Source organism: Elaeis guineensis, chromosome 1 (assembly GCF_000442705.2).
Source record: "Elaeis guineensis isolate ETL-2024a chromosome 1, EG11, whole genome shotgun sequence".
In the NCBI taxonomy this organism is placed as follows: domain Eukaryota; kingdom Viridiplantae; phylum Streptophyta; class Magnoliopsida; order Arecales; family Arecaceae; genus Elaeis; species Elaeis guineensis.
Genome location: NC_025993.2, coordinates 176,758,092 through 176,828,973, shown reverse-complemented (window position 1 = coordinate 176,828,973; position 70,882 = coordinate 176,758,092). Strand labels below are relative to the sequence as shown.

Below are 70,882 nucleotides of genomic sequence, written 5' to 3'. Positions count from 1 at the left end.
TCTGGCTCGAATTCGGCTTGAACTGGATTCGAATTGAATCCGAAATGAGCCAAATTGGATTAAATACTAGAGTTTTAAATTTACTGAGACTCTTTCTCCTCTCTTTCATGCTAGAAAGGAGGGGTGCATATGGGGATGCATGCCTCCTTCTTTGGCGCATGTAATTGAGAGGTGGGCGCCCCTCTTTTCTGATCTTCTCTCTCCTTCAGATAAGGCTTTATCCTTATCTAGATTTGAATTTGATTCAAAATAAGAATAATCTTATCTAGGATGGTTAGAGGTTGTTGGACACCTCTATTTAGCAGGCATGAAAGAGAGAAAGGATAGTGATTTTCTACATAGAATTTTTCTTATACAGAAATATTTTTTTAGTGTCCCATCTGCTTTTGCGCCTCGCCCTTCTAGCACCCACCCCTGGTGCACTAATAGAGAGAGAAAAATCAAAGAAAGAGAAAAGTGAGAAAGAGAGAAGGTGTTCTCTTATCTCGAAGTTCTTCCTTCCTTCTATTTTGTGCGAAAGGCATTCGCACACAACTTTCCTCGTTGGATCTTTTTCCTCCAATCTTGCAAAGAGTCGAAGAAAGAGATCATATCCAAATCAAAGGAGTGAGATCTGAAAGAGAGCTAGCACCTTAGTAATCTCGGATGCTTCTGATCTACATTAACTCCGTGTGGATACCCATAAAGGCTGAATGCATTTGCAGCTTCATTGGAACCTGCAGACATCTTCAGATCCAGATCTTGAAGAAGAAAAGTAGTGATACAAGTAGATGATTTGATCACCAATTTATTAAAATCAGATGCATGCTGATTTCATTTTCATCATATAAACTAGATATGTAGATGTTTAGTTTAGATCTATGCATGCTTAGATTAAAAATATTTTAATCTAATCTTCTACTACCTGTTTCGAAAAATATTTTGAAATCTGCATGCACAAGACACCTAAATTTAATAGAAGGTGGGCATCTATGAGGGCTTGGAAAGGTTTGAGAGTGTCTGGCACCTCACTAAGAACTCTCCCACCATTACCGCCGACAAACCTGGGTCCTCCACCTATGGCATCCCCCACTGTCACTTCATTGGCCACTCCCGCTTCGTCTAGGACATGGTCTTGTCCTCCTATAGATAGTTCATCCTCTTCGGCTCCTGGGATCGATGATGAGAAACAAAGGAAGAACGAAGAGCAAGAAGGGTTAGTAATGAAAGGGCTCTAGCAGGAAATTAAAATTGATTTTAAATTGACTTAACTTGCTGATGATCTCAAGTAAACATACTTCTACGTGAGAGTTGTGACGTGGCGAACGAAAGCTGTGATAGTCCAAAACCTAGCCCAAGCCCAAGCCCAATCTTAGCCCACCAAAACGAAAAAAAAAAAATAGAGAAAACCGGGAAGAAGACTCCCGATAGGAGTCTTCTTCTCCGGCGAAATCCGGGCGAGACCGGGAATCCTAGGACCCCTCGGAGTCCTAGGGTCCCCTATAAGAAGACCCCCTCTCCCATGAGATCGAACATCGGCCTCTTCTTTCTCTCCTTCCCTCCGATTTTTTCGAAGTAAAGCCGCGGTCACCGTTTTGATTTCTCGCCGTGACTGCCGTCGACGAGGTCACCGGAGGTCAAGGTAAGCTTCCCTCCTTTTCCTCTCTTCCTTCCCCTTCTTTCCGGGCTCTTGTGCGCAGCTGCCGGCGACGAGAGTCGCCGATTTTCGGTCGGGAAAGAGACTCTGTTTTGGGCCTCTTTTTCCTTGAATTTTTCCGGTGCCGGCGATCGTAATCGACCGCCGGCCACGCTCCTTCGTGACCGGAGGAGTGGCCCCCGTCTGCCGCCGGCCTCCGCTGCGGCGGCCGTGGCCTGAACGGCCCGGCAAAAGGAGGGGACACCGTCCCCTGTTCCGGCGCGGGAAGAGCCAAGAAGAAGAAGAAGAAGAAAATAAAAGAAGAAAAAGAAGAAAAGAAAAGAAAAGAAAAAGAAGAAAAAGAAAAAAAAAGAGAGAAAAAGAAAAGAAAAGAAAAGAAAAGAAAATAATAATAATAATAATAATAAAATATATATATATTTATTTATATATATATATGAATAAATAAATAATAAAAAAAAATAAAAAAAATTCTAGAGAGAGAAAGTAGAGAGAGAAAGTCCAATTCCAGAGAGAGAAAATAAGGGTTCAGACTGAAAGAAGAGAGAGGAACTCTCTCTCCCATCATTTTCTTTTATTTTAATTTATTTATTTATTTGTTCATATATATATATATAAATATATATATATATTTTATTATTATTATTATTATTATTTTCTTTTCTTTTCTTTTTCACTCTTTTTTTTTCTTTTTCTTTTCTTTTCTTTTCTTTTCTTCTTTTTCTTCTTTTCTTTTCTTTTTCTTTTCTTTTCTTTTTTTTTCTTCTTCTTCTTCTTGGCTCTTCCCGCGCCGGAACAGGGGACAGTGTCCCCTCCTTTTGCCGGGCCGTTCAGGCCACGGCCGCCGCGGCGGAGGCCGACGGCAGACGGGGGCCACTCCCCCGGTCATGAAGGAGCGTGGCCGGCGGTCGATTACGATCGCCGACGCCGGAAAAATTCAAGGAAAAAGAGACCCAAAACAGAGTCTCTTTTCTGACCAAAAATCGGCGACTCTCGTCGCCGGCAGCTGCGCACAAGAGCCGAGAAAGAAGGGGAAGGAAGAGAGAAAAAGGAGGGAAGCTTACCTTGACCTCTGGTGACCTTGTCGGCGGCAGTCACGGCGAGAAATCAAAACGGTGACCGCGGCTTTACTTCGGAAAAATCAGAGGGAAGGAGAGAAAGAAGAGGCCGATGTTCGGTCTCAAGGGAGAGGGGGTCTTCTTATAGGGGACCCTAGGACTCCGAGGGGTCCTAGGATTCTCGGTCTCGCCCGGATTTTGCCGGAGAAGAAGACTCCTATTGGGAGTCTTCTTCCCGATTTTCTCTGTTTTTTTTTTTCGTTTTGGTGGGCTGAGATTGGGCTTGGGCTTGGGCTAGGTTTTGGGCTATCACATTCTTCACCCCTAAAAAGAAATTTCGTCCTCAAAATTTTTCATACATGTCACCATTGTATTGGAAGCATGTGCATTCTGTAGAGTAAGCGCATTCATTGTTCCCTGATTTTTAGGAATCTATCCACCACCCTTATGTTGTCCTTCATAAGTTCTTTGGCCAACTTGATTTTCAGTATTTAGCGGGCAGCTAGCAATTTTATGATCCTTCTGACCACATTTGAAGCAAGCACCTGTATTCAATCATAATTGAGATTATGTATTGTCACACCCCCGACCCGAGATTTATGAATCGAGGGTCGCGGCAACCGCCACATACTCATGAAGAACTCTCTCCATAAGCATGCAAGGCATCTCATCATGATATCAATGCATCGCAGCGGAATAAATTCAAATAATTATTATTCAACTGTAATTCAAGTAATTGAATCAAATGTCTTACATCCAATAAAATTTTTGCTAACAATAAAACAATAGATCTAAGTTCAATTGAAGTTGACAACGCTAAATCTCGCCTCTAAAAGCTCTGTCCCAATATTTCTTTCCACGCTCGAAATTAATTATCTGAATCTGAAAAATAGAAAGAAAAGTAATGAGCTAGACAGCCCAGTAAGTAACAAGTATCTCTACCAGATATTTCAGATATTATATAATTTTCAAGAATAATGCTGCAAATAAACATAAAAGTATATTTCATGCTGATTTAATACAAATCAAATATTTTCAAATATTCACATATAATATAAACATAAATCCGATTCGATTCAAAATACTCGTAACTCAACAGCCTTGACTATGACCAACGTTTAACCTCCATTGACGGGGTCCACAGAATACCAGCGCACAATCTCCACTGGCAGGGTCCACAAATACTAGCGCACAACCCCCACTGGCAGGGTCCACAAACACCAGCGCACAACCCCCACTGGCAGGATTCACAAATACCAACGCACAACCCCCACTGGCAGGGTCCACTGAGTACCAACGTATAATCCCCATTGGCGGGGCTCACTGAAACATAGTTAGGCTGAGAGCATAAATTCGATCTGTATCAAAATACTTTGTACCATAATATATCATAATTTTTCACTGAATATGTGCATAAATCGACGTACCATAATATTTCAAAAGTACTTTTCTTTCAAAACATAATTCATAATTCATGCATAATTTCAGAGAATAATTATTTATTTTCAGAATAAATATGAAATATCTCGAGAAGATGATTCATTACTTACTTTTTACGGAGCACTAAATGAATAGATCGACTAACTTCTAAGAGATTCCTCCATGCCTATTATCCAAAATTATATTTTTATATTAATTTTAATTCAAAATTAAATCTAACAAATCCCAAAATCAAAATCTCACTTAAAATCAGACTCTTCCCTAAACTCGATCAAAATCATCAGATGAAGCCTTCCACTACGCTAATCCTAGAGGAATAATTTTAGAGAGAGAGAAATCCATCAAGAGAGAAAATTTTTTAGAGAGAGAAAGTAGAGAGAAAATCTAATTTCAGAGAGAGAAAGTCAGGGTTCAAACTGAGAGAAGAGAGAGAAGAGATAGAAACTCTCTCTCTCTTCATTTTTTTAAATTATTTTCTTATTTATTTATTTATATATATATATATTTATATAAATATAAATATATATTTATTATTATTATTATTATTATTATTATTATTTTCTTTTTCTTTTCTTTTCTTTTTCTCTTTTTCTTCTTTTTTTCTTTCCTTTTCTTTTTTTCTCTTTTTTCTTCTTTTTCTTTTCTTTTCTTTTTTTTTTCTTGGTTCCTTCCAGGCCGAACAGAGGACGGCGGTGGTTCTCCGGCCTTGATCGGCCGTTCGGGCCACGGCCGTCGCGGCAGAGACCGACGGCAGAGAGGGGCCTTTCCCCCGGTCACAGAGAGGTATGGCCGGCGGTCAATTTCGATCGCCGGCGTCGGAAAATCCACGGGAAAGAGACCAAAACAGAGGTCCCTTTCTCCGACCGAAAATCGACGACTCTCATCACCGATAGCCGCGCACAAGAGCATGGGAGGAAGGAGAAGAAAGAGGGGAAGAAGAAGGAGACTCACCTCGACCTCCGGTGACCTCGTCGGTGGGCAATCACGACGAGAATCAAAACGTTGTCCACGGCTCTACTTCGAAAAAATCGAAGAGAAGGAGAGAGGGAGGAGGCCGATGTTCAGTCTCAAGGGAGAGGGGGTCTTCTTATAGAGGGTCCTAGGACTCCGAGGGGTCCTAGGATTCCCTATTTGCTTGGGTTTCGCCGGAGAAGAAGACTCGGGAGTCTTCTTCCCGATTTCCTCTGTTTTTCTTTTTTTTTTTTTCATTTTGGGCTTTTTGCTGGGATTCTTACATGGGCCTCGGGCTATCACATTCTTCACCCCTAAAAAGAAATTTCATCATCGAAATTTTTCATACCTGTCACCAGTGTATTGGAAGCCTGTGCATTTTGTTGAGTAAGCGCATAAACTCTTCCCTGATTTTTAAAAATCTGTCCACCACCCGTATGTTGTCCTTCATGAGTTTTTTGGCCAACTTGATTTTCAGTATTTAGCGGGCAGCTAGCAATTTTATGATCCTTCTGACCACATTTGAAACAAGCACCTGTATTCCAATAGCAATCCTTGTCTGCATGATTTTTGCCACATCTGGAGCACGGCTCACCATCAACCTATTGAGTCTTATTGTCTACTGCTCCCTTAGTTGATCTTTTGATGTTTTTATTATTCTGTCCTTGTGTATCATTTGATTTTGCTCTCTTTCTTTACTTTCTTTCTCTTTCCATGCGTTCTTCGTTGACTTCCCTTTCAATTATCAGTGCTTTGTTTACCACGTCGGCATAAGTTGTCAATTCATATGGAACCACTTATTTTCGAATTTTAGTTCTCAATCCTATCTCGAACTTGTGAACACGTTCTTGCTCACCATCCACTAATCTCGGAGCAAATTTTGCTAACTCTGTAAATTTTGCTTCATATTCAGTCACACTCATACTCTTTTGCTTCAAATAGATAAACTCTTGCTCTTTCTGAATCCTTATACTCCGAGGAAAATACTGATCATAGAATGCAATCCGAAATCTTTCCCAAGTAAGTATTTTACCGTCTTGTTCATGCTTGCGTTGTAGTCGCTGACACCAGTTGTATGCTTCTCCTTGTAGTAAATAAGCTGCATATCGAATCTTTTCTTCATCAAGACACTCTTGGACAGTGAAAGCTTTCTCCATCTCCATTATCCAGTTATCAGCCTCCAAAGGTTCAGTAGTCCCCTTGAAAGCTGAAGGAGCAAGCTTTTTAAATTCTGAAATATTGTTCCGTTGTACTGGTTGCTCTCCATGTTGTGGTGGTGGATGCTGATGTTGTTGTGTATCTCGTTGTATCTGCTGTTGTTCAAACATTTGCAGTTGTATTTGTTGTTGCGCTTATACCATCCTGATTAGGGTCTGCATTAACTGAGCTATATCTGGTTCTTGACGTGCTCTCGAAGTACTCCCATTAGGATTTACGACTCCCTCCTCCTGAGGGGTGCCACTGGTTAGATGGGGAGTGCTACCATCCCATGGTTGTGATGTCTCTCTTGCAATTTCTTGAGTAGTTCTTGTCATTCTACGGGGAGGCATGATAACCTTGTAGTAGTAAAATCTTATTAGATTCTTTTATCTATTTGTTAGGATGGGTTTATTATGATGCTCATACTCTAACGTCCCAATATTCCTAATATTTACCCACCTACACTCATACTATGTCTAATTCTATGTGTCATAATTTATCCACTTATGCTCTGATACCATATTAATTGTCATGCCCCCGACCCGAGATTTGTGAATCGAGGGTCGCGGCAACCGCCGCATACTCATGAAGAACTCTCTCCATAAGCATGCAAGGCATCTCATCATGATATCAATGCATCGCAGCGGAATAAATTCAAATAATTATTATTCAACTGTAATTCAAGTAATTGAATCAAATGTCTTACATCCAATAAAATTTTTGCTAACAATAAAACAATAGATCTAAGTTCAATTGAAGTTGACAGCGCTAAATCTCGCCTCTAAAAGCTCTGTCCCAATATTTCTTCCCACGCTAGAAATTAATTATCTGAATCTGAAAAATAGAAAGAAAAGTAATGAGCTAGACAGCCCAGTAAGTAACAAGTATCTCTACCAGATATTTCAGATATTATATAATTTTCAAGAATAATGCTGCAAATAAACATAAAAGTATATTTCATGCTGATTTAATACAAATCAAATATTTTCAAATATTCACATATAATATAATCATAAATCCGATTCGATTCAAAACACTCGTAACTCAAAAGTCTTGACTATGACCAACATTTAACCCCCATTGACGGGGTCCACAGAATACCAGTGCACAACTTCCACTGGCAGGGTCTACAAATACCAGCGCACAACCTCCACTGACAGGGTCCACAAACACCAGCGCACAACCCCCACTGGCAGGATTCACAAATACCAGCACACAACCCCCACTGGCAGGGTTCACTGAGTACCAACGTATAATTCCCATTGGCGGGGCTCACTGAAACATAGTTAGGCTGAGAGCATAAATTTGATCTGTATCAAAATATTTTGTACCATAATATATCATAATTTTTTACTGAATATGTGCATAAATCGACGTACCATAATATTTCAAAAGCACTTTTCTTTCAAAACATAATTCATAATTCATGCATAATTTCAGAGAATAATTATTTATTTTCAGAATAAATATGGAATATCTCGAGAAGATGATTCATTACTTACTTTTCACGGAGCACTGAATGAATAGATCGACTAACTTCTAGGAGATTCTTCCGCGCTTATTATCCAAAATAGAGATATTGGATCAATCATAATGTTAGATTGTGTCACCTGATCAATTCGAATTATACTTCATGAATTCTCTCTCCTATGATTTTCTCTCTCTACTTGATTTTATGAAATCGATGAAGAAACCTCGGTCCTATCAATTCAAATCCGATTTGATCTGATAGTCAAACTTTGGATCGTTTAGGTCCTAATTAGATTTTGATTAGATGAAATTAGATGATCGGACCCAATCTAAACCATTGAAATATGGTATTCGTATTCTTTCTAATTATTGAAATTGATTCTGCATAGGATTGTGGATGTTTGATCATGGGATATCGCGATATGATCTACGAACAGAATTTTTGAAAGAAAATTTATAGAATTATATGGATTTATTGGAATACGTTCGAGGTAAATAATATTTCATTTTTTTTAGATTTATCGATAAATTATAATATATTTTTCTGACATGATTTGTGAAACGATGCATGAATTGGATGAATGGTATTTTGCTATGAAAATATCTTATTTGAAATGTTATGATGAAGCATGATTGAACATATTGATTTCATGATGCATTATATTGATTGATTTCGATACTACATGATTATATATTTTCTTATCGAAATCAGAATATGAAATATGATTTATGAAGAATTATGATATAAGAAATATTATGAATTGACAACCTGACTATGTAAAGGACCCTGCCAATGGGGACATATACGTTGGCAATTGATTGTCCTGAGGGTTTATGTCGCCAGCGAGACCAGCGACATGTCGCCAGAGAGACCAGCGACAAACCGCCAGAGAGACCAGCGGTTCCGAAGGACTTTGCTGCCAGATGATTTGCAGCTCACCGCAAGCAGATACGCGGTATTATGATCCTGCCACAGAAAAAATATGGTCATAGCTCATTACTTTCTATTTTACTATTTTTACAGATGTTGAGGAATTAAGATGATACAAGATATGAATGGAAGAGCGATCAGAAGCAGAATCCTTATACTTTTATTTTAGGTTGAAAGTCTTATTGAATTTGGTGTAAGACCTATGAATCATTGTTGAATTTATTAAGATATTAAAGAAGAAATTTAGATCGTTATATTTTGGATTTAAATTATTGACTAATTATTCCGCTGTTGTTTTAGGATAGTATGATAAGATGCCTTGCATGCTTATGGGAAGAGTTTTCTATAAGTATGCGGCGGTTGCCATGACCCTCGATTAAAAATCTCGGATCGGGGGCGTGACAAAAACCTTTGCATTGTTGTGTTGTGGCGGATGGAGACCTTACTAATATAAAAGCCTCCATTTACACACACACACAAGCTTATAATCCCCTACCATGCATAGGATGCAATTTATCTTGAAAAAATATTTAATTTCCTATCATAGTCTTATTCAATCAATTCACTTCGATGGGTTCATATTTATTTTTTTTTATTTTTTACTGGAGGTAGCTATATCGAGATCTTAGTAGATCCTCCGTGCATTCCTCACTCTCTATTAGAAATCAAAATATCTCTTCTATAAAATCCTCCATACATGTGTCAAATGAAAGTCCTATCAATATAGAGGTCACTGTTCTAATATATATATTTTCTCAAAGCACCGACTGCTAGAACTGACAAAATATGATCTGACCCATCAATTCGACTCGTGTTCGACCCACCATAAATATATTTGAATTTAAGCTAAACAGATTTGGGTCATAAATGGATCGATCTATGTAATCCATTTAATAATTGGATCGAATTTAGATTTTAGATATATGATCTGTTTAACCCGTTTAACCCATTTAATATTTAGATCGGATTGAGTTAAATAATTTATTTAATCTGTTTAACCTATTTCTGACTCATTTTATCCGATCTGTTTAACTTGTTTAATCCATTTAAGATCTGTTTAACCTATTGAAAATCTATTTAACCTATTTTTGACCCATTTAATCTGATCTGTTTAACCTGTTTAATCCATTTAACTTGTTTAACCTATTTAACCTAATTTGATATATTTAATAAATAGGTTAAATAGATCGGATCGGATTATCAATTTAATAAACAGGTCGGATTCATGTTTGAATTTTTGATCTGTTTAATAAACAGGTCGAATTTGGATTGATGATTTTCTGATCTGATCCGCATCGATCTGATCTATTTATGATCCGATCCGACCCAATTGCCACCTCTACTGTCTGCCAAGTGTACCAAGTGTATATTTTCCAAGACAGGGGGTTTTAAAAAAAATGGGAGGAGCCGCAAGTGGAGGAGGCAAAAAAAAAATCGCTCCCTCTCCGAGATCATGTTCCTAGCTTCACCTCCACCTCCGACATCGAGAGCACAGAGGGAGGCATCTGGGCTGTCGGCAAAGGTGGCGAGGAGGTGGAGGGCAGTGGAAAGGTCGTCGGCGAGGGGAGAGAGAGGTAGATGCAAGGAGGGCGAGGAATGAAGGAGAGCACGGAGAACGAAGGGGTTTCTTAGGTTTTGGTTCGGGTTTTTTGTTCCTCCCCATCGACCTTTGCCTGTTATGTCCCTCAGGTGCTTTCCTTGCATGGATCTCCGAAAAAGAATAAGAAATGAAAAATACCCAATACAAAACCCTAGCCATCGTCTAAGCTTCCCTGTTCGGCTGCTCCAAACCTCCCACTAGGTCAGGACTCCTGAAGATGGAAAAAATGGAGGAAAAATGGGGGAAAATATAGGAAAAATCAAAGAAAATAGAGGAGAGATGGAAAAAATTTAAGGGTGGTGGAGTGGGGTCTGGTCCTCAAGATCGACGAGGAGGTCGGGAGGTAAACGAGATGGAGCAAACTTTCTTCACCCACGGATCATGGAGTGCTCCAATCTTTTGGATGATGGAAAGGGAACCCAAAATCATGACTGAGAGCCTCCACACCTTGCTTAGATTTCATGCCTGTGCAAGATTCCATAGCATCTTTTCTACCTCCAAATCTTGAGATAAAATGAGAGAATGAGGATGTGGGCATGCTAGACTTCCACACTCAATAAGCTGGAAGGCGATGGTGGGAGACCCATAGTTGTCAGCGTGCTAGTAATTAGGGGTGACAAAAGGTACTTAATAGATGTTTAAAATGTTCTTGAGTTAATTTAAAGAATTTTCTACCAAAAAAAAAAAAGGTTAATCCAAAGAAGGGGATATTGAAGAAAACTTGTTTAGTAGTAGCTTGAAATCAGCATCTCTATTGAATACATTCTAGAGATGTAGAGGCACATCTCCATGACCTTTTTCTTGGTTCTTAGGTTACAAGAGCTTCAATAATAAACAGCAATCAAAGAATACATTCAAATCTACAACCTACATTTATATATATATTTTTTTATATTAAGTTTCAGATACCAAGCTGTGTAAATACTTGATGTTCTCATGTACTAGAATATTCATAAAACTCTTGAGAGCAAATGCTATTAAATAATTAAATTTTTACTATATAGAAATGAAAGAACATATTCTTATTAATCAAAGAATCAAAATAAGGAGGTTCACCGCACAAAAAGCATGGCAAAGATGGTTGATTTTTAAATATTTACTTGGCCAATGTAGTATCATATTAAAAAAATAAAAAAATATTAAAAAAAATGATTGCAAGAAGGATCACAAACTTTGTTTAGACAAAAAATGAAGGCTTCTCAATGGAGAAGCCTCTATTTGACATGTGGCTCTATTACATGATGCGGATTTGACACATGGCTTTATTACAGAACTTCTTCAAGCACCTTCCCTCGATCATCCACTTGCTCTGTGCCCTTTCGCATCGTCCAAATCTCACCTGATTTATGGAAAAACAACAGAAAAATTCAAAGAAAAAATCTGGAGAGCGATCCTCTGCCGAATGTGCATGCAGTGGAGTTGACGTCGATGAGGTGGGTATTGAGGCTAACGAAGTCAGCGTAGTCACAGTTGATGAGGTCAACGAGCTCGATGTTGATGGTGGCTAGGTGGGTGCGGAGCTCGGCAATGAGGCTCTCTAGGGGGATGAAGGAGCAGAGGTTGGTGACATAGAACTCCGACTTGAAGTTCAGACGGAGAAAGTAGGCGACCTTGAACTAGAGTGGCTAAGACTAAATGGGATCACTGAAGAGATTCATGAAAACGATCCTTTGCCCAATGCACACCTAGTAGAGTCAACGTTGATGAGATCGGTATTGAGGCTGACAAAGTCGGAAAAGTCATAGTTGATGAGGTCAATGAACTCAACCTTGAGGGCGGTGAGGTGGGCACGGAGCTCCCGACGAGGCTCTCTAGGGGTCAAAGGGGCGGAGGTCGGCAATGTAGAACTCCAGCTCAAAGTCCGAGTGGAGGAAGGAGGCAGCCTTGAACCAGAGCGGTTGAGACTCGATGGGTTCGCCGAACAGATCTGTGGCCGATCAAGGAGAGGAGCTCCACCATGGCTCTGGGATTTTTGAAGGTCCTTTCTTTCTTTCTTTTTTAGATCGCTTCTTCTTCTTCCCTTCTTCTATGATAGCGTGCAATGAGAAGAACACGAAGATAGGATTACCATTTTAAGATCCAAGAATGGAGAACGAGATGGATCAGATGGTTGTGCCGACAAAACCATTTAAAGGAGATATAGAGTGCCTTTTGTTAAGCCACCTGACCTCAATAAGCATGTCACCCAATTGGCATCTATCCATGCATAAAAAAAATAAAAACTAAAAATAAAGTTGCTAAGCCTGCATCTTTTTTCGCTTTTGGCACCGTGAAAATTCAAAAAAAAATCACAACGATGTTCTAAAACATGCTGATGGTCACCATTATCTTCTTCGATTGGCCACATGTTGCCAACACAAGCTTCCACTGCCAATTAGAAGTGCAATGGAAAAAGCTGATAATGATAGTGAACATGCAGGATATTAAAATTAAGATCCTTGATTTTGTTATCGATGAAAAAAATCACATCCCATGCAATTTGTTGCTGCTAGACTCAAAATTTGAGACTGGGATAGATCGGACGAAGCAAAGTTGGAGGACGGTAGCAGTTCGATCTGAAATACCTTAAAAAAATCTACAAAATAAATCAAAAATGGATAGGTATCCGGTTCTTGACCCTCCGATACTTAAGTCAATCTTAAGCCCAAAAACAGGTGGTAGAAAAGAGTAGCAGAGCAAAAAGATTTATGTGAATTAGAGAAATTAGATTTGATAGAAACTAGAGTCCTTGTTCAAAAATTGATAAAGTTTTTATCGGCAGAATTTCACTTTAATTTGAACTTAAAACTTATCGTTGGAGGATTTCTGATCCTCTATTTATAGAGTGGCTGAAGAGATTGTTATAGAGTTTGTTAGACTGTTAGAAGAGTTTGTTAGACGGTTAAAGCTAGATATAAGTGCCATAGTATAACGATACGTATTAGCTGGAAATGAGATCATATTTAAATTATATTTCAGTATATGTATATATATACACATACTTATATAAAATTAAATATTTATTATTTTTAATTTTATTTTATTTATTTATTTTATTTTTTTTATTTTATATTATATTTTAAAAATATTTAAAAAAAAGAGAAAAAATTGCACTGCTGGAAGATAAACTACAGCCCAACCTTTTTTGATCATCCTGCCGCCCTGTGAGCTGCACATCCCTCCCTACCGTGTCTCCCTGGGGCGCCCAAAAAAAAAAAAAAAAAAACCTCTCCCTGTAGTCTCGCCCTTCCTTTTCCGCTTGCTTGACAACCCCTTCCTCTTCTCTCTTCCCCCCTCCCTCGGAGAGGCGTCGACCCGCGAATCCGAAACCCCCCTCGCCCGCCGCCCGAAATCACCGATAAATCGCCGAAACCCGCTACCGATTACCCCCTTCCTTGCCCCACTCCTCCGCCGATTCGCCTCAGGAGCAAAAACAAATTGGGAAAAAGAATTAAAAATTTCAAAAAAAAATCGAATATTTTCTCTCCCTTGTCCCCTTCCCACTCTCCACCACCGCCTGTCCCCCGGCGCACGCTTGCGAACCTGCAGCACGCCGCCTCCTATTTAGACCGTCTCTTCTCATCGATTCTCAGAGGTACGTCTCTTCTCCGCCGAATCCGCTCTTGTTTCCGTTTTTACTTTTTTAACTTTTTACCGGGGGGTCGCCATACCGAGATCTCAGCAGATGGAGCCTTCTTTTTCCCTCCGAAAAGAAAGGTACGCCATCCCCTTCTCTCTCTTTTAGCTTCCAAAACCCTGGGCAAAGAACCAGAACGAGAAACCCTAGAAATCTTCTTCTCTCGCTCTCGCAGGGCTCGCTGCTCGTTTCATCCTAGGGCTTCTCTTCTCTCGATCTCTCCTGCTTCCTTTACTCTCATCTCTCTCATTCACGACCTCCTAGGGTTTTTTTCTCGGTACAAGAATTCGCGAATTTGGTAGCAGATTTGTCCAATGTCACCTTAAATTCTTCGCCCCGCGAAAAAAACTAGAAATCGTTTCTTCGTTAACATCCGTTTGGTTGCGGTGACGTTTGATAATATAGAATGATATACACTGCGATCGATACCTTCTACCTCACCGATGAACAGTTGAACAAATCCCCATCGAGGAAGGATGGGATTGATGAGGCTACGGAGACCACTCTTCGGATATATGGATGTGATCTCATACAAGAGAGTGGCATTCTACTCAGATTGTATCCTTTTTGCCAACAGTTTATATTATTTTTATTGATTCTTTTAGGTAATTTTATTTTCTTGTTGTGTTAGCTAAATAGGAGTTTTTGTGGCACTGAATTTTTTTGATTTATATTTTCAAATTTCTTTCTTTGATGGGTACCTTGACTGCTTTAGACCACAAGCAGTAATGGCCACGGGGCAGGTTTTATTCCATCGGTTTTACTGCAAGAAGTCTTTTGCTCGCTTCAGTGTTAAAGTAAGGGCCAATTTTTTTTATCATGCCCATTGTGTTTTTCGTATGTTTTTCCTATTGAGGAATCTTTTCTATGAGTTCAGGACAAAAACTAAGCACTGATTTTTGTTTTGTTGTAGAGAGTTGCAGCGAGCTGTGTTTGGCTGGCTTCGAAATTGGAGGAGAGCCCGAGAAAAGCAAAGCATGTGCTTATTGTCTTTCATAGAATGGAATGCAGAAGGGAAAATTTGCCGATAGAGCATTTGGATGTCTCCTCTAAGGTCGATATGCTTTCTTTTTTGCTGATGTTTTGTATATCTGAATTTTGAACTCATTGCTTCTCTTGGATTATGGAAATTTAGAGTTAATTCTATGCAACTGCACACATTCAACTGCATTAGTATGGTAATTCTATGGAACTTTAGAGTTAATTCCATGGAATTATACTTTCACAAATATCTGATTTGGCTATTATGCCCAGTATTCCCGACCAAGACTTTTTTTTTTTTAAATTTCAAGAATTTGTGGATTAGTATAGTAGCTTTTGTGCTTATCAACTTAGTCTCTGATGTATGTTTTTCCCCATATATATATATATATTGATTGCAGAAATATGCAGACTTGAAGAATGACTTGATCAAGACAGAGCGGCATTTGTTAAAGGAAATGGGTTTCATATGTCATGTTGAACACCCTCACAAGTTTATATCAAACTACCTTGCGACGCTTGGAGCCCCTCCTGAATTGAGGCAGGAAGCTTGGAATCTAGCCAATGATAGGTATTCCTCTGGACATAACTCAATGTTAAACATCATCTTTTATCGCTTTAATAGGTTGGTCAGTTAATTGCTGATCTTACCTTTGGAATTTCTAGCATATGCTTATATCTGAATTTTGTGTTTTTCTGAACATTTGGAAACTGATTTAGATATCATTCAATTTATTTACTTCTTCAAAGTTGTGAGTTGCTGATCTTGCAAACTTATTTGTTGTAGAGCCTTCACAAGTATGTTGCTCAAATATGGCGGGCACAACATACATCCTTAAATTGAGGTGTCTGTCACGGGTATGAAACCCAGATTGATGTGTCACAACATAGCTTCACTCTGAGGAGTCATATATGTTTGTCTGTTGGATGAAACCATACTATTTATTGTTGCTTTGGAAATTTTCATAGTTCCAAAATTTCAGTATCTTCAAACTGCTTGCATTGATCATTAGTTATAATGCTAATGCAAAAATAACCTGTCTTCACAAGTACTTGCAAATCCTGATAAGTTACAAGACTTTTATGGTTAAAAACCTCTGTTTTTTTTATGCAACAAATTTTTATCCATATTAAATTACAAGGTCTAAATCATAAGCTACCTGATATATTGTACCATAACCAAATATTGTATGTGTGTGCAATATAGAACATTGAGGTGGACTTGTAATACCTTAGGATGGTCAGGTTGAGGACAAAGTGGAAAATTGACATTGATGGCCTTTGCTTACAAAGTGAAGAGCTGATGAGGTCTCATTAGGGAGAAGGGTTTAAAGAAAAAGCAAAAAGCTTTCATAACATGGATGGAAGTTGTGACAGGTGATTTAGGGAAGTTAGTGCCTACATATGTAGTGCTTAATAGGAATTATTAGTAAAAGAAGATTCACATTGAAGAGTCTGAATCATCCCGCATTGGACGATTTAGGGCATTCCGAGCCATATCGGTTGCAAACTGGGATGGTTCGGCCTTCCCAATTCGAACATCGGACAAGGGAGAGGGAAAGAGAGGAAGAGGGAGAAGAGAGGAGGAAAGGAAAAGAGGGGACGATGTTGTAGGAGGGCCATGGAGGCCTCCGTGGCTCCGTGTCATTTGATAAGATATTTAATCGAGAGAGATAGAGAGAGGGGGGAGTGAGGGTATCGGAGGGAGGCGCAGCAGGTGGAGAGGTCGTCGGAGCGTGTTGGATGGCCGTTGTGGCCACCAGATGATGGAAAAGGCGTGGGCCGAGCCGCGGTCATGGAACAGGGACGATCGTCTTTGTTCATCGTATTTTTTTTTAAAACGATGATGAATAGTGAAATCGATAATGGATTTGTCGGCTTCACCATGGTCGGAATTTTTTAAAAAAAATTTATGAAACAGAGGCAATCGCCCTTGTTTCACGCTCACGGGGTCGTGGGTTGAGATTTCGCCGTTCGACGACCCGTCAGAGGCCCTTCGTCGGCCTCTCCATTGGCTTCTTCTCTCCTTTTCTTTTCCTCCCTCTTTCTATCTCTCTCTGAGCTGCGATTTGGCGGAGAAAATGGAGGCCTTGGCAGCCCTTTGAGCACGTCCGCGGCTCGTCTGTGACCATCACCGATGTCTCCTCCGGCCACCTTCTCCCTCTCTCCCTCCTCCCTCCTCCCTTTCCCTCTTTTTTCTCTTTTCCTCCTTACTGGTTCTTTTCTTCGCTTCTGTGTCTGTTCGTGCCGGTCTGCTCTGGTACAGATCCATACCGACTTGTACCGATGGCCGATTGGCTGGCACGGATCCCGATATCGATTCCATGGACCTTGTTGAAGATCCTAGATAGGAATCATAAGGCCTGAAGTAAGGTTCGTCATCTCGGTATTGATGATCATTTTGGTCGATTGACGGTACGGTTTGGTATCGTTTCATACCGTACTGAACTGACAGCGAACCGATGAAGGCACTGGACCTAAATTTGGGGAAGAAAGAGAGAGAGAGAGAGAGAGAGAGAGGAGGAAAAAAGAAAAGGAGGGAGGGGAAGGAGGGGGGTCGTCGGATGGTACTCCACGCGTGCGATGCCACGGGCGTGAAACAGGGGCAATGCCCCTTTTCACGATTTTTTTTTTAAACCGAAACTTTAAGTGAAGCCGGCAAATGGTTTGCCGGTTTCACTGTTGATCTTCGTTTTAAAAAAAAGGAGATTGCGTGAACAGGGGCGACAGCTCCTGTTCTGCGATTGCGACGCCTCCTGCGCTGCTTTCGCCACCCCCCCTCGGCCTCGGTGAAGCCCGCATTCGTGACCGCGGTGCCACCCGCTCCCATCTCCGATGATCTCCCTCCTTCTCTCTCTCTTTCTCGCTCGTTTCAAAGCCCTATCGGGCGAACCAACGAGCCGTGGATGCTTTTACGGCCCTCCGATGGCCGAAGCGGGCCACCGCTGGCCTCTAGTGGCTCTCGCCTTCTTCCCTCTCTTCCTCTCTCTCTTTCTCACTTTCCCTTTCTTTTCCTTCCTTCGCCGGTATATCATTTGAACCGACCGAATCATGCCGGTTCTCCGTCGGTCCGGCTCGGTATGGAGTGTACCGACCGGTTCGACACGGTACAGCATTTCATGGCCTGAAGGTTTTAGCCATAATTATTGTTTATTGTAACCTAATCATTTAGTGAGTCCTGTAGGATGAAATGTCAAGATTCGAGAGGCTGCATTTGATTTTGTGCATCAACATAAGCTTTTTTTATGTCCATTTGAAACTATATTGATGTTTATCATCGTGATATCAACTTTTTGATGTTTCGATGAGTGAAATGTAAAAAACCATGCTGAACTCCAATATAAAAATGATTTGTAAGATGTCCATCTGATCATGTCAAGCCAAAAATTCTTGACCAGGAACATATGTACTGAACATATTGATTGGCTTTAATGTCTTGAATAAAGCATTCATTGTAAATTTGAAGATTTGATGTGAAGGATTTTGAGGAAGAAGGTCCTGACTTATATACAAGAGATACATAGGCCTATGAATAAAGAAAGCTGCGAGCATTAGCCAATACCAGGGATTGGCTTGGTTTTATTAGACATGATGCAGATGATGACTCTTGAAAGTTGACATTTAGAGTGCTCAATTCTTCTATATCTAAAAGTGTTATTTACTGGTTGGTGATACAACTGTCTTGGTCATTTACAAAAAAAGATACTGCGGAAGAATGTTTTGGGTAAATAAGAACTAAAAGTCCACTTGAGAAGAGCAATTAGGAAATGCAGGTCTAGCTGGACTCTGTATGAAAATCACTTTAAGTCATCATTGATGGCTCTTAGAGGATGAGAATGGTAATGGGAGAGTTAAGTAAGTTTGAAATTCCATGGAAGGAATGATAGATTTTATGTTGATATTGGTTCTAAGTGGGACTTGAGCCAAAGGTCAAAGAGAGAGCCAGAGGGTGGTTTCAAGATATTCTTGGTGCCATAACTAGCATTCTCTATTTTAAAGGTTGCATTTGGCTGGGGAACAAGAAGGAATAAGAGCCTTTTAACCCACTTACTCCCTCCTTTTCAGCCAGATGCTCATTTGAGTACCTGGTTTAAACTACTTTTCTCAGAAGGGTAGAATAGGTATTTTTTGAAAAAGTCAGCACGCATTAAATGCTTTACTGTTTTCCCTTCTAACTGATATACTACAATTAACCTAGAAATGATTTACTCCTATGAAAAGGTAGAATAGTTTAATTCTCGTTTTTCCTCTCCATTTGGCTCCATTTGACCCAGCTAATCCAAATTTTTCATTCTTGAGCCAATGTAGAATTGTCTAAGAAATGGTCCATCTGTATTGATATTCTGGCTTTACAAGAGTTGAAATGTGTTTTTAAAATCATTGGCTAGCTATATAAAATTTATGTAAGGTGGAAAAATCTTCATGTAGGCTATGCATGTCAGCGCTATTGAAGATGAAGGCTTAGAAAACATCAATATAGCTTGCTCTGTTGTACAGATTAAAAGGTGCTTGGAATGAAAAGTTATTTTGAAAATGTGTTTATTAAGGTGGATATGTGGTACTTTATGGCGAGAACTTCTTCCTTTGGTGCTACATACCCACTTTGAAACTCCTCGCCTGCTTGGAAACTGCTTACATGTCTTTCTAGAAATTGACCCTTTTACTTTTCCCCAACCTAGATATATTGATATTCGAAAGTTTCTGCTTTTGCTAACATATCCTGCTGAATGCTCCAGCCCTTTGTTTACTAGACAATTTGAGTTATTTAAATACGGCTAACGGTTAGAAATGGTTGGCAGTTAGACACTTGGATAATGGGTCTGCAAAAGGAAATTTTTAAAGTTTAGATGGATCCGGCCCCCTCGCATGTACTTATAGCTGATGATCGTATCCAATTCCTGTAGCATAGCTTAAGACAATTAGCTTTCTTCCATCAAATCTTTGAAGCATTTTGCTTCTAGTCTTTTAAGAGATGAGATAAGCATTAGAGCAAAATGTATGGATAGTAGTTGAGTCTTAACCAATGGATTGGAAACTGTACAAATATTAGCAAGACTTGGATTCTAGCTAGACAATTGATACCATTACTGTAAGCAAGTTATGGCCTCTAGCGTGTAAGCATACAAGTGTTGTGTATTGTACAGTGACAGAAGCACATACAAGATTGCTTGTGCGACTTTTAGGGCATTTGGCATTGAAATGGTAATGATCATATACTAGACCATTTAGAAGCTCAGTGGGATCAACAACCAAATGTATTCTTAGGGCGATGGCAGCTTTAAAACCATATAGTGGTATTCTGCCAAATACAATCTTAATTGATCTTGGATAATGCTTCAGATTCACTGGTTACCATCAATAATCATATGATTAACATTGAGTTGTTGGGCAATGATGCTGTTGGAAGAATGTATGGAGAGAGCATCAGTTTAACTTGGATATTCTAAATCTTGGATTTTTGTCATGTTGGAAACTTGGACACTTGGGACACCGTGCCACTCCTTGACACTTCATACCATCAAATTATGATGCCATCATCATTATGTGTCTACTTTTGGCACCTGTACGTGAAGTTTGTAATTAACAACCATTTTTTTCTAATTTTATGAACTTAAGAGGAGTGATTCTTGCAATTCATTTATGAAGGGACCAATAATTTATGGCATTAACAATTTGTGCACAGATGGTGGCCACCCTGTTCGTGGAGGCTAACTACTTATCATATTTAATGTTACACTGAGTGGAATTGCAAGCCTAATGAGCTCTCTGACAAAAACCATCAAAGCAAATTAAATTTTGTGGATCTCTCTCTCTCTCTCTCTCTCTCTCTCTCACACACACACACACACACACACAGGGAGCCCCCAAGATAGGAGCAAGCCTGGTGGAAATGATGGTGAGAGTGGCACTGCACCCAAAATATTCTCTTTGGTAGGACAAATAATACTAATTATTAGCTTGTTAAAGAGTGAGAGCATCTTGTACTTGGTGCTGTGATCACATTTGATGCTAAACTGCTTGGATCAATGATTGCAAGAAAGGTCCAAAGTTGCAACAAATATGAATCAACAATTGTGAAGTTGTCATTAGAAATGATGTTTTTAGGATGATAATAGTGCAAGAAGAGTAGTCTGACCATTACTTATGCTTTCGAAGGTTTAGCGGAATGAGAGCTTTAACAATGGAAGATATGAGTACAAGAGTTATCATGAATAATATAAGTTTCTTTTGGGCAAGAATTGAAATCTTTTATCTTGTGCTGATCAATGTGTCTTCTGCTGGCCAGGTGTCAGTATATTGGTGTTTGTACACCCTAGTTTCACCAACCTAGGCCTGAATTGCTCATACTGCAACATATTGAGGTGAAAAGGATTCAACCTAGTTCCAAACTGATTGATACCACCTGCACTAATTGGGAAGCCTTTTTAAACTCCTGTTTATTTTGTGTTTTCCACCATATAAAGAAGGAAACAATAAATAAGAGAGTGTGGAGGTGTCAGGTGTGAAGAACAATGAGGAATAGTGTGATTGGAGCTTGGATTTCTAGAGTTCGGGCTAGAAACAATCTTCTAGCTATCTCTTTCCCTTCTTCTTCTTCTTCTTTCTTTTTTTTTTCTTTTTTTTTTTTTAAGTTTTTCAAAAGCTTGTGGATGAATGATGGGGAGTTTAAGAAATTATGTTGGGATCATGTTGTAGGTAGATAAATGGTGGGGAAATTTCTGTATGAGCCTGCCAAATGTGGCATTGAGGTGAGGGCTACATTTATATGTCAAAAGCTTGGTCATTATTTGATAATATGTTATTTGCTTTTGTTTATATGTGGAAATCTGTGCCAATGATGGACTATGTCATCAAATCTTAATAATAAGGGGTATCTTTCATCGATTCAATGATTTTCAGTAACCTAAGAATATTTCTAATGTTAATGCATAGATACAGATTTTCAATGTATTTTAGTGGCAAGTTATTTAAAAGTTATGTAATAAACTAGCGACAGTAAAACTTCAGCAGGTGTCAAATAGGGATGACTAGGACGTCTAAATCAGTACACCTATCATATTCTCAAATTTATAGCACTATAACAACAAAATATACGAAAGAAAGCATAAAGCAATTTTGGAGGGAGGCCAAATTAGGGTGTACTATACCAGCTGGCTGTCAATATGCCTCTTTACCTTGATAAATAAATCTTTGACTCAAGTTTTTCATAATGATGCCAAATCTTGCCTAGCAAGAATAGACTTTAGACTCTAGCTTTACTATTTTTAGTGTTTTCAATGAGTTATGACCATTTTGTTCAGATAGAAGTAAAGAAACTGTTGATTAGAGAAGTTATATCATGGATATCATATCTGGGTGTCTGAACATGTTCATATGGTGGATGATCCATGTTGTCATCTTTGCCTTCATGCTTATTTTTGAAAATTCTAATTCTTTTGCTTACTTACAAGGCTGTTGATGAGGAGACTAAAGTTTGCATATAGTGCCTTGCTTCTAAGATGGTTCTCATGTATGAGGCATTATCATGATTGGAAAATCGATTTGCTTTCTTGAAATGGTAGCAGTTTGAAGAAATACAAAATATGTGACACTTTGAGTATGGATGAAAGTTGAAAGCAAGGTCCGCGGAATCGGTATCAGGATTGTGCCAGTTGATCGGCAGTACGAGTCAGTATGAATCGGTACTAGATTGTACTGGTGTGAATCGACACAGAAGTGAAGAAAGAAATCAGGGAGGAAAAGAAGGAAAGAGGGGAGGGAGGGAGGGAGGGAGAGGGTGGCTGGAGGAGACACTGGCGGTGGCCACAGACAGGCCGTGGGTGCGCTTAGAGGGCCGACAAAGCCTCTGCTTTCTTTGCTAAATCGCGGTCGAGAGAGAGATAGAGAGGGGGGGAAGAAAAGGAGGGCAAGTCTGTGGAGAGGCTGTCAGAAGGCCTCCGACTGGCTGTCGTAACCGCTGGATGGCGAAATTATGGCCCGCGACTCCACGAGCATGAAACAGATTGTCCCTATTTCATAGATTTTTTAAAAAAACATCAATCATAGTGGAGTCGATAATGGGTTTGCTGACGAATTGATTGTCGGCTTCATTATTCATCATCATTTAAAAAAATATGATGAACAAGGATGGTTGCCTCTGTTTTGTGGCCATGGCTATGTTTGCTTTTTTTCCACCTCCCGATGGCCATGATGGCCACCCGGCACTCTCCGATGGCCTGGGTCGGAACTGGGCTCGGGTCGGTTTGAGGCCCTTCGGGCTAGGCTTGAAACAGTTTAGGCCGGACTTGGGCCTAATTATAGGGCTTATTTGTCTTTTGGGGTAGGGCTCTGATATACTTTTAGCCCGGTCCGGGCCCGAGTCCCATTCTGAGCTTGAAGTCCAGTTCGATTAAGAATCTGAATATCCGTCCATCCCATCCATACTATCTTGGAGCTTCAGACTCTGCTTGCCCATCCATACCGTCCCAGACTGCATCCACCATCCAATAGGTAGGGCGTCGTGCCTAGCTTTCGCTTGCTACTCCATGCGGAGGAGCGTATCCTCGCTCACAACGACAAAATCCCGGCGTGCCTCTGCTTGCCACCCATCCCTCAACTATAGCTCGCCCTCGTTCACTTTGCATTTCTTTCTTTTTTAAGAATTTTTATCTCATATAAACCCCTTTAAACACATACTCTCCTTCCACCCTTGGCCAACCCATATCCAAACCCTAACTTGAAAGAAGAGAAGGATGGCAGCAAGGAGGCTGGTGCTGCCTTCGCTATGAAGCTCCTTACCCCCATGTCCACCACTTGCCTCCACTTATCTCTAATGCCTGCATCCCTTGCCTCGTCTCATTCCCTGTGCCCCTCTGCTCCTGTCACCACCCGATCAGGCGGATCTCTGTCTCCACCGCCGCCCTGGCTACGATGACCACCATCGGCCATCCATACCATCTTAGACTGTGACCGTATCGGGTTGTGACCGTGCTGGGGAGCTCCAGACTGTGACCGCACTGGGGAGTTCCAGACTGTGACTGTCTCAGAGCTTATCAAGGGTACGAAGACCATCTTCTTCGCCGTGCTAGGGACCTTCACCTCGATTTTTTCCTAGAAGCACCTGCAGAGGTATGGGAAGAGCCTGCTGTTCTTGAAGCCGGGGCCGAAGGTATACGATCTAGAGGATTTGCTAACGGCGTCGGCGGCAATATTGGGGAAGGGGAGGGAGATGGCCGGATTGGTTAGGGTTAGGACTTAGAGTTTTTTTTTTTTTAAAAAATCTTTTAAGAGAGGGAAAAGAGCAGGTGTGGTTGAAAACTTGATTAGGCTAGCCCAATCGGATTCAGGTTGGGCTTGGATCTGAGTTTTTCAAAAACTTTCAAGTCTAAGCCTGGCCCGAAGTCCAAAAAAAATTTCGGACTGTGCTCGGACAAGATTGTGGCCCGACCTAGCCCGGCCCACTTCCAGCCCTATCGATGGCCTCTCCACTGGCTGTGCCTCCCTCCGATATCCTCGCTCCTCTTTCTCTCTCTTGATTAAATGTCCTATCAGACGACACAGAGCCGTGGAGCCTCCGCGGTCCTCCGATGGCCTCGACAAGCCATTGCTGGCGTTATCCCCTTTTTTCCTCCCCTCCTCTCTTTCTTCATCTCTTTCCCTCTTGTCTAGTGTTTCGATTCGGAAGGTCGAACCGTCTTGTTTTGCGGCTGGCTTAGCTTGGAACGCCCCGAATGACTCGGTTCGGGATGGTTCGGTGAACAATAGATGAAAGTCTTATTATTTTTTCTGGTCAGTGGTGTGGCTGGTATTTGTCTAATTTTTTTTAAAATAAGGAAGCCTCTTAGGGAAGGAGGGAGGGGGGATTGATGCCCATTGTTCTTTGTATTAACAGAGAGTTTTCATTTATGGTGAGATCAGATTGCAGGTTGGTAGGCTCACAAGTTTAGTTTTATACTGCAATTTTATTAGATGTATAAGTAAATTGTGTGCAACTTGGTTTGTTTTGCACTCGTACAGAAAGCATAGAAAAAAGATAATAAAGCAGTTGAAAGTGCTTTGCGTGGAGCACGACATTTTTAATTACACAACCTTTTTTCCTTCTAGTTTTAGTTGGAAAATTTTCACCTACCAAATAGCATGTTGAGAACATGCAAACATATTTCTGGTTTTGATCAAAGATTTAGATCCCAGCGGGACATCGGGATGGGATACCATCAACAGGACCATCCTGCTAGCATTCTAGCATCCTGATCGGGATGCCTTGGGACATCTCCTATCCCAAGTGTCGGGATGGAGCGGGGCAGCAGTGCATCCCATCCTGTGGGAAAATTGGGACAATTTCATCCCACAGGATTTAAAACCTTAGTTTTGACCTTTTGTATCTCTTCCTCTTCATTTTTTTCCTTTTTTTAATGTTCCATATCTTTCTGTTATTGTATTTATTTTATCACCTTTTAGGAAAAAATGAAAGATCCATTTGTTATTTAAGTAGTGTTATTAATTCGTGTAAGTTCAATAGGTTTTAGGATTGTACACTTTTCCCAGGAATCAAAGAATTCATTAGCTGTATGATGGTGTCAAACTGATCCTCAAATCAGGGTCTTCCATCACCAGTTTAATTTATGTTCTGTACACTAATAAATTATCATTTCTTCTATCTCCTCTCCTCCAACTTCCATTTCCAAATCCCTTGTTGATTTGAGCTGTATATTGTAAATATAGGGGCCATTGCTTAGTGCAATGGCAAAAGGCTTGGGCTGACAGGCACAATGGCATGGGTTCGGCTCTTGAGGCAGACACTTTATGCCCAAAAAGGGTCAAAGGTTAGGTTTTTCCTCAATTTGCCCCTTCCAGGGTATTGGATCGCCATGATCATAACCGGTTAATATCCCTCTTTTAGCTGTAAATTGTGAATCCTAGTTGTTGTGATACCTCCATAGTTAAGACATTAGCTGCTTCTGATGTGCATGTTTGCGTGTGCACATTGCTTTCATTTCATTTTATGATTTGAGTTATAAATTGTTATTCCCAGTTTTTGTTGATATCCTCAATGAGTCATTAACTGCTTGTTGGGCATGTGTGTGTTTTTGGGGTAATGGCGGATCCAAGGTATTGAGCAACTGGTCACCAAAATAAATGATTTTTGGTTTGTAGGTAGTTCAAAACTAGTAGATGACATCCAATGACTTGGTCTTTCATTTTAAAACCCCCATTTTTCAAATTCCACCTGATCAGATCTAGCTTCAAATCCTGTTTGTCTTAGCATAGTCTCTATCTCTCTTACACACACACAGTTCTGAAGAATAATATGCTATTTTATGTGGAAGACTGACACAGCTAAGGGCCCAGATCAAGGTTTGCCGACTCAGAAACAAAACGGGGCGAGAGGGAGAATCGGAAAGGAAGAGAGAGAGAGAGAGAGAGAGAGAAGGGAGGGGGGTAGGAGCGAGAGGGAGGGAAGGAAAGGGAGGCCGGCGGTGTTCACCGGAGGGCCACCGAGGCCTCCGGGGCTTCACCCTCCTCCGAGAGAGGAGAATTGAGATTAGAGAGAGAAAGAAGGGGAGGGAGAGATGGAAAATCATATAATTTTCTGATATAACAAGGAAAATTTTATCATGCATGTTACAACCATGATTCTGTTTTGGTACTTTCCTTTTTAAGAACTGAGCTTGTTATCAGTTGCTGGATGTTCTGAATTTTTTCTTTTCCAATTCCTATCTTAGTTTGCGCACAACCCTATGTGTTCGGTTCAAGAGTGAGGTCGTAGCATGTGGAGTTGTATATGCAGCAGCTCGCCGGTTCCAGGTCCCCCTTCCTGAAAACCCGCCTTGGTGGTTAGTCTTCGATGCAGATCAGGCTGGGATTGAGGAAGTTTGTAGGGTTCTTTCACACCTCTATACTCTTCCCAAGGCACAGTATATTCCAGTTTATAAAGATAATGATTCTTTCACTTCGAGAAATAAGACTCCAGACCCTCAAGCTCAATTTCGAAAGGTAATAAATACCAACCAACTGCTTTCTTTTGAGGCCCATAATTCATAACTGCTTTTTTGCAAAATTGCAGTCCATGATTACAGATTTGTTGAACTTATTTTGTTTAGGAAAGTCCGATTAATGGTAACATTAATGATACCGGTACTCCCAAGGCGAATCCAGATGCTAGTTCATCCAAGGATGCATTGATTAAAGCAGCCCTAGACAAATTGAAGGAATCTAAGAAAACTGATGATGATGCTAAATCTGTTGCTGCTGAAGTGGATGCTAAAGAAGATCCCGTGGAGAAAGTGAAGGATGAGAACAAATCAGATGCCAACCTTGAAAGGAATCGGGACAGAGAAAGAGAAAGGTCGAAGGCTAGGGACCGTGATAACAGGGGAAGAGACTCTGATCGTGATAGTAGGGGTAGAGACTCTGACAGGGATAGGGAGCGGGAGAAAGAGCTAGAACGGGAAAGAGATAAAGAACGTAGACACCGTTCCAAGGACAAGGGCTCAGGTATCCCATGACAGCATCTTGTCCCCTGTAATTCATTTATTAATGCATGTCTTAAGAAAATCATGATTTGTTTTTGGTCATGCAAAATTTGTGCTACTAAGAATTTGCTTTTTTACTGCATTCATGTATCATTTTGTTCTAAAAATCCCCTTGTTATGCAGGACATTCAGAAAAATCAAGGCGTCATTCATCACGAGGTATGCCAACTGCTTCTGTTCGTCTTCTTTCGACTAAAATTCATACCTTTGTTCTGATACTCAAATCTTTTTTTTTTGGCCCAGATCGCAGTGAATACCATAGCTCGCACTCATCTCGTGAGAAAGATCGCCACAGACACCACCCATATAGTTGAAGAAGAATTTCTGTTGTGCCTTAAAAATGTTGGCAAGTGATTGTATCGTTAAGTCCATGGCACCGTGTGATAACTGTATCTCCATTTGTTAGCAGAAGATTTACTTTGATTACAGGAGCAGCTTCAGTTCACTGAGAAGCTGATAGAATACTAAGAATATGGTAGTGGGCTACTGAGTATCTCAGATTACGTGAAAACATTTGTTCTTAGGCATGCTTGTTATCAAACCAATCTAGAGAATTAGCCTGCAACTCTTTTAGAAAATTTTCTTATTATGTTTTGAAAATATGGTTTTTGGTGCATGATGATTTGTTTCCTGGATGCTGATGGCTTTAGATAACGTTGTGTTGCATGCGTGATGTGTTTTGATGCCCACAGCGGGTGTGAACGGTAAAGGGGGTGAGAAGATATCATCGGTGAAAACGTTGCCAGGGCTCCAAGTTGATTTCTGAAACGGTCCTATGCGGGAAGACCCCAAGGAGGCTATTCTCTGAAGTGCCAAAGCTTCTATTGTTACATTGTTAAACAAAATTTCATAATATTTGATTATCTTTTTGTACTCTTTGAAAATCGCAAAGTATGATTTTAGGTCTTAAAACTTTATAAAGTTTGTCGAATAATGGAATCAGAAATTTGTTCTTTGAATTTTCCCCTTCATATTATCTTACAGTTTTTCATTCTTAGACTTTTTTGTTTTAATAGCTAGACAGCTGCTAAGCCTCTAGGTTCGCAAGATCTAAAACTATTGAATTAAAGCAAAGGATAAGATCATGAACTGATGATGGCAAAATTGCTCTAGGAAAATGCCCCAAAGCCTCTGAACTGAATTTAGGCCCTGGTTTTCAACATTTGGATGATGACCCTGGTCATGCATCATTCCTCTAGCATGAGAGGTAATATTCTACTGCCTTTGGCGATTCATTTTGTTCAGTTTTTATCTTAAAAGCTTTGATGGAGTGATCGAAGCTTTTCATTGTTTGTCTGTGAAAAACTATATTGATGTGGCTTTGAGGCAGAATCTGGCAGTTATCAGGCAAGGGTTTGTTTTATTATTCTTTTTCATGGTCAATCATCCGCCAATCAAAGAAAGCATTTTGCGGTAAATGTTTGAATATAAATAATAGGTCTAAAATTAAGATACATGGTAAAGAAAATCACGCGTCAAAAAATAAAACATGGTTTTAAAGTTTGGCGTGCTTTCTTTATTCGTTTTTTTTTTTGGTGGGTTGAGGTGGGGAGAAGCCCATGATTTAACAACCTAATCCATCAATGGTCTTCAACCAGCCTAATTTAGTCAACATTTTTACGGAAGTGGAAATACATCAGAAAATCTCCTAACGAGCATGATCTAGACCTCCTTCCGAATCGAGTTCTAATGTGGGATTTCAAATTTCCAATGTACGATGGTTGTTAACCATTATAATAAAAGGTGTAGCTGAGGAGTTAGTTTTCCATATGGAGGATTGAAAAAAGAAGGAAAGAAAGAAAGAAGAGGAAGTAGGAGGAAATTGAAACAGCCTATTGTTATTATTTTTAAGGAGTATCAGGTTTAGTTCATTTTTACAAAGGTGAACATGATGATACAAAACAAAGTTCTAATTAAATACCAAGCATTTGTTCTTTTGCCAAACATGCACAATATTTGTCCAACAATACCCATGTATCACATTTATTATCAAACCATCCATTGCTTCAAGTAGCAAACTAGAAATCTAGTTGATACATGATGATAGGAGCCTCGGGCAAAATACCTGAAAGCATAGTCTTGGACTTTCGTATTCTCTGGAAATATATGGGAAGGAACGTCTTTAACAAAAAATAAGAATAATAATAATAATTTTTTTAGTTTCTATTTAACAAAAGTCGCACCCCCTCATTTCCATCGCGGCTTTGAGCTTTCCCTAGCCCAATCTCTCGCTAACGTGCGCGGGCTCTTCTCGAGTTAAAAGCCAAGCCCCGCTCCCCTCTGTATCTCCCTCCAAAATTTCTAGGGTTTTCCCTCCTATATCGAGGTTTCCAGTTCTAATTCCCCTAAATTCCAATCGAGTTTTTCTCCAATTGAGAGTTTTTTGGGTTCTTCTTCTCCTCCGCGATGGAGAACGCCGCCGTCGCCTCGGAGACGTCCGTTCGCCACCCGGTCAGTCTCCAGTGAACTCCTCCTTCCTCCTATCCTTCGCTCGATCTTAATTCCGTCCTTAAATCTTCTCTAACCCTTGCATTTCACTGTGCGCAGAAGAGGGGTAGGGTTTTGGAGTCCTCTGATGGAGCGCCGAGCAAATCGAGCGGCTCGGTCGGAGAGAAGCTCGACCAGAGCCCTACTGATGGGGACCAGGGGTCCGGCGGTGATGGATCGTTCGACGGCCTCGACGATCCTGCCCCCAAGGCTAAGAGGAAGCGCGGGGCTGCAGTTCGGGCCGCCGGATGGAGGGAAGATCAGAGCTTGATCGGTTTGTGCGCTCATTTCTAGTTGAAATATTCGTTGCTGTATAGAAGTAATTGAAATTCGAGCCACTATATGTTACGATTTTGTTGCGGAGATTGTGCGAGTAAATCTTCAAGGCTGTAGCGACGCTAGTTTAGTATGCTGAGTGCTTTTCGTCTTCTGTTATGATAAGTTGCAAATAATTGTTGGATACTTGGGATAGTCATGATAATGGTAGTATGTTGTATTTATGCATCAATGTGCTTCAAGTAGCTAGTGTTAATTTCGAGTGTTAGATGGTTTGGAGTATTGCCATCTTTTCACAATTTTTTGAATGATCAATTGGTTGTTTGTTGACTAGTCGTGATAAAAAAATGTCCACCTCGGACCTCTAGACTTGATTTTACTATTTTGTTTTACTTGATTATTGTGGTTTTTTGATGGTTTGCATCTTGAGGGAGTGGCAGGTTTGTACGCAGCTGAGGGCAGCATTCTATTTTGCATTAATACATAAGAGTAAAGATATTTTTCTCCCTCATATGAGATCGAAGTGTTTTCCTTCCATGCTTCATCAATTTTATTTTGTTAAATAAAAATATTTGTTTTGTACTCTCGTCCTGAAATTAGGTAGGACTCAAATTATTTTGCTAGGAGCAGAGGCATAAAAATGTCTGTCTGTATGGTTGTAACAGTATATAACTTTGTTCTTCTTTTCTTGCACTTTGACAGACATTATTAAATCTAATGGGAAGCTAATAAACCATGCTGTCAAACAATGGGTTGAGCGGTACGAAGCAGATCCCAAATCTGCAATGGTTGAGATTCTAATGATGCTGTTTGAGGTAATTTTCTCCATTTGATGGCTATTTATTTATTTGTTTAAAATGCCCCACTCATGTAATCTGTTGAAATTGATGAACTTGGTGCAAATGGACAGGCCTGTGGCGCCAAGTACCAACTTGATGCGGGTTCCCTTGATGAGACTAATGTGGATGATGTAGTTGTGGCTCTTGTTGAAATAGCTAAAAAAGTATTCCCAATCCATATATGTGGAGAGTAAAGCATGACATGTTTTCTTGTTTTGCTCCATCCCTATTCTTGCTTTATGTTTATTTTTCTAAGTAAAATGTTGTTTATATCATAGGGTAAAGTGGAAGATTATTACAACTCAAAACAAAAAGACCTCAAAAACTTTAAGGAAAATCTTGCATCATTTTGGGACAATTTGGTTCTTGAATGTCAGAATGGACCATTATTTGATGAGGTCTTGTTTGAGAAATGCATGGATTATGTAACTGCATTGTCATGGTGAGTTGTTCTGACCAAACCTAAACTTCCATCTACCTCCAAGAACCTTTTCTTAGATCCTTTTCTTGTTTTGTGTTTCAGTACTCCTCCAAGGATCTACCGTCAAGTGGCCTCATTGATTGGCCTCCAACTTGTCACTTCCTTTATAACTGTAGCTAAAACACTTAGTGCGCAGCGTGAAACAACTCAAAGACAGTTGAATGCTGAAAAGAAGAAACGGAATGATGGACCTCGTGTGGAGTCTCTCAACAAAAGGTTATCTCTGACTCATGATAAGATAAAAGTGGCAGAAAAGATGATGCGCACAATATTTACAGGGTGAGACATCCTTCCTTTGAAAGTCCATAATTACTGTTACATGTTTATGGAAAGTGTTTTCTTCATTTTTTTTGTGGGTATGTAATCTATATTTTTTTGTTTTGCAGGTCATTTATGCACAGATACCGAGATGTTGATGCAGAAATCCGGATGTCATGCATCAAATCTCTTGGTATCTGGATTGTATCATATCCATCACTTTTCTTGCAGGATTCATACTTAAAATATCTAGGCTGGACACTAAATGACAAGGCAGGTTTCTTGCATACAAGTGTATTCTGATTTTTTGGCCTCATTCTTGAACATCGTTGTGTGCATTCTACAAACCTAATTATTTTCTCTTCTAATTGCTTTTGAAGAGTGCTGTGGTGAGAAAATCTTCGGTCCTTGCTCTGCAAAGTCTGTATGAGGTGGATGATAATGTGCCATTGCTTTCGACTTTTACTGATAGATTTTGCAACAGAATGATTGAGCTTGCTGATGACATCGATATTTCTGTGGCTGTGTCAGCCATAGGACTTCTGAAACAACTACTGAGGTAATTGAGCATTGCTTTTATATTCTGAATATGCTCTAGTGGTAATTTGATGTGACCTGTGAGTTCATACTGAAGATAATTCTCCTTTCTTGCCTTTCCAGACATCAGCTTCTACCAGATGATGAATTGGGACCTTTATATGATTTGCTTATTGATGAACCACCGATGATTAGGCGTGCCATTGGAGAATTAGTATATGATCACTTGATTGCACAAAAAGGTAAAAATTCCCAATTAGGACTGAATTTATATTTTTTTGTGTGTGTGTTACTTGGTCAATTTAATTCAAGATTCATTGATATGCCAATCATATCTCCAGGTGGAGATAGCGAGTCCTCTGAGGTTCACCTGGGAAGAATGTTACAAATTTTACGAGAATTTCCTGATGATCCAATCCTAAGTGCATATGTCATTGATGATGTTTGGGATGACATGAAGGCCATGAAAGTATATATCTGAATAAGACACATTGACCTTACTTCTTTGTTTTTGGAAATTAAAATGATTGATATTTGCATTTTTTTTTTAAATCCAACATTGCTGTTACTAAATTTTTTAGCCGTTCCTGTATAATTGCTTTGATCTATTTTGCAGGATTGGAAGTGCATCATCTCTATGCTCCTTGATGAGAATCCAATGATTGAACTTACTGATGTTGATGCAACCAACCTGGTTCGACTGCTTTATGCCTCTGCCAGAAAAGCTGTTGGAGAAAAGATTGTTCCTGCTACAGACAATCGAAAGCAGTATTATACTAAAGCTCAGAAGGTATGATCATTTAAGTTTACCTGACAACAGCAAGGGTGCTATATCTGTAACTAAATGTTTTAACTATCTTATATTTCTAATATGGGATGAACTTCATGTTAGTGAGGGTTTTAATGATGGATTTGTCATGTAAATAGATAGTTGAATCTTGCTTGAATCTGATCAATCCTGTCCCAACAACTAAACTGCTAACTGCACTATAAATGTGTAGAACTTTACCACTATGCCTTTGTCCAAGGTTTTAAATCCCATGAGATCCAGTTGTCTCAGTTTTTTCATGGAACGGTATGCACTGCTATCCCACCATTTGGGACATGATGCTAGCAGAACGGCCCTATCCCGACACATTGGATGGTATCCCATCCAAGTGTGACATCCCACTGTATGTCTTGTGGGATATCGGGATGGGATGCCATCCCATATGTCAGGATGGGACTGTCTCGCTAGTGTCCCAGTATCCTGATCGGGATATTTTAGGACATCTTTTGTCCCAAGTATTGGGACAGGGCGGGACGGCGGCGCATCTTCTTCTAGAACATCCTCTGTCCCAAGTATCGGGATGGGGCGGGATGGCAGCGCGTCCCGTTCCATGAAAAAATCGAGATAACCCCATTTCACGGGATTCAAAACCTTGCCTCTGCCTATTGTAGATTCATTTATATGTTTGGCTTTTATAGTCCTATGTATCTCAACCAACTGAACTGGGCAAGTGCATCAAAGGATGACCTCAATCAAGTGGTACTTTGGCTGTTCAATCTTATTAGAACTTATGCATGGGATTTTTGAGTCTATAGGCTACTTTTGTTACAGAAGTTGGAATCATGGATGATATTCTTAAATGCATATGAGAAGTTAAACCTCTCTCTCTCTCTCTCTCTCTCTGTGGTTTTTTTCTATCATAATTGCTGAACCGTCTTCTATAAGTGATATTTGTCGGAAATATTTGACCCATTAGTAAACTACTGTCTTCATATCAATCCATCAATATGTCTCCGTAAATCTTCTCTTCTGAAATCAGTGAATTGTTCTTCCAAGCTTTCATTGTCCAACTCCCAAGGCCTGCTATCGAGAGTCATCCATTGCCTTTTGACCATTGGATTAAGTTGCTGTAAGCTTCCCTCAAGCTGGTACCTTTGCTAAACTGAGTTGCCTTAGTATTGCTAGAGCTTAACAACTTACTGCAAGCCAACAGTGTGGCATCAGGCCATGGTTTTGGTACATCTCTTCATGGTGATATGTTATGCTTTTTGAGTGGTGACCATGTCATGTTTTGATTGGTTTAAATATTGTTTTCATTAATTTTGGATGTCCTTCAGGCCTAATCTGGTGGGATATTTTGTTGTATTTACCTGTTCATCCATGGAGTCCCATTTCTCTTTGTGATTCACTCTCCTTGTTCTTGTTACTGCTGAAATTTGAACTTCTGCAATGAAGACTTGCCTTTATAGGCTTTGTTCCTCTCTTTTTTCATACTTTCTGTACTGGAGAAAGCAGTTAGGAGAAATCTCTGTGATTCCTAAGGTGATATAGTTTGCAGGAAGCATTGGAAAATAGTAGACGAGAAATAACTGGTGCCATGATGAAGAACTATCCGCAGCTTTTACACAAATATATAGCTGACAAAGCAAAGATCTCACCTTTGGTTGAGATTGTATCGCTTTTGAAACTTGAGCTTTATTCTTTGAAAAGGCAGGAGCAGGTTGGTTTTTTGTCTTTTTGAATGTGTGTATTCTTCAATATTACTTAAATATACTATAAGCTGATTTCTATTATCTGCCATTTCAGAATTTTAAGGCTATTCTGGAACTCATAACTGATGCTTTCTTCAAACATGGCAAGAAGGATGCTTTGAGATCGTGTATTAAGGCTATCACTTTTTGTTCTACTGAAAGTCAAGCTGACCTGCAAGATTATGCACAAAATAAACTGAAGAATCTTGAAAATGAGGTGATAGTAAAGCTAAAATCTGCGATGAAGGATGTAGCGGTATGTGTAAGTTTTTTTAATATTTCCTTCAAGGGTTTTGCTATGGTGCTCCAAAGGATATTTTAGTCTTTTTACTATTTATATATTTTTGACCGTCGGATTAAATATGGATCACTCGGATTTCAACCAGTTGAAGTGCTAATGTGCATGGTTGGTGCAGTAAATATTTCAAAGATTAGGATTATTTCAACATTGAATTGATGGCAAATTTCATAATTAAATTGAATTTTATTTAATTTTTTTTCAAAAAAGCTTTCTCGATTGGTCACGAAAGGCAGAGGAGCCGTGGGTGGCGGGGCTGTGGAAAGAGGGGGGAGGAGTTGCGGGGGTCAGTGTGGGGTGGGGGGTGATCGCGGGCATGCCGGGGGGGGGGGGGGGGGAGGGGCGCAGGGGGCGGCGTGGACCAAGGGCGGAGGAGCTGCAGGCATCGGGAGGGGGGGACGGGACTGCAGGTGGGCGGTGGGCAGACGGCTTGTGGGTGGCGGGGGTGGGGGGCGCAGAGAAGTCGCAGGTGGAGTGGGGGGTGGCATGGAGAAGCCACAGGCACCAGGGTGGGGGGCGGGGTGACCGCGGGCGGAGAACCCATAGGCACGTTGGGGGTGGACAAGCCATGGGTGGTGGGGGGGGTGCATGGAGAAGCTGCAAGCAAAGTGTGGTGGGTGGGAGGGAGAAGTTGTAGGCATCGGGGGGGGGGGGGGGGTGGGCACGAGCCGTGGGTGGTTGGGGGGGGGTGGGCAGGATGTGGAGAAGTCGCAGGTGGAGGAAGCTGGAGGATTCACGAGCAAGGGGCTAGGGGGGAGGAGCCGCGGGTGGCGTCGGAGAGGTGGGGTGGGTGCGGAGAAGCTGCGGGTAAAGGGAGGCGGAGGAGCTACAAGAGGAGGAAGAAGAAAGGAAAAAATAATAAATATTAATTTTTTGAAAAATAAAATATATAAAATGATAATGTATGGTATCTTAAATATTTTTTTTAATAAAATATTAGAAAGGAACGCTATAGCAAAACTCTTTCCTTCAATTCTGTCAAGGAAAATATAACACATGAATGCTTGCAGGCGGGTGATGATGAGTACTCCCTTCTGGTTAATTTGAAGCGGCTCTATGAGCTTCAACTGACAAAATTTGTTTCAAGTGATGGCTTATATGAAGATATGGCCAACATCCTCAGGGATCTGAACGATATGGATAATGAGGCATGTAAAGAATTGTATGAAGGAATCTATTTTTTCTGTTCAGATATGTTTGATGATATTCTTCATTTCTTTTCAGGTAAAAAGCTTTCTTCTTCTCAACATGTATCTGCATGTAGCATGGTGTCTGCAGTCTCTGGATGGTGAAAATCCTCCAGAAGCATCTGTTAGTGCACTTTTGTTAAAGCGAAATACCTTATTTGAACAACTAGAATACTTCACCGAGACCCTGCCTGAAGTTCAAAAGGAGGGAAGAAGTTGGGGTGTGCTTTCCTCAAGAGTAAGTTTTCACATATTAAAACTTCAAAAACCACATTGCTATCCAACCACAATGCACTTATTCTGATGGATCTGCTTCTTTTTAATTCTACTGAAAGGATGGTCTATTTGATAACTGCATCATTCAATTATAGGTCTGTATCATACTAGCAGAGATGTGGTGTCTATTCAAAAAGTCAAAGTACTCTTCTACAAGGCTGGAAAGTTTAGGATATTGTCCAGATTTGCCTTTCCTACAAAAATTCTGGAAGCTTTGTGAACAGCAGCTGAATATTTCAGGTTCTTTGTAGTCCAGAAGCATTTCTATATTGTGAATGTATTGTAATGTGTCCCAAAAGATAACTTTGTTACTTTTTTTATTTGTAATTAAATGTTGAAGTCAGTGGTCTTTGTACCTCACAGCTGAGACTGAAGACGAAGATGCAAATGAAGAATACATTGAAGAGACCAACCGAGATGCAGTTATGATTGCAGCTGCAAAGTTGGTAGCCACTGATGCACTTCCTAAGGTAAGCATGATCATTTTAAGATATGGTTAATGTTCTCTTGATCTCAGACTGTGGAAAGGGCTGAATTATCATTTGTATCGGAAGGACAATGAGCAATGAAGCATTTTATTCATCCTGTGATTTCGTTTTAGGAAATAATGTATCTCAAGATAGCCTTTAGTGAGTGGTTAATGCCTTGTATTAGGTAGTATTGTTCTTGCAGAGTTGCTTGCCAACAAATTATATGGCTAGTCATGTCTGGTTTATAGCTTGTTGAATAATGACACAGATGGTAGTGATCGATTGGAGTTGTACCGACCTTGTCTAGTACAAATTGAAGTGTAAGGGTAGACAAGTATGTGCTGCTGCCTGCACAAATGATCTCTTTTTAATCATAGGTTATTGCAGTAGTTATACTGCCTTGTCAAATACAAATTGAATAGTGTAAAGAGTAGACAAGTATGTGCTGCTGCCTGCACAAATGTTCTCTTTTTAATCATAGGTTATTGCAGTACATGGTGTAATTTTGTCCCCCTCGAGGCACTGTATGATGCAGGACAAAGTCTACTTGGATCCTCAAATTTGGAAAGGACAATGTTACTTCAAAGGTTCTCTTCTTTCTCTTGAATGACAGCAATTCCAGTAAACTGGAAATGAGTTAGCTGACATGTTGAATGTTGACAGATTTCTTCACATTTATTTATTTGCTTTTAGTCAAATCCTGGTTGGAAAACTTAAATTTATACTCTATTAAATCTCGATGTAATTAGTTGAACAACTGAACAAGAATGACACTCTTTTCTTAGGCAACCACTTACTAATTTATGGTCTGGGATGTCATATTTTAACATTTTAGGTTCTTGCAGGATTATCTTGCTCCAGTGATTATTTCACACTTTGTGATGCATGGAACAAGCATTATGGAAATAATCAAGCATCTGATTACAGTTCTAAAGAAAACTGCCAATGATGACATCCCTGCTATTTTTCTAGAGGCATTAAAAAGGGTATGTACTAGTTCTTTTTTTTTTTTTTTTAATACTTGTTATTTACTTTACATTGAATGATGCAGATGATATTGATAATTTACCAGGTTGACCTGGATCTTAGTTTCAATGATGAATGACCATTATGACATGGTCGGTTTCAATGAGAAATGACAAACAACACATGCACAGAGACATGCATGCACACATATGCACATGCACATGTGCTTAGCTGTACATGCATGCACTTATAGGCACTAGCACATACACATGCATGTATGCATACAAGCACATAGTTTCACTCTCTTTTATCCCCTCCATTGCACACTTTTCAATCATTTGTTGTTTCTTTGATCAGGCCTATCAGCGGCATGTAGTAGATCTTTCCATGAGTGATAATGAATCCTTGGCAAGCAAGTCCTATTCAGATTGTAAGGATCTGGCTACCCGGCTCTCGGCGACATTCATGGGTGCAGCTCGCAACAAGCATAAATTGGAGATCCTAAAAATAGTCAAGGCTGGTATTTCATTTGCTTTTGAGGATTCTCCGAAGCAGTTGTCATTTTTGGAGGGAGGTGTCCTCCCATTTGTGTCAAAACTACCCACATCTGATGTCCTAGACATGTAAGCTGTAGTCCTTTTACTGACTCATGTGCTCTGTAAATTATAATATGCACCATACAGAGGTATGCATTGACCCCTATTTTGTTTGCAAGTAGCCTGAAAGATGTTGAGAAGAGATCAGAGAATGTAAACACAGATGAAGATCCCAGTGGCTGGCGCCCCTACTATAACTTTGTTGAGCACTTACACGAGAAATACGTGAAGAATGATGCTTTGCAAGGTACTTACACTAATTGTCAATGTTAAACCGAATATGAGCTTATCTGTGTGCCACAGGACCTGTGCTGATCCACCTATTAGTTCTTTCGAAGGTTTCATGTTCAATATTAAAAATGTGGTATTTATTGTTTTGAGAGTTGAGAGATGCCATGAGTAAATTTAGTTACTTCCGAAACGATGTCAAATATTAGTATGTTAAACTAGCTGTTGTAATGATCTGATTAAATACAGCAGTGCCAACCTCAACAAAACCCAGATAAATGGACAGCTGATTTATCTAGTGTACATGAAAAGGCTCTACTCTTTAGACACGACAGAGAGCTTTATAGAGGATCACCATAAACTTAACATCTCATGTTAAACAAGATGCTATTTTTTTATTTAATGTGGATTTCTACATGAAGCTTTTAAAGCATTTACATTTTGTATTGTTTGTACCAACAGTCAAAAAATGGAGTTAACGCTATGAACTTGATGCAGATGAAAAAGAAGGGAATACCGCAAAACGCAGGGGCCGTCCAAGGAAGGCAAGAAATCTGCAGGGCAAGAAACTTTTTGAGGGGCATACTTCCAGTGAAGAAGATTCTATCAGTGAATCAGATCAAAATGATCAAGATGAAGAAGATGAAGAAAGACAGCCTCTAATACACGCATTTAGGTCTTCTGCATCCAAGCTGAGATCAATGAGAGTTTCACAGCAGGACGGCGATGGTCAAGCAGGAACTTCTAGGACTAAAGGTATTTCTTGAATAGGTCATGGGTTTTGATTGGCTAGCACCTGGTTTTATATTTAGTCAAGTGGACTAAAAGTCAACAACTAGCTTCCCAAGCTGCTTTTGAAAACTTGACATCCACTTGCAATTGCATTGAAAATTCAAATACCATTGGAATTTGGCAATAACACACGAACTTATCTACTGATCTAATAAAGAGGAAAAAGAAAATCCTGCCTGCCATCCTAAGGCTTCTTGCCTCCTGATTGGTCTTCCTTTATGTTTCCCTTCATTGTTGTTTATTGTATGCGAAATATTCGTATTTGACTGCACTGAAAAGCTTTGTATCTATTCATTCGTTTAGAGCAACATGTTTTTATGCATAATAGATGTAAATTCATGGGAACAGCATGTTGCTAATTCGTGGTTCAAGTCCATTTGTGAGGGCTGAGTGATTACTTCTGTCCAATGACATCTGCATTGCATAGCCTGTTCATTTGCTAGAACAGCTCTATTCAGGGTTCACATTTATTATAGGTTTGCTCATGTTTCCAAATGATTTGATCGTTACTTCTTATGATCTTTCCCTTTTGGGATGCAGGAAGCAATGTCTGATTAGGACCACTTTGGTAGAGAGAATTATTGGGATTTGCAAGCTATTCATGGAGTGGTGGTGGCGGCATGACGCAAGTGTTGTCTGTATCTTTTTCATCTGCCGGGGTTTCACAACCTTTGTATTTTGTATGGTTTCACGTAATCTCTGTATTCCTTGGGTGAATGTGCATATGTTTAAAGCTCTTTTTCTTTCCACCCCCACCCCCCTCAGTTTCCCTGTTTTTTGTTTAGTTGGGGTTGGGATGTTTAATACTCTTTTTTGGTCTCTGAGTGGAAACCTGAATCATGCCAGTTACAGTGTCTCACAACAATGAGCTGTTTAGATCATGAAGTTTGAACCAAATCCAAAAACCCAATTTGGGTAAAAAAATCCAGGGTATTTGATTCAACTCTGGCACACGGTTACCTGGTTGGTTGGTTCGCTTGGTTTGGATTCTACCTTGCGATTCACAATTCTTGCTAATGATTTTATTTTACTTTGGATGGATTAAAAAATTCAATTTTTTAATTTTAATTATTTTGAGTTTAGAAGAAAGATGTGGGAATTAAGTGAATTTAATTGAACAATTGTTCTAAGGGAAGTTCTAATCGTATTCCCAAGTGATTCAATTTATGTTTCAGTGAACTAGATAACTACAATCTATGCTATTTAAAATTTGGTTATGAGGCTACGCACGGGTAAGGATGGATTGGGCATTGGTGCAACCCAAATCCAAACCATATTTGGTTGCAGGTCAAAAATTTAAATCAAAATATAATCCATTACCTCTCGGATCAGACCAGATGGTTAATAGTTATTTTATGAATGCGGGGTTAAATTAGGTCCAGACTTGTATGTCTGTGCTTCATAAGATTGAACTCTTTTCAGATTGGTTATAGATCTGAAGTGGGTTAGATGCATCCACTTGCGGTCCTATCTCAACTTACAGATTTCCCTCGTTTGAGTTCAATCTTGGATGGTAACCTTTCCATCCTGTTTCTTGAAGCAACAAAAGAAAGAGTAAGGAAGGAATTTAACGTAAATTAGGCTATGGAGCACTCCAAATGAAAGAGTTTTTGCATTTATTTTTCAAAGAGATGGAGGGAGACTCGCCCATCGTCATTACCCGGGTCTAAGATGCATGAAAATAAATGCAAGTTTGCCATTTACTGGAACAGTATGGCACTGAATTTTTCTCTTAGCCATCGCGAATCAAGCCTTACTTGGTAGAGGGTGAATTGTTTTCTTTGGGAGCCAGAATGGGCGCATTTGCCTACTGTTAGGCCTATTGCACGGTTCAGGAATGGGAAACCTGACTTGCCCCATTTTGCGGGATTGCCGTTAAAACCCTTTTTTTTTTTTTTTTTTGGGTGAGTCCGTTAGAACCTTGTTTCATTGCAAAATCCTATTGATCTAAATTTTTTAGGTTGCATTTGAAGGTTTTTTTTAATTTCAAAATCAGGATTCTATCTTGTTTCTTGATTCAAAATCTTTAAATTTTGGAAGTTGATATTTTATATGAGGCAAGGTTTGAGGTGCCGATTTCTACCACTTGACATCAGCTCTACTTTAGCAGCAGGGAACTGTACTCGATGTGCTTTGATCGTACTAAGGCAATACAGACCTATCTATATCCATCTATTGCAGGTTAGGATAAGATAATATTTGCATGGAAGCAAAATCTAATTTCAAACTCAAAAGTTAGATATCTTCTTCATGACTTGTTCTCAAATGATGGCTTATTAATAATAGATTTGACTGCTGAGTTAGGAATCAGGAGCAGAATTCACTACCCCTTGTTTTCTGGGGATAGATTGAGTTCCAGTGTTCATGACCTCTAGGCATCATGGGTTGCACAACAAGTTATCATTTTACAGCAGTGATCTTGTTAAATTAGTTGATCATTACTTTATCTCTTTAAAAGATAAAAATGCAGATAATATGAACCTTCAATAATTAAATGTTGAACAAGATTTTTTTTTTTTTTTTTTGATGAATCAGATTTATTATACTAATTTAGTTTGTATATATCTATAAAAATCAGAAAATAAATTTTTTAAAAAATAAAAAATAATTATTATAAAAATTCATGACATCTGGTCTGCAGCATTACTCGCTTGTTTATAAATAGATATCATCTTATAAGAATGTGGAGTTGCTCCCAAACCATAAAGTCACCTATAATATATATATATATATATTTTTTTTTTTTTTTTCCTTGTCTCTCCCGGGATCCTCTCTGATGATGGACCCAAAACCATATCCTTCTCAAGTCAAGTCCAAACTCATATATGACTGCAACTCAAACCCCACCCGGGAGGAGCCAAACCTATAAAACCCTCCCAAGTCCCCACCGCAAGTTATCACCTGGATCGGAGAGGAGGCCTTTGAGAGGAAACGTGCGAGCTCCAGGGGAAGGGGCACCCGAAGTAAGATCGGCGCCGGCGAAGATGAAGTTCCTGATCGACGACGTGACGGTGTACTTCCCCTACGACTACATCTACCCGGAGCAGTACGAGTACATGGTGGAGCTGAAGCGTGCCCTCGATGCCCGCGGCCACTGCCTCCTCGAGATGCCCACCGGCACCGGCAAGACCGTCGCCCTCCTCTCCCTCATCTCCTCCTACGCCCTCGCCCGCCCCTCCCCTCCCCTCAAGCTCCTCTACTGCACCCGCACCGTCCACGAGATGGAGAAAACCCTCGCCGAGCTCCGCCTCCTCCACTCCCATCTTCCCCCCACCCATCGATCCCTCGCCCTCGGCCTCTCCTCTCGCAAGAACCTCTGCGTCAACCCGATCGCGCTCTCCTCCGCCTCCCGCGACTCCGTCGACTCCGCCTGCCGCCGCCTCACCGCCAGCTGGGTCCGCGCAGCCGCCGCCGAGCAGCCCCCCGGCGCCGTACCCACCTGCCCCTTCTTCGAGGCTTACGACCGCGCCGCCTCCTCCGGCCCCGACGCCGTCCTTCTTCCACCTGGAGTGTACACCCTCGGCGACCTCCGCGCCCTCGGCCGCGAGAAGGGGTGGTGTCCCTACTTCCTCGCGAGGCAGATGATCCGGTATGCCAATGTGGTGGTGTACAGCTACCAGTACCTGCTCGACCCCAAGGTCGCCGGGATCATCTCCCGGGAGATGCAGCGGGAGTGCGTCGTCGTGTTCGATGAGGCGCACAACATAGATAATGTCTGCATCGAGGCGCTCAGCGTCAGCGTCCGCCGCCAGACCCTCGATGGGGCCACCCGCAACCTCCACCGCATGGCCCAGGAGATCGATAGGTAAAACGATCCAACTCTTTCTTTGATATCAAGATGACAAAAAATTGCAGCTTTTGAGCTATTAGGCTAGTAAAATGCTTCCTCTGTTGCCTCAAGTAATAGGGATCGCTTAGGGAATATGAAAGATGCTTTCTTTAGCCCAAATTTGACTAGGCAAGGCAAGAAACCCCCGGAATGGGAATTGATAGAACTTAGCTTAAAGATCCACCAACATTCTTCGCTAGTTTGTTCCAAGAACGGTATTGTTATAAAGCATAACTTTTCATTAGCGAATCTTGCCTACGTGAATAAATAATCGGAGATCTGGTTTGTTTGACTCATATTTAGTGTTATATTATTCTTGATTTTTCTCTCTATTTTTCGAATGAATGATTATGCACTTTAATGGATGCTTAATTTGGTAGGAAGGTTCAAGGCCACAGATGCTAGCAGACTGCGTGCAGAATACAATCGGCTTGTAGAGGGTTTGGCGCAGAGAGGAAATCTTGCCTGTATGTACTGTTTCTTACTATTTCAATTTCTTGCTTGGATGCTTCTTTTTTAACTTTACTATCTGCTGCTGATATTGTCCGTTTATGTATCAAAAAGTAACGGATGCATGGCTTGCAAATCCTGCCTTGCCTGATGACATTTTGAAGGAGGCTGTGCCTGGAAATATCCGGAGGGCTGAGCATTTCCTGTCTGTCTTACGAAGACTGGTGCAGTATCTGAAAGGGCGCCTGCAAACTGAGAATGTTGAGACGGAAAGACCTGTTGATTTTGTTGCTTCAGTCAGTTCACAAGCTGGAATAGATCAGAAAATGCTTCGATTCTGCTATGACCGCTTGCACTCTCTCATGCTTACGCTTGAAATAACTGACACAGATGAATTCTTACACATTCAAACAATCTGTGACTTTGCAACGCTAGTTGGAACATACATGCAAGGTTTTTCTATAATCATCGAACCCTTTGATGAGAGAATGCCTCATATTCCAGACCCTGTATTGCAGGTGTGCCATTGAGCTGTTCCAATTCTGTTGCAATATATCATCTACTGACGTTTTTTTTCCCCGGCTTATTAACTCATTACCTTTGGGATGCAGCTTAGCTGTCATGATGCCTCACTTGCTATAAAGCCTGTTTTCGATCGCTTCCAGTCGGTTATTATAACTTCAGGAACCCTAAGCCCTATTGATCTCTATCCTCGCCTTTTAAATTTTAATCCAGTCATAAGTCGGAGTTTCACGATGTCGTTGACAAGGGATTGCATCTGTCCCATGGTTCTGACTCGTGGAAGGTATTACACAACAAGCTCGATTTTTTGCTGGGCTTCAATATCAGCAAGTCTAGTATATCTGAGGCTAATCCGCCTATAAATTGTTGCTTCTTTTTGTGAAACTTTGCAACATATGCATATGCACAGAAAAGCTTTTTTTCATAAAATTAGTGTGGACATGTTATCAAGTTTTTTTTTGCTTTAGCACATACGTATTACTATGCACACAAAGCATTCTTCTTTGGGTTACTTGCTTTAATATTATTATGCCAAATTTCTAAAATAAACTGCATTTGCTAATTTTCAGTGATCAGCTACCTGTGAGTACTAAGTTTGATATGCGTAGTGATCCTGGTGTTGTGAGGAACTATGGACGGCTCTTGCTGGAAATGGTTGCTGCTGTCCCAGATGGCATTGTCTGCTTCTTTGTCAGTTACTCTTATATGGATGGAATTGTCAACAGTTGGAATGAAATGGGAATTTTACAGGTAGTTTTTTCTCTCTTGACTATCAGTATACTCTTTAGCTTATTTGTCACATGGTTTTTGACAAAATGGTTCCTCAGCTTCCTCCTTTCAGCACAAAGACTATACTGGCTTAATAATGATAGGGAATTTGCACATGTTGCTTATAAGGGGTTTCTGCTGATATCAACGAGTATAAACAGAAAATGGCAGACCTTGGGATTGATATAACAGATCCTCCTTACCAATCGGTTTCCTCTCCAAGGCCAAATCCTCCAAACCAAAAGAATGCATCCAGATCCCTTTTTTACTCTTCCTTTCCAAGTCTTCCCCCTTCTCTCACATTTATTTCATCCTTTTAATTGAATATCAGTCCCTCCTTTTGGTAGTCTGCATCTTTTTGGTTTTGTTTTTTTTCCCTTTTTTTTTTTTTGGTCAATGACCAACCATCTCCAAAGGTTCGCTACTTTTTGAAGATTTGCATCTAGCTTTATCTTACCTAATTTTGCAAAACACCAACGTTGAACTTCTCACTGAAATTGCATTGTCTTATGACCTTTCAACCTCGATGTTGCCCAGCAAATTGATGGTAATAGCATTGTTGGTTATGTAGTTGAGTATTATTATTTAAAACAGTTAGTAAATCAACAATTGTGAACACCTTGAAAACACATTGCAACCTTTTAAAACTCTTATTTTAGACATCCTTACCCATCTCTTTATTTTTTGAAGATAGAACCTAAGAAGTTAAAAGAATCTGTTGTCTGTGAACGTTCATTGCACTCTCCACTCACCTGGTAATGGTGGACAAGAAGAGAATAAAACATTCCACAAGATCAAAATATGGTTCAGTCTTAGAGATACTTGTTCTTCTGCAAGCATGTATCATGCTTGAATGTTATTTTAAGAATATGAAAGCTGAAAGGTTGTGTGAGCTTTTATTCTCAATGTAGTTCAATGGCAGGAGATTACAATTTTAACAAATCTTAGTGATGGATCTAGCTCTATTTTGTAATGGAATGCTTTAATGAGGTTACCTCAGCTATACTATGCTCATGTCAATTAAACTAGCACCGAGGAAGTGCTTTAAGAAACCTAAGATTCCTTTTGATTAGAAAAAGGGCAGCCTAGAGAATGAGGTTTCTGCAATTGCGGGGTTTGGGGAGGGTCATATGAAGCAACCTTCTCCGTATGTGGAGAAGCTATTTCCATGTTTCAAACAAGTAACCTTTAGCTCAGTATGGAACAACCTTGCCAGTGCGCCAAGGCTCCCCCTCTATCATCCAAGGGCGGGGGGAGGAGCTGAGAAGGAAGGGGGGATCTTTTTTTTTGCTTCGTGCTAGATGAGATGATTATTAGTAGGTCAGGTCTAGTTGCTCTTTATCACAATCACTAGAGGGGCGGGCTCATTGGGCTGTCTTTTCTAATCAATATCCGGTTGCTCAGTGCTACTATTGATGCAAGTTGTAAGGAGTCTTGTTCTGGGGTCAAGCGATCACAGTCGGTCTAGCCATATGGGGACTCAACCAGAAGGGATAATGACATCCATCTAGCTGTAGCTAGGAATCCGGCTGAAACTGACCAACATCCAAGTGGAGCAGAATCGCTTTCTTCCAATTAACCATTATATGCCAAAGCAAAGGAGTTCATCTAATGGGATCAAAAGTACTATAAAGAATAGGAGGCTGGATGGAAGACTCGATTATGGGAATGAAAGGATCAAGCGAGAGGAATAGACACGTAAGAAGTACACCACATCATTGGTACCTTGGCTGGTTGAAAACTTGAACCTAGGATTTCTTGTCAAGTCTATTGGGAAAATTCCCGAAATTAATTTGGGGCCAAAATACTTGAGGGATAACACCACTCAAAACTCAAACCCCTGACCCTTGCTTACAAGCAAGGAATGTGTAAGCAAGGGATGTGACCACCGAGCTACCACTTAATTCGCAATTAGAGTAAATTATTGATTTTTAAGATAAGCTAAAGCTTGAAAGATTATTTGGGTGCCTTTTTCCCATCTTTTATTTTTAATCATGCATGCACTATTACACAATGTAAGGTTTCTATGTTGTCTTTTTTTTCGTTGACTTTATTTTTTTTCTTTTACTAGAAATTGTGATTTTCTCTCCTTCAATATATTTAATGTGATCATGTCAAATATTAGTGGAGAACTTTATCTTTGTGGGGTTCTGAAAAGCTATCATGGTTGGTGGATTTTAATAAGGACAGATGATAAACCCCCTTTATGTGGCTATGATAATGTGAAAGCTGATGTGAGACTTTAGTAGGCTAGCCTAACTATTAGGTTACCTAAGTTTTTGTAATCCAGGCAGGTTCATCTGGTTCATCCATGGATGCTAGAATCTGTTATGGGGAACATATAGTTTTAATAGCCTTCCAAGTTTTATGCATTCCATTAATGTTCATGGGACTGGTTATACATTTTTCTAAATGTACATTATTTCCTAGTACTTAATTCTATATTTTTCGCCCCTTCATCCTGTGATATTACTTTCTTCATTATGGGCCTTCATCTTATTGTATGCATGTGATACTACAAAAAACCCATGCTTGAGTATGACACTTATGAATTGTTTTTGCAGGATGTGATGCAGCACAAGCTAGTTTTCATTGAAACTCAGGATGTAGTAGAGACAACCTTGGCTCTTGATAATTATCGTAGGGCTTGTGACTGTGGGAGAGGTGCGGTCTTCTTTTCTGTTGCCAGGTACTGGTTCTGTCTTAATAACATTCTTTCTGAAATGCATCAGTTTGGCAGTCAACTGATCTGAGAATGGTTCTGCTGTTCTTATATCATCATTATAACCAATGTGGACCATGCAAACGTGCAATTATGATGCTGGATTGCCAAATAAGGGGATTGACAGGAGTTTGTCAGCTGATTGATATATGCTCTTTGGTTCAATGAGTAAAAGCCTTTTATCTGTGCGAAATCATGGTTCTTGTGCTTCAGACTCTGATGCAGTTGGAATGACATTTGTTGGCATTGTATCTGCTCCATGAAAAAATTGTGTAACATGACTCATGTTTGTCACTTGATCTTACTATTGATTTTTATCTTACCACAGTCGAAATTGACGCTGCTTTCATGATCTGACTATGTATAACCATGTGATGACATGGACTGCAGTTACTCAATTCAGTCACGTGGATTTATGCATTCATATTAAGAAAGTTTTAGTTCCTAGAACAACATCTATTGTCACTCAAACCACAACCCTTGGCAATGGGATTCAGCAGAGGGGTTCATCTTGTTCATTTTTGCTGAAACAATCTCAATTGGCAAACTAAAATACATTGTGCACTCATTAGGGGAGAAAAAGAGTCTTAGTTTAACCAGGCATACCAGTTTTTAGACATAGTATGGACTGTTCATAAGTTTTGAACTGAGTTACAAAAATCAGGCATCATACATTATCTTGGACATCTTCTATATTGCATGATTTTAGTAATTTATTATATGAAATCACACCATAGAATTATATTTATACAGTGATGATACTACATAAGCTTAAATTTCAAGGTTTAACAGGAAGGGAAATTATAATATGTTTTCAACCTGGAACTTTACATTTAAATATCAAATATTTTATCTGATGGAGGTGACTGATTATCCAATAAAGCTTCCATCTTTATCCCTCTATCAGCGGCATCATTTAACTTTTCTGTATTATAATGATGACTTGATGCAGCAACTTGCTTATGCTGAAATGAATATCAAATTTAGAAAGAGCTGAATAGCTTGCACATATGGTCTGAAAAGAAAGATAAGATTAATTGGAGGCAAGAGAGAGAGGAAGAGGGGTGGAATGGAGAAAGGAACAGAATTCTGAGCAAAAGAGAGATTAGAAGATGAAAGCTGGCTCCTAGGGTTCTTTTGGAGAGAGGGCCCATGAGTGTCCATCCATTTTCCTTCTTTATTTTGGTGCGTTGGCTCAATAAAAGGGCCCCACGACTCCTGAACTTGCTTCAATGGCACTATCAACTTGAGTTGTGACATCATGATTAATCTAGGGCTTCAAATTTGAAATTGGATATTTTATTCTCAGTTCCCTAGGAAAATATGCACTAAGAACTAGGGAAAAAAAAGAGAAAGCCATAAAACTTACAATAAACACCAGAAAACTGAAATCAAACAAAAGTTTCTTCAACATAAGTTTCTGTCATCATCACCTTGTTTGTTCTCCTAACTTCTGCCACCACCAAATTTCTCCACTTTTTCAGATAAATGATGGGATGTAAGATAATTATCCATCATAGTGGGCGTTTATATGCTTGAGATGTTTTATCAATACATGGAGATGCATGAACATGCGTAATAAGATCTTCATAGTCAAGTTTTTACATCCCGACGGGACGGGGGGCGTCCCGGCCGTTCTGTCCCGTTTCTGTGAGAAAGCAAGATCGGAAGAGGATCGAGACTCCGAAACCCATCTATGTAGGGAGAGAAGAAGAAAGAGGAAAGAAAAAAAAAGAAGATGAAGATAAGAAAAAAGTGAAAGGAAAGCAGGAGAAGAAAAATGAAGAAGAAGAAGAAAGAAAGGAAGGAAGAAAGGAAAGAGAAAGAATAAGAAAAAAAGAAGGAAGGAAGAAAGAAAGGGATAAGAAAATGAAACAAAAAGGAAAGAAAGGAAGATAGAAGAAAAAGAAAGAAAAGAAGGAAGAAAAGAAAAAAGGAAAGAAGAAGGGGAGAGAAAGGGAAGATATGGGATGCATGATTGGGACAACTGCCAAGATGGGACGGAATAGTGGGGCATCCCGTTCCGGTTCCATCGATACAGACACCTTCGTTCTACGGGATTTAAAACCTTATTTATAGTAATAAATGTCACATTTCTAGCCCATGATCACAAACATAATGTTGATTGAAAATATTAAAATGATGCTTATGAAAATAATTCATGCTGAAATTTACAACTATAAGGTAAAAGCAGGAGTTTACTTCCTGGAGTCTGACTTCAACAGTATGTCCTTTGAAATTGATCATATTGCTTAAAAAATGGCCTTTCCTGCCATTAAAGATGGACTTGTTTGAGTAGGACACCAGAACCGCATAGTGTTACTTTTAAGATGCAGTATGATGCAATGAAACTATTTTTCCTTTTTAACCTTGTAAAGGACTGTTCTGCTTTTGTCATCTGTTCTTGAACATTCTATTACTCTGACTTGCATGTTCAAAGTTAGATCACTTTCTTTAAAATAAAAGTTTTTACTGGGTGCAGCCAAATGATGCTGCCAATCTTTCCTTTCTAGTTCTTAACCTTGCAAAAATGACTTTTTCCTCTCTGTCCTTGAATAATCACAATCCCTGTTTGTCATACGTAATACAAGACTATTTCTAAAGAAAAAGCTTAGCATAAGGAGCTAGCTAAATGTATGTTACTTAAACCTGCTTAATCTAAGCATGTAGTCACCATTTCAGGGGAAAAGTGGCTGAAGGAATAGATTTTGATCGACATTATGGCAGACTAGTGATCATGTTTGGTGTTCCTTTCCAGTACACTCTTAGTAGGTGAGCTTCTGTTTTTTCCTTCCAAGATATGTTTTTTGTTCCATTTTGCAATTAAATAATTGACCATTTTGCAATTAAATATTTGATCAGCTTCTTGAGTGATGGTCTGATCAATCAAATTCTCTGTAAATTATGCAAGCAACACTTTATTTGACTTGAATTGCATAACCTGGTTTGTGCAATAAAGGGGCCTACCGTAAAACCCAGAACACTTGGGAGTTAAAGAGACCTACATTACTGACTACACAGTTTAAGGTCATGGAACCGAGAGAAATCCTCCAAGGTTCCCATAGATTTGTGAAAAACTTGGGTAAGGTAGGAATACTCTTGAGATAGAGAACCATATGCATCTCCAAGGCAAAAAAATTACAAGCTGAAATGATATGAATGAATCTAGAGCTGTGTTCATATCTTATTTAATTCTTTGCACTTGCAATATTAAAACATGCTTAGCTTGGCATTATGATTAAAATCAGGGCTTTTCCTGGTACAAATTGTCTAGTTAGTTACGATCTTTAGGGATTTATATGGCTCATCATGTTAAAATTTGTCGTTTGCAGGATATTGATTGCCAGGTTAGAGTACTTACGCAACACTTTCCAGATAAAGGAGGGTGACTTTTTGACATTTGATGCATTGGTATGGTTGTCCATCATTGATTTTCATTGGGATGTACAATCTTGTCACTGTCATTTATCCTTTCCAGTAAACTTATCATAAATTAAGGCATTCATCTTTCACATCTTGCTCTGCAGAGGCAAGCTGCGCAATGTGTTGGCCGAGTAATTCGCTCCAAGGCAGATTATGGGATGATGATATTTGCTGACAAGAGGTAATGTTGCTTTAGTTTACACCTATCACTTGTGTTAGCTTGGGAAACTTAACACCTCGTCCTTTGTTTTAGTGCCATTTTGTTTTTACCCTGTACAGACAGAGCATTTTTAGTTTAGCCTTGTCCACAGGCTTGTGTTTGACACTAACTTGTTTCTGAACCCAGTTATTTGTGGTTTTTACGTACGAATATGCCAGGGATTAAACATAATATGGCCATGGAAATTCAAGAAATGGGTATAAAATTTTCAGTCGAAAGATGTCAAATGTAAAATGACAGTCATTCCAGTGGGGGACTCAATTGACCCTTCTCGTTTTCTTTGGCAACCCAAAAGAGTGCCTAAGACTCTCTTTCTCTCTCTCTAAAGAAAAAGTTGCCTAATATTTCTGATATGGTTCACTTTTATAAGATGAAAACTATAAACGTCTTGCTAAATGCATCATGCTTATAGGTAAACAAAATTTGTATGTGGTTGGAATTTAATTGTATCAATTATTTCTGAAAGTAAGGATTATTACCAAGTCTTGCGTCAACTAGAAGAGGTAAAGAAGAATGGAGCATCCGTTGTATTATCTATTAGTCGATCTTCAGCAATGTATTGCTTAATGTGTTTTTATGAGCATTTAACTTTTCAATTTGCATTAACTAAATATTATCTTATGTCCTGTGGTAGGACCAAAAAATAGAATATTGACTATTTATGGTTTCACTTTTGTATTAAAATTAGTATTCTCATCAGATAAAGTCTTAAATTGTCATATATAGACATGCACACACACGCACAGAGTAAATAATACAAATTAAATATTATCTACAGCATTTTGTATAGGTGGAGGGATATTTTGTAATTGAGAATTAATTTTGATTCAGTTGTCAACAATAATCATGATGATTTGAATCCGCTAAGAGAACCCTCTAGAAAGCTTGCTTGTTTGTGGCTAGTAATTTAAGTGTTTTGACACATTCAAAATTTGAGATCTGTGATGAAATTTAAAAGCAAGGTTTCTGCAAATCCTGATGTTTAGATGAGGATTTTTTTTTTCAAAAGAATGCTATTCTCTGCAAATGTTCACAACAGTTGTTTACTTCCAATTTGACATCATGAATTTTTGTATGCAGGTATAGTCGCCATGACAAACGCTCTAAATTGCCTGGGTGGATATTGTCACACTTACGTGATGCACACCTCAACCTTAGCACAGACATGGCTTTGCATATTGCACGTGAGGTGTGTTCTTTGGGCATAACTTATGCATTCAGTGGCATAAATAAACAATATCATGATTTGAACTGTGTTAGGTAATTTTTGTGCTGGTTCATGCTTTCTATATTCCCTAGATAATTCTTTATTTAGTCTCTGCACTAGCTCGTCCTTTTATATTTCCAAGCTAATTCCTGCTTGCATGATTTGATTTTTTTTAAATCTATACTTATGGCATCAGAGCACTTGGGTTTTGATGTTTGCTTCTTACATTAGACCAAACATTTTAAGAAAGCTTAGAACCTCCTCCATATAAGATGTCCCACACCCCCCTTCCCCCACCCCCAACCACCTTCTGATTTGAAAGAGCAATTTTCCCTAATAATGTCTTAATCTCATGGTCCCCAGTTTGATAGAACATAATCATATACCTGTCATCCATTTACTTAATTAATTTTCCATCTGGAGTAATTTATGATGTTCTCTTGGATTCTTTTTTAATGAACCCAACTAGGAATAATGAAAGAGTTCAAGTAGCAGTGTGAGATATATAAAGCCTCTTACAGGCTTTTCTCACTCGCATATTAGATGGTAAGTCGCATTTGGCCATGATCCCTTTATGGTTAGGCGGATAGAAGCCTTTTATATAGCCTTGAGGTGTCAATATATACTTGGAATCATGTTGAATAATTGAATTCATCTAGAGACTAGAGTATTTAATTATCTGTGAATTTTATATCTATTCATGAACAATTTGCAAGTTATTCAAGAAAAACTTTTGGATAGTATGATGTTAATTATTGTTGTTGTGATGATCTCAGTGCTGTCGTTAATTGCTATGGCATCTCCTCTAGATAAATATATGTTCATATAACAATAATTTAACATTCTTTGAGTCTATATTTTTTTGATTTTTTAATATGCTTTTGCAAAATTTCTGCTTTATTTTTGAAATTCGAATCTTTGCTCCGAGCCTAACGATTCCCAATGTCAAACTCATGGTTTTTTTTTGATGAAAATGTCAAACTCATGGTTATCAATGAGAGTTAAGTTACCCTCCACTGGGTGGTGACTTCTACCTCATTATTAAATTTGTATTTCCATTAAACTGAACGCCCTTTCCAACAATTTAACGTCTTTGCCATTATTCATTGTTATTTATTCTAGAACTCAGCGGTTGCTTGGCAAGTTAAAGCTGGCTTGCATTTGCATTTTCTATCGTGCATAAATATTATTATATCTTCTCTGAAGAATTTATTGCTAGCCTTCTTTCATAATTTCAAATTTGATATTTAAAGATGTCGATGAGGAATCTTAAAACACGTGATAATGAGTCCATCTTATTAATTATATTTTTATAATACTCAATTTTATTTTTACTTTGGTGCAGTTCCTTCGAAGGATGGCCCAACCATATGATAAGGCAGGTACTGGTGGCAGAAAGACACTCTTATCACAGGAAGACTTGGAGAAAATGGGGGAGGGTGTCATGGATATGTTTTGACCGTTGGAAGTGCAGCTCTTAATTGGAGGTTCGTCAATACTATAGTTGTTGTGAGATTTATGCGCGTACTGCTTCAGTTTTGTACTGGTAAATGCTTTAGAGAGTACTGGCAGAAAATTTTGTATTCTAGTGCTATTTTCTTCTGTTTATATTTTACATTATTTGCTCTTCTTTTTTTTTTTTTTTTTTTTTTTAAATCTTTGTAACTGTATTCAAACTTAAATATCTGTGATTCTGTAAAAGAGCTCAACTCAGCCATGGAGGCTAACAGAACATCGTCTTCTTCATGAGCTTTCTGCCCCGTGCTCTTTCTTGCGTTGTACCATCAAGTTCAGCTCTAAAATACGATGTAATAAGCTTTCTTTGTAAGAAGACTTTTATTTTCCTTTCACATTTATTACTTTAAGTATTCAGTGATCCAGAGACCAAGGAATCCATTCCTGTTAGCAAATAGAAAATGCAGGAGTGTTTTTACGTAGAGTTGAACGACCAGAACAACATAGGGCACAATTAGGGGGTCTTTTGGACCTAGGAATCTTAAGAACCTTTTCTTCACGAAAAGAGGAAAAAAAAAAAATTAAGGACCACTATTTATAAGCAGCTCTTTTACATAATATCAATTATTCTCCCAAAAGCTTTGTTCTTGCCTATGTTTTCATAAAAAAATGTATCACTAGGCATCTGCCATGCAATTATGCATCGTGTGTTTCTAAGAGAGGCGTGGCCTTGCTATGTTTTCTAATGTGAAATCTAGTGCTGGCATGTTATTATGTTATTTTAACTAAAAAATATGAGTTCCAGATTATGATTAGATTTAAGGATTAATGAACTTTATATATATATATATATATATATATATATATATATTGCTAAAAAAAGAACTTTTTATATGAAGGGTAGTTATTTTATAAGTGTTCATGTGCAGTAGTTATTGTAGTTTCTAAAAGATAGCTATTTGTTGAAACTAATAAATTATACGTGTTGACATCTAATTCAGATCCCCTTTGAAGAGGGTCCTAGGAGTTCGGTTATGGAGCCTTTGCAATTTTTTCCTATTTCAATATTCTATTTTAATAAGGTACACAATATTTGGTGTCACATACCAAAGTCGACGGCGCTGTGATGTCGATAGGCAAATTTGGCGGAAGGAAGAGAGTTTGATTACTTCATTTTAGATTATTAGTTCATTTTAAGTTTATAATTATGTTAATGGTGCAATAGGTTATTTATTATTATTTTAATTATATTTTAGTATAGATATTTATATGTTTTAAAAAATTAATATTCTTCACCGCTTCCCCCTTACAAAAATATGTATTTTGGAGAGGCAAATCAAAAATAAATTCCCTCCTTGGAACTACGGTGAATGACCAACCTAATAAATGACACGGTATAATGATGACCAACCTAATAAATGACACAGTATAATGCATGAAGAACATTGTATTGAATATTTAAAATATGATAAAAGTACACAAAACAAAATATAGTATTCATTTTATTTGTTTTAAATAAATTTTATTTTATTTGATATCAAGAAAGCTATTTTTATTTATTTTGTGAAATCAAACCTTTTATTTTTAGCTTTTTAAAAAGATGCTTGGTTTCAAAAATTAATTGGTGTTCTAAATTATTTTACTTTGTTTGAGATTGAAGAAGTTATTTTGTTTATTTTAAGAAATAAAAATTATTTTATTTTAAGTTTTAAGAAAAATATTTCATTAAAAAAAAGGTTTGATACCTTTATTTTGTTTGAAATTAAAAAAATTACTTTGCATCTTAAGAAAAAAAACTATTAATGTTTTTAAGTAAAAATCCTAGTTAAAAATTTAATCGCTAGAGGAAGGGCTTGAACCTTCGACCTTGTGGTTAACAGCCACACGCTCTAACCAACTGAGCTACTCCAGCACGGTATGTCTCAAATTTACCAGTACTATAAACATTTTGTTTCCCTAATTTCTTTTGGTGATAAATTGCTTCAAGTAGTCAGGTGTTACCATACAATGTAACCCACTCATACAAGTGACTTGAGAGGCTACGAAAGTTGATGAAGTGAATACCATATATTAGGCTATTTCTTAGCACAAACCTTTATTGGAAGTGCAATTACAGATGATCAAAAGACACACTTCTCCTCATGTACATCCCTATGGCATGCACATCTCTAATGTTGGTAGCGTGTGAATCCTTTTAGTTCTCTAGCTGAATATATTTTGTATTTGCATTTATGTCAAACTATGACGGAATCCAAGCCCGTCTACTTTCAATCCTAAAGATGTTTACTTATAATCCACTGTCCCTCACCTCCTCCAGAATTTAGGTCAACAAATTATATTCGACTTAGTTGACCAGCTAACAAGTTCTGGTCAATCTTCTCCGACCTGATAGGGCTCAGATCCAGCTTGAATTGAGGATAAGTTTCCTTGATACTGGAGTCAACATGACCGAAACACCTTGCCACCACCTATAAATCACATTCGTCTCTATATAGAAGTTATCTATATATGCCTAACATAATGGGAGGAATCAAATCTGTTATCACTTTTATATATATATATATATATATATATATATATATATATATATATATATATATATATATATATATAACAATGCCCTATGAAAGAGTATTGGAGTGTTGTCAATTCAGCTTCTCAAATAAATTTTGTATCACATGAAAAGAATATTTTTTTATATTAAATTATATTATTAATATATGATATTATTATATTTTTACAATTAAAATCATTTATATAAATAGTTGAGAATATTAAGTGATCTTAAAAATTTGAATGAATATTATTTTATTATTTATATATATATTTTTTTCAATCTGATCAAATCTAAAAAAAAAATTATTTTCGTACATCCAGTCTCGCACAATGCGGGGATTTTCGACTAGTTCTTTTTAATTTATTATTCTTAAAATATTAGTTTAGATAAATAAAGATTTTCAGAAAATAAGACACATGAACAAGTTAAGTTAGACTTTGGATATGGCTCAGCCTATACTTACTTGACCAAAGAATATTATTGGACTAATTCTCAGGAAACAAATCGAACCCTACCTCTTACTGGGCATCAGATTGCTGGATTGGTTTGGCGAGGATTTGTCCCATTGATGTCCCATTCGCCTCATCAATGCCCTATAAACTCAAATTTATCTCCATAATGCCCAGCAGTAATTGTTGTCTTAGAAAAAAAAAAAAAGGAAGAATTTAACATCCAATGCTATTTAACAACTTTTTTACAGCAGTTTATGTTCAATGTCTACGTATGCAATTATTTTGTACAAAGTTTATATTCGAAAAAAAAAAGAAATTATCTGCACAAAGTTAAACCTATTTTGATACAAACTTGTGTATTAGTGTGTAGCCTGTACAATGTTAATGAGTTGATATAAAATGACCATCAAAATCGACGTATGATTTTTTTTTTTTTTTTTTAAAGCTAGAGATCACCCATCAAATAATTCACCAGCTGGCTACTGTGGAAGCCAGTGGATTGCTGAGAGGTGTGCAGGCCTCAGCTAACACCACGGACCTACTTATGTGTCTGTCACTAGCAAATTAAGAATTTATTTGGCATCAGTTTTATTCCGTATATTCTTTTAGTTTTTAAAAATAAAATTACAGAAATCAAGCTAAAAATATATCTAGTATTGCTATTTTTATTTTCTAAAAAATTTTTCCTTTTAATTTTTTTAAAATAAAAAAATTATATTTTTATCACCACCAACGACACATCATCTCTGTTATTGTCATTATCAGTATCATTGCCACCTTAACGCCGTCTCTATCCATCGTTACCATCTCCTTACCCTGCTGCTACAAATCTACAACTACCACATAGTTGTAGATATGTTAATTATTTTTAAAAATAATTAATATTTATAAACATTGATAAAAAAGAGAAACAATTTTTTTATTTATTATTTATCAAAATATAAAAAATGTAAAGCCATGTCAAACGGTACCCAAGCCGGTTAATTGAACAGTAATCGACATTTATGGCAGTAAATAAAATTTTGAGTCAGAAGATTAAACATAGAACGATGGTCCATCCCTGACCCGGCCCAAAGACAAAACAGCAACCATTAGCCCAAGCCCAAGAAGTTGTGCAGAACCCTCCTTCCTGATCTGCGTGCGTGGGAGAGAATGTTTGATCCTTTTAATCCGAACTAATAAATCTCAGAGAGTTTCCTCCACTTCCGCCTTATTATCGTCTCTAGGGTTCAGATCGTGTGGGAGAGAAGGGGATTGAAATGGCGAGTGCGGTGGATGCTGTGGGGAATCCTATCCCGACGTCGGCGGTGCTGATGGCGTCGTCGAAGCACATCGGGGCGCGGTGCCGGTCGGAGAACGCGGCCTTCCTCAGCTGCAAGAAGAAGGACCCCAACCCGGAGAAATGCCTCGATCAGGGCCGGGAGGTCACTCATTGCGTCCTTAATCTGTGAGCATTCCAAGAAAGGGCCTTTTTGTTTTTAAACTCAAATTTATTTGCGAATTTTAGTGGGGAATCATTTGAATCTCGCTTTTATCTGTCCTGATTCTTCTGTTGGATTTATAATAGGTAGATGAAGTTTTACTATCATAAAGTTGGATTTTTTATTTATTTTCTGCAGACCTTTTTTAAAATTTCTTTTTTTTATTATTATTGTTATTTATCTGTTTTTGGGTATATGTAATTTAATTTTGATCAATTGGAACTCAATGTTCGAACCATTTCGGAATTTGTCATACAATATAGACGATCCAATTTAAACTTTTTAATCTTCTGGAAAAAAAAAATTATTCTTGTCGTATGTCAAGATAAAATCGGTAATGATTAGGGGCTAAAATATTAACTTATGTTTCACGCAAAGCCATTTTAATGAAGCATCAGATATAAAGCGCTAGTTGAGCAAATAAACTGGCATGATCATCCACAAGAAGTTTTCAGAAGCAAAAGATAAACCGAGGTAGAAGGTAAGGAACAACAGCAGACCTGTAGTCCACTTAAAACATGTGACATTTGCTCAAAGTAGCACCTCTGAATGACTGAAAATGTTCAGTTTCAAGTGAATTTGGGATCAGTTGACATTCAAAGGTGAAATTTTGTTTGAATCTTAATTATAACCTATCTTGCATTGGTCGCAACTAAATGCTTAACTGTGGTCCATGGTCGCCTTCCTTCTTTTAGTTTGTGTTTTTAGATGTTAAGCTAGTAAGGCAGACATTCTGGAGGTCTGAAGCATTTCCTAAGGTGTTCGTAAGCACACTGCAGAAAACACTTTAAAGTATGGCTTGTGAGTGTATCTTAACAGATTAAGAAAGGAGACAAAAAGGGCTATTCTAAAAACATGGAGTAAAGCTGAAAGAGATCATTCTCCATTGATAAAATAGAATTGGGCATGTGCAATGCATGCAAGGGGAAGTATGGATGTTTGTAATTCTCATTTGGTTATTGATGTTGTTGTTGTTATTGGTTATTGTTGTTGTTGTTGTTGTTATTGGTTATTATTATTATTGTTGTTATTACTATCACAATCATCATCATTATCACTACTATGTATATGTGGTCCCTGCTTGGCTGGTGCAGTTCTCTTAGTTCTGTTTATGTGAGGGTTGAAAAAATTTGATCATAATGTAATTATGAGATGGGAATATGCATAGAAGTGAGTGGAAACATAACATGGCTTTGTGAAACATACAGTGATGGGGGAGAGCAGGGAGTGTGTGCTTTGTTAAGAGAGAGGGTTGCCAGTTCCTGCAGGAGTAAGAGGAGGAAAGTTAATAAATAATTGATATAAGAAAATATTAGGACATATAGAGATTGACTTAATTGGAGAAATCAACAGGATCATACAAAATAAAAGGATGCAACTACATAGGTAGATCCTTGAGTTCAATTGAATGGCCGGTTAGGAAATACTGACATTATTGCTTGGATAGTCGTGGCAATGGTAATGGAGTATACAAATTATAGTATGAAAATGTTTGAGCAGCACAAATGAGATTTCCTCTGGGTTAAACTCAATACCAGTTGATCATGAGAAGGGATGAAGCAAGAGCTGATATTGGAGAAGTGTTAAAAGATTGTTCAGGGAATCCTATCCTTATTTATACAAGATCAGTTTTGGCAGCTAGTTCTGTATGTATGGAAGCACTGGCTGTACAAGAGGATCTGCCACTAACAAATCAAATGGGAGAGGATTGATGCAGATTTTGATTGAGGCAGGCTTGTATGCCCTTGCTCAGCATGGTCAATGATGATTGGCATATTTGGAATCAAGAGCAGCATATTAGGACTTAGGTAGTTGAGTAATAGCTTTACTAATTTTGTTTTTAGATACAGTTTTAGAACCAAGTGGCCAGTTGGCTTTCAAACCTTGGATAGATGCTTAAGGGCTGTAAGTGTGGAGTTCAGATTTTTTTCCCCCTTTTTCTTTTTATTTTCTAGTTTGGGGAGGGAAGGGGAGGGGATAGGTTCTCTCTCTCCTGGGAGCAGATGGGTGCCATGTAACTCTTAAAAGGCTTCAAAACTTCATTCCTTGTCACATATGCATGCAACTGTTTTTATCATTAGAACTTTTGAATATGAGAAATACTAGTTTTAGAATTAAGTCATCCCTTAGCTGTCACTCTTTACGTCAGTTTTATGTCCATGTGAAAAAGGTACCACATGCTTGGTTTGCTAAACCGATGTTGTATTCAATGATAGGATGTCCTTAATTGTAAGAGAGCAGGGGTCTGGACTCCAGATGCAGGTTTTTGTTGTTTCAACTGCAAACAAATGAGATAAAGCTTGTCGATCTCCTCATTTCCATCTGAAATCCCTTTGCTAGATATGCTGCTGCATCTATAAATTCTTCCCATCTATTGAAAGAAAAGAAAGAGAAAAAAAGAAGCTACTTTATTCCCTCTTATAAATGTTTGCACTTTTTTGTGGAAATTCTAATATTCACACGTGAATTCAATTTTATAGTGATATTAATTAGATGATTAATAGAACAAGGAAAGAAACACAAGTACGTTATTAGCAATCCTGTTAGTTCTATGATTAAGAAAACTATTTGCCTTTTGTTTTCTCGAGCGCACCGTTTAATCCTCTATTTGCTTTGTTGAGTTCTACTCTAGTTTTTTCAAATTCCAATTTTCTGAGAAAAAGGTGATCCATCACTGAAAATATTATTAAAAACATTACTACAAAAGTCAGAGGATGACAGATTATAAGGCAGGAAGATACATTAGGTTACAAGTTCAGCAGATCACTCCCATTTTTTTATTGTCAATTTTAATTTTCGCATGTGTCATTGTGGTCTGACCATACATTACTTCTTATATATCCATTTTATGGCTATTACCTGCAGGCTGAAAGGGCTTCACCAGAGATGCTCAAAGGAAATGGATGCTTATGCTGGTTGTATGTACTACAATACCAATGAGTTCGACTTGTGCCGAAAGGAGCAACAAGAATTTGAGAGGGCGTGCCGGTGGTCTGAGTAGTCTTTGAAGATGCTGGGTCTCCTGATTGAGTGAATAATATGGGGAGAAATGCAAGCTTATGTTCCTTGTGTTTTTCCTTTCTGGCAGAACTGTCTTTTTAAGGTGGGAAGTTTTCCTGCAGAATTTAGAGTATGGGAATTTGCAAAAGCAAATGATATATCATATCAAACAATTGCTGTTAGGATTTGTGATGCATTGAGCTTTTTTTTTTTTTTAACATTCCCTTCCATATTTGGAAAATGTTAGGTCTCATGAACAGATGATGTTATTTTGTAATATCAAAAGGATCTCTTATCCTGTGAATGAGTCTTAGGCAAGGGATGAGCGGATATATAAGGTCCGTCGAGAATCACATGAGAGCTAATAAATCTACATTGTATTATAGATTCTCTTCTACCTCAGTAGTGTAATTTTTCAGACTCATGCCGTTGCTGCAATTCAATTAGATGTTTGGAATCTACTTGTTATCTATCAAACGTCTAACTTAAGTGTGAGGTCAATCTCCACCAACGGTCCAGCTTAGCAACGGCTTTAGGCAGCCTTTGCATCTCTTCGACCTTTTATCAAGCGGTACTCAGTGCAGACGGTTAAATTAGCAAGCATATTGATCAAATAATATACATCAACCTTAGGCAACAGAACCGATCTAGCATTGTTGTTATGGGTCTTTGAGACATCACAAAGATCTATGACATTCTTCTCCTACAGCCTCTCAGTTGGTGCTGCCATCCGGTTCTCTCAGTTGGTGCTGCCACCCTTAATTGGAGTCTGGATCATGACAACTTTGATGGAACGGTGAAGGAGATCGGAACATCATGTGACTGACGGTGCATCATACTAATCACACATTTTAGATCTTATGGGCTTCATTCATCATGTCCTTATCTTAGATTGCTGGTGCATCTTGTCTCAGTTTGATCCAATGATACACCACTGATATGGTGAACGGTGTAGGATATAATTTCTCTTTAGGATTTGATTTTGACCATCGAGAAGAGTTTTTAGCTGCAGTCATCCAGCCTAGTGTTAATCATAGTATCTTTCAGTCTATGTGGAAACAGAATCTACTAAAGATTCTTCGACTACTTGACGTCCGTCTTATACTCAATTATAGGAAATTCGCACAACCAAGATTACAAAGGATCCACTACCATCTGAATGAGGCAAATAGAAGACCCTAGCTACAATAAATTTTTGGATTTTTTAACTAGCAATTAATCTCAATGATGTGTGTAAGGCTTCGAATTTGCATAGGATCCAACATCACATTTTTTAGCTGGTTAGAATTTTGTTTTTCAAAATAAGTTTCACTGTGTGTTGAGTAGATTACTACTTTAACTATGCCTGTGTCTACTAATCAATATCAAACTGGCTGTAAGAAATTTCTGTAATCAAAATTTGTGGCAAATACCATGTTAGAGGTGGGTGCAAAACCATTACAATCCCAATTTTTTAAAAAAACTTAAAAGATTGAGGTGCCTGCAAAATGATTATTCACTGCAATCAATTTAGCAAGAGCTTAATTTTTTTATAAAAATAAAACTCATTAAAATTCATGGCCATAAAATCTATCTCATCACCTGTCATCATGTTATATATATATATATATATATATATATATATATATATATATATATATATATATAAACTCCTTGTACAACATGACATAAAAATAAGATACAATTAACAAAAACAAATTACTCGTGTTAACTTACGTAACTTGTCCATCCGACTTCTTTTTCCAACCCTTCTAGTTGCCACCCCTGACTCCAAACATAAATTTCTTGGTTGAGTAATTCTTTGTACACCACCAGTGGTATAGAAAATTCAATGTGAAGTATATCATTTTTTTTAATTGGATCATGTAACCATCATTTTCCGACACATATTTAATGCTTGCAGATTGATATTTTTATTTAAAAATTTTATATGACGAAAATATGCTTCATGACTTTATGATATTTTGTATGGCTTCTTGTCATATGATTTTTTGTGAATATATATGACTTCTTTTTATATAACTTCGTATGGATATATACGATTTTCTGTTATATGATTTTCTGTGAATATATATAATTTTTTGTGACTTCCTGTGAATATATATTTTTTTTTATGAACATATATATACATTCACAGGAAATCATATATATTCACAGAAAATCATAAGAAATTATATATATTCTCAAAAAATCATATATATTCACAGAAAATTATATATGTTCATAAGATATTGCTCATAGAAAATTATAAATTTTTTTTATAAAAAATATTTTAATTTTAAATAAAAATATTTTTATTTTATAAAATTTTTAAATAAAATTATAAATTTATATATATTAAATATACATAGAAAAATAATAGTTAAGCGGTCGCACTCTCCGTCGGATTTTCTACGCTGTGCACAAAGAACTTCTCTTCCTGGTTTTGTTCGTGGCCCGCCCACCGGCCCAAATACCACCACCACCCTCGCATCCCTCTCCCTTCCTTCTCACCCGAAAGCTCACCTAGCCGTGACGTCTCCACCGTCCGTTCCGCCCGCCGCGCGATCGACACCGCCCATCTCATCCTCGCCGGTCCTCCTCCAACTCTTCGGCAGCAAATCCGTGTCTTTTGGAGCCCCAAACCATCAGCTTTTCGATTTTGGCTTCCTGAGATGATAAATGTCCGGGAGGAATCCTCCTCCAGCAAGGATCAGGTTCGTTCCGGGTGGTGACTTCATTTCTTCATCCATTCTGGTTGTGAATCCTGTTTTCCTTGATAGAGATTACTTGTATTACGAAAAGTCCCGTTTACCGACGTTAGAATTTGGTAAATAAAATCGGATTAGATTAAAATAGAAAAAAAAAGGTTGCCAAATTTGTATGCATGTTTGGCACATTATGATTTTTGATGTTCTGAAACATGATTTTAATTTCACTGAGTTGACAGCTGTAGTCTCTGTTCCATAAGCTTGTTGATTGTTACTTTGGTTAGCAAGAATAGATCATCAACACTCGAAAAAGTAGACGCAATATAAAATAAGTATTAAGCTTTTAATTGTTGCTTGTTTGCACCTTACCATCATGAAGCACTTGTAATAAGCTTTTAATCTGCAGCTAACTTGAGAAATCTCAAATCTCTCACCTCATGCCCCAGTTACGCCTGAATTCTAACCACTAAATTTCATTTGTTTAAACAAATATAAGCATCATGCAAACTCGCCATCGCAGGCACAATCTGTAACTCTTCACCCTAGCTGGTCAACTGCACATGCGCCAGACTTAGAACCTCAACCTTCGTGTCTACGTTGAAGATGAATAATATTCCGTAATTCACAAGGATGAGCTTCCAATTCCGTTTTAATTAATTTTAGTTTCCCCTTGACATCCATCTGTGTGTTAGTAATTCATATTCTGCTAATGAACTATATAACTTCTGACACTTAGCTAGAAGTGTTTGTACAGTTGGAGATGTGTTGCGGAATGGCTGAGAGTTGAAGTATTCTCATATGAAGTGTCCAATTATCTACACTTTGGAAACTCTGAAAAGAAATATAAGTTACATGGGGTTCCCCGTCTCCACTTGCCCATATTATGCTCGATTGCTTTCTTATGACTCGACATTCCAATTCGCATGAAAGGGTTTATTTTAGATACTGCAAGTTTTTAGTGTATTCAACTATCGTATAGTGCTATAAAGGCCTACCTACACTTTATAAGCTTACCTTCAATCCTTTTTGCATGTCATTTTTTGTTTTCTTTTATCCTTTTGTGAAATGTAATTAAGGCGTCAAAAACAACCAGTTTGGGAAATTACTTGTTACTCACTCCATCTGCTTGTTGGGCATCACAAATCCACGAAATCTACATTCCATTTGTTTTTTTTCCAATCCAATTGATTCATTGATGCAGAACAGGTCATAAGTGATTTTTGAGCAGATATGTTTATTGTTTGAATGATCATAATCGATCATGTGATATATAGGGGTTACAAATCCAACTGGCTGTTAGACTTGGTACTGTATATAATGCCTAATAGTTGATATGAGTCCCTAAGAGGGCATGATTCTACATGTTGACATTCACTCTTTTGATTTTTCTTATTAACAGTATTATAATATGCAACTAATATGCACTGAAAGGTCCAATTTATATAATGACAGCTGGTGCATAGATATTATTTGAAAAAGTTAACTTGTTTGAGGTCATCTAACTAATGGGAGAAACCATTTTCAAATCAAATCAGAATTTTGTGAGGCTTAGGTTCCTTTCTCATGTAGTTTGCTTTGAAGTTTGTTTACCAAATGGGCTGCAAGATGTCCACTCAACTATGAGATTGTCTTCCAACAAAATTAGCTGCAAGTTACCTAGATAATTACTGAAACTGTTGGCAAACCTCTACTGTCTTGGTTCTGATTGCTGCTGGGAAATAAGATCTTTTTAGTGCCTTGAAAAAAAAATATATGTGAATTCTCATTCTATGTGTATCTTTTTAGTACCTTGAAAACTGTGACGGCAGGCCATTTTGTTTGCACTTTGTTTTATCATCTGGTAGTGAGTACATTTATTGATTATTTCATTTGAAATAGAAAGGGAACATATTATGCTTTCTGTAGAAATTTTATCACTCTGAAATTGACCTTCATTACGGTCTAGTTAGCTGCCTGAAACAATTAACAACCTGCAAATCCTCACTATTTTCTGACAGATCATTGACTTAATCTTAGCCATTAGAGAGTTAAATGGACTAAATTCTAGAGAGCTCAACAAATTGTTGAAAGAATCTGAGAATTTCACCATTCAATGCAAAACAGAAAATGGATATCTGAGACAGGTAATTTCGTCATCACTTTATTTCTTAAAAATTTATACTCAAATGGTTCTACCAGACATTTTTTTTGGTTTCAGATTGATATGGAAAAACTTGCATCTTCGCTCCCTCTGCACCTTATTGCTGTACTTTTGTCACCTGAGAGGGATATGCACATGGGACATGTGCTTCGTGGTGTTCGGCTTTTGCACACTTTGTCTGATCTGGCAATTCGCCATGCTAGACTTGAGCAGGTTTTCATCCTTGCTGGATCTCATCCTCTGTCGAGAATTCTCATGAAAACAGCATATATTTATTGCATGATCTGCTTATTATTTGATTTCTTTTTATTGCTTTATTTTGTTTTCTGAGAACAGTTATTGGAAAGGGGATTTGTCAGCCATTTGAGAAGTTACTAATTGTCATATTGCATTCTGTTTGTGTGAATGATTGGATATTTCTTACTGTATTTGTTTCTTAAAGATGGATGTCATGCCTAATGTGCTGAGCTCTGATTTTTAAAGAACTTGGTGTATGGTTGAGTGCTGCTAACAAATCCTATATATCAGTATAGTAGGTAACAACACTTGTCATTGTAGTTATTATTAACTACGATGCTTAGGATCTTCTTTGATACATTCTTTGTACGTTTGGTGCTTTAGCAGTTACTAGCATAGTGTTGGATGTACAAACTAGTTCAAACTTTTTCCTAAAATCTGGTGGGATTGTCTTTGACAATTATAAAAGGATGGTGTCTTCTTTTCTTCTCTTCTCCTTTCTTTTTTCTGTGCTAGGAAATGCCCATAGATATTTAGAATTGTTTGTTCCAAAGTTTAATAACATGGTCAGCTCTAATAGGCTGTTGAGCTTTGAAAGATGCTGATTAAATGATACTACACACATTACCATCTCTTCTCTCTTGCTTCATTTCCTAACCAAGTAGATGGTTCGTGGTTACATCTTCTTAGGGTTTGCAAGCTGACCCAGTAGAGGTGTCATATTGAAGAGTAGAGCCTCCAAATGCATTTGTTGTATCTGCGCATAGTTAATTTGAGAGAGATGTTCCTGCAACTGAAGCCTTTCTACATTACCATTTCTTCTCTCTTGCTTCATTTGCTAACCAAGTAGCTGGTTCATGGTTACATCTTCTTAGGGTCCGCAAGCTGTCCCAGTAGAAGTGTTATGTTGAAGAGTAGAGTCTCCAAATGCATTTGTGGTATCTCTGCATAGTTAATTTGAAAGAGATGTTCCTGCAACTGAAGGTTTAACAGATGGTAATCTTTTTCTCCCTTTTTTTTTTGTCCTTTGCATTTGTAGCATGCATGGTGAACACTATAGGGTCAAGTATTAGATCAGAATCTATATAGTACTTGTGTATATAATTTATCACCCATGTTCTTTAGTAGGTTTTCTAATTCTTACATATTGCTTAATGGCATTAATTAATTAATCTGGAGAGTTTTACCTGTTTAGCAACTCTAACATTTGCCATGTTTAGTCTGATGCTTCCATTTCTTAAACAAGCGCTTTGGGCTGTTTGTTTGCCATAATATCAAAAATAGGTTTCCTTAGGCATTATGCACACTCCAAAAATGCTTTCCATTATTATCAGTTGAATAGAAGGTCTGGTCAGGCATTTTTGTTTGCTGATTCTGCAAGTGGTGGGCCATAGTAGTGCACACTAATTATTTGACATATATCTCATCAGAGCTTAAGTTAGTGTTTGGTGATCCGAATGGGATCACCATGGTGATCTAAGATCACCGGTGATCTGAATCTTATGGTGATTTGATCACTAGTGATCTAAGATCATAGCATTTGGTGGGCCATTGGCTAGTGATTAAAGATTCTCAAGTATCCACAAGTAACATGTTAGGTATTATATTGAAATTCAAAATCTCTGATTATATAATACCAAAACTACCCATAATATATTCCATAAAAATATTTTTATTAATCATATATAATATATTACGAATAAAATATTACTATAGTTATTGATATATTAACAATTAATAGATTCTATAAAAAATATTTATTAGTCCTATAAGTTATTAATCCTATAAAAATATATTAATTGTTATTATAGAATTAATATTTTTATTTATGTTATAATATATTATTTATTAATATAAATATTTATTTCGATTAACAAATGAGGCAAATAGCAGTAATATATTAAATATTTTTATTATAAATATGAAGTACAATAAGATATTTTTACTCTAATTTAAAGTTATCATTGAATCATAATATGATAATAATATGATTAATAATATATTATAATATAATATATATCATAAATATAATATATAATATCAACTATAATGTAATATCATATATACACTATTAATATAATATATTAATGGTATATTGATATACCAATTTGTTTTGCTTGACTAAGGAATATTTTTGTCCTTATATTTCAACCAAAGATCACTGCCTAGGAGTGATCTTAGATTTCTGACCTCAAGGATGGGTATCCCATCACTAGATTGGAGGATGATTTGAGGAGTGGGGGTGATTTAAAATCACTGCTATGTAGAATCACCATGGTGCAGTCAAATGTGGTGATCTCATCACCTACACTCACATCACCCTTGATCTTGGGTGGATTGCCCCATACCAAACGCCCCCTAAGTTTTTACAGTTATTGCATAACCTCCATGTTTATCAGTAAATACAGGTGAGAATTAGAAGCTTTTTGTTTTATTTTAGCAATTTTAGGATATTCTGCAGTCATCAAGCAAGTTCCTGCTGCTGCAGAGTGTGGCTACTAAATGCTTTGCACTCCACTTGTATAGGTGTTAATTTCCTTTAAGTTATTTTGGTATGCTTAAATAAAATTTCTTGGAAAAAAATTATGCCTAGTTTCTAACATTTTATCTTCCAGATTCTGCTTGAAGATGTAAAGCTGTCTGAACAAATACTGGATCTGGTATTCTACATGTTAATTGGTCTTGCACATCGTAAGCAGGTTCGGCCCTCCTCAACCACCTCCTCACCGTAACTGCCAATTGCAGGTTTTATTGTAACTTTTTTTTTTTTTTTGAATTAGGCTAAACATATTGAAAGTTCCACCCTTCTGCACCCGGTGCTTGTTGCCTGCAGTCTTCATCTTTTGACAGGTTATTTTTCATCCCAGTGGCATGAACTTGTGCTTATTCTGAATGCACATCCCAAGGTGCAAGATCTTCTCATTATTCATGTCTTATTTTCTTATTTCATCATCAATTTCCATACTGTGTGAGTCTTATCACTGGTTATCACATTTTTCTTGTGCAGTACCTCTCGTTGTATTGAGCAAATTTCTCAATCATCAGTAGGCTACTGCCTTGACAAGTCCTATTATCATCCATTAGCATGCATAGTAGTATTGACCTTTCAATGCATACATTGAAGTATTACTTATCTTTTCTATTATTTGTGGACCTATTTCATGAGTTAGGAAATGCAAAAGGTGATACCATCGTTTACGCATTTGCTTTTTTTCTCCCTTCATCCTTTTCATCTTCTATAAATTTCTTTTAACAATGTGCTCCGATTTACCCTATAGATAATTTTATGTGACCTCCCAGATAGAAATTTTTGCGCAACCTGTATTTATATCATGTATGCTGCATGTTTCATTTCAGACCTAAAAATTGATTGTAATTGGATACCTTGTTGTAAAAGCATTTTGCCTGGTTCAAGAGAACTAGATGCATGTTCTTTGCTATGGCATTAAATGTGGATTATGATGAAAGCCACCAACATGTAGTATCCTTTAACACATCGCAGAACAAGTGGAAAATTGCAGTATGATGAGGAATCAAAGTGCATGGATTACCTAATGGTAAGATTTGATGATCTCATCACCTATTTGAAGGAAAAGGACAAAACAAAGTTTGGAATTTTGCCATTTTCAGATTTCAAGGGGAAAAGTGGCTTGGTCTACTAGGTAAATAATATTTTTAAATCTTGCTATTGAATGTACATGTAAAAAAAAAAAATAAAGTTTTAAAAAAAAAAAAAAAAAACTAAAGGGGATGGGTGGACTTGTTGAGCTCATAGTGGTGTATTATTGCTTGTGTAACAAATGCATGCTTAAACAGATTAGTGAAGAAGTTGAGTTTCTTGTACTTGTAGGCTTCACATTTGAGTTCTAGGACTTGACATGAAGTATGGCAACTAACATTTTCCATTTACTATAGACTTATGATTCATCTTATAATGTAATGGATAAATTCTAGATAGTGAACTGCGAGCATGCTTCTGAAAAACTAATTAGCTCAAGCCATTGCTCATGTTTCGGTGTGTTAAACTTTGACAAGGAATTCTTTTGCAACTTTCAATATGTATCTTTTTCAGTTTATAAATTTGTATTCAAATAAACAAATCTATGTTTATGAAATGTCTGGT

At 38.2% G+C, this 70,882-nt stretch overlaps 5 protein-coding genes and 1 non-coding gene across 9 annotated transcripts in view; 5 read left to right on the top strand and 1 right to left on the bottom strand.

Moving 5' to 3' along the window:
- The first annotated feature begins 13,464 nt into the window (after positions 1-13,464).
- LOC105039802 (cyclin-L1-1) lies at positions 13,465-28,011 on the top strand. 2 transcript variants are annotated; one of them, XM_029262922.2, is made up of 9 exons: positions 13,465-13,982; positions 14,308-14,460; positions 14,618-14,699; positions 14,816-14,956; positions 15,285-15,454; positions 26,586-26,856; positions 26,964-27,357; positions 27,519-27,554; positions 27,639-28,011. In XM_029262922.2, exons 1-9 carry the CDS (start codon positions 13,951-13,953, stop codon positions 27,707-27,709), a joined length of 1,350 nt encoding a protein of 449 aa, XP_029118755.1. In that variant the 5' UTR covers positions 13,465-13,950; the 3' UTR covers positions 27,710-28,011. The 2 variants fall into 2 exon arrangements, with proteins under 2 accessions (XP_029118755.1, XP_010914382.1); XM_010916080.4 differs by having other exon boundaries at positions 13,466-13,860.
- A 1,582-nt stretch (positions 28,012-29,593) lies between these two features.
- LOC105039801 (sister-chromatid cohesion protein 3) lies at positions 29,594-40,549 on the top strand. 2 transcript variants are annotated; one of them, XM_010916078.4, is made up of 22 exons: positions 29,594-29,846; positions 29,943-30,156; positions 30,861-30,973; positions 31,069-31,161; positions 31,276-31,439; positions 31,521-31,757; positions 31,865-32,009; positions 32,117-32,295; positions 32,397-32,515; positions 32,615-32,742; positions 32,890-33,063; positions 34,601-34,762; positions 34,849-35,049; positions 36,102-36,239; positions 36,316-36,516; positions 36,650-36,794; positions 36,918-37,024; positions 37,870-38,010; positions 38,348-38,613; positions 38,709-38,833; positions 39,313-39,570; positions 40,147-40,549. In XM_010916078.4, the coding sequence occupies exons 1-22, from the start codon at positions 29,802-29,804 to the stop codon at positions 40,158-40,160; spliced, it is 3,369 nt and encodes a 1,122-aa protein (XP_010914380.1). In that variant the 5' UTR covers positions 29,594-29,801; the 3' UTR covers positions 40,161-40,549. The 2 variants fall into 2 exon arrangements, with proteins under 2 accessions (XP_010914380.1, XP_073105781.1); XM_073249680.1 differs by having other exon boundaries at positions 32,397-32,742; positions 40,147-40,451.
- A 1,929-nt stretch (positions 40,550-42,478) lies between these two features.
- LOC105039800 (general transcription and DNA repair factor IIH helicase subunit XPD) lies at positions 42,479-54,352 on the top strand. Its single transcript, XM_010916076.4, has 11 exons — positions 42,479-43,411; positions 43,820-43,902; positions 44,000-44,403; positions 44,497-44,690; positions 44,977-45,157; positions 47,740-47,864; positions 50,580-50,669; positions 51,230-51,308; positions 51,425-51,501; positions 52,621-52,729; positions 54,093-54,352. Exons 1-11 carry the CDS (start codon positions 42,591-42,593, stop codon positions 54,204-54,206), a joined length of 2,277 nt encoding a protein of 758 aa, XP_010914378.3. The 5' UTR covers positions 42,479-42,590; the 3' UTR covers positions 54,207-54,352.
- A 1,688-nt stretch (positions 54,353-56,040) lies between these two features.
- Positions 56,041-56,114, bottom strand: TRNAN-GUU (transfer RNA asparagine (anticodon GUU)). The gene has a single exon. It is a non-coding gene; the product is annotated as a tRNA-Asn (tRNA).
- A 2,256-nt stretch (positions 56,115-58,370) lies between these two features.
- Positions 58,371-62,079, top strand: LOC105039799 (NADH dehydrogenase [ubiquinone] 1 alpha subcomplex subunit 8-B). The gene is made up of 2 exons (XM_010916075.3): positions 58,371-58,658; positions 61,558-62,079. Exons 1-2 carry the CDS (start codon positions 58,471-58,473, stop codon positions 61,691-61,693), a joined length of 324 nt encoding a protein of 107 aa, XP_010914377.1. The 5' UTR covers positions 58,371-58,470; the 3' UTR covers positions 61,694-62,079.
- A 2,000-nt stretch (positions 62,080-64,079) lies between these two features.
- LOC105039797 (nodulin homeobox) overlaps positions 64,080-70,882 on the top strand; it is a 13,537-nt gene continuing 6,734 nt past the window's right edge. Inside the window, exons 1-5 of one of the 2 annotated variants that reach the window (XM_010916073.4) lie at positions 64,080-64,388; positions 66,380-66,505; positions 66,580-66,735; positions 69,375-69,458; positions 69,540-69,665. In XM_010916073.4, coding sequence (XP_010914375.1) covers positions 64,347-64,388; positions 66,380-66,505; positions 66,580-66,735; positions 69,375-69,458; positions 69,540-69,665 — 534 coding nt within the window. In that variant the 5' untranslated portion in view covers positions 64,080-64,346. Of the gene's footprint in view, positions 64,389-66,379; positions 66,506-66,579; positions 66,736-67,634; positions 67,756-69,374; positions 69,459-69,539; positions 69,666-70,882 lie in introns of those variants that run through there. The other variant, XM_010916074.4, reaches the window with a different exon arrangement.

Excerpts from the sequence above, each read along its gene's own strand:
- LOC105039802 (XM_029262922.2), top strand. The coding sequence starts at position 13,951 with ATGGAGCCTTCTTTTTCCCTCCGAAAAGAAAG. Across the intron at positions 14,461-14,617 it reads AGTGGCATTCTACTCAGATT|ACCACAAGCAGTAATGGCCA; the intron begins GTATCCTTTTTG and ends TGACTGCTTTAG. Across the intron at positions 15,455-26,585 it reads TGGAATCTAGCCAATGATAG|TTTGCGCACAACCCTATGTG; the intron begins GTATTCCTCTGG and ends TTCCTATCTTAG.
- LOC105039801 (XM_073249680.1), top strand. The coding sequence starts at position 29,802 with ATGGAGAACGCCGCCGTCGCCTCGGAGACGTCCGTTCGCCACCCG. Across the intron at positions 32,296-32,396 it reads CTTCTGAAACAACTACTGAG|ACATCAGCTTCTACCAGATG; the intron begins GTAATTGAGCAT and ends TTGCCTTTCCAG. Across the intron at positions 38,834-39,312 it reads GAAGAATGATGCTTTGCAAG|ATGAAAAAGAAGGGAATACC; the intron begins GTACTTACACTA and ends AACTTGATGCAG.
- LOC105039800 (XM_010916076.4), top strand. The coding sequence starts at position 42,591 with ATGAAGTTCCTGATCGACGACGTGACGGTGTACTTCCCCTACGACTAC. Across the intron at positions 43,903-43,999 it reads GCAGAGAGGAAATCTTGCCT|TAACGGATGCATGGCTTGCA; the intron begins GTATGTACTGTT and ends TGTATCAAAAAG. Across the intron at positions 44,691-44,976 it reads ATGGTTCTGACTCGTGGAAG|TGATCAGCTACCTGTGAGTA; the intron begins GTATTACACAAC and ends GCTAATTTTCAG.
- LOC105039799 (XM_010916075.3), top strand. The coding sequence starts at position 58,471 with ATGGCGAGTGCGGTGGATGCTGTGGGGAATCCTATCCCGACGTCGGCG. Across the intron at positions 58,659-61,557 it reads ACTCATTGCGTCCTTAATCT|GCTGAAAGGGCTTCACCAGA; the intron begins GTGAGCATTCCA and ends TATTACCTGCAG.